At 36.7% G+C, this 72,089-nt stretch overlaps 2 protein-coding genes across 2 annotated transcripts; both read left to right on the plus strand.

Annotated features, from left to right (window-relative positions):
- The first annotated feature begins 2,340 nt into the window (after positions 1 to 2,340).
- Positions 2,341 to 40,580, plus strand: DCN (decorin). Its single transcript, XM_033058959.2, has 8 exons — positions 2,341 to 2,516; positions 6,506 to 6,741; positions 21,764 to 21,876; positions 31,399 to 31,612; positions 31,799 to 31,912; positions 33,085 to 33,178; positions 37,845 to 37,983; positions 39,066 to 40,580. The coding sequence occupies exons 2-8, from the start codon at positions 6,534 to 6,536 to the stop codon at positions 39,258 to 39,260; spliced, it is 1,077 nt and encodes a 358-aa protein (XP_032914850.1). The 5' UTR covers positions 2,341 to 2,516; positions 6,506 to 6,533; the 3' UTR covers positions 39,261 to 40,580.
- A 15,803-nt stretch (positions 40,581 to 56,383) lies between these two features.
- Positions 56,384 to 67,373, plus strand: LUM (lumican). The gene is made up of 3 exons (XM_033058847.1): positions 56,384 to 56,687; positions 59,717 to 60,613; positions 66,408 to 67,373. The coding sequence occupies exons 2-3, from the start codon at positions 59,737 to 59,739 to the stop codon at positions 66,560 to 66,562; spliced, it is 1,032 nt and encodes a 343-aa protein (XP_032914738.1). The 5' UTR covers positions 56,384 to 56,687; positions 59,717 to 59,736; the 3' UTR covers positions 66,563 to 67,373.
- The last annotated feature ends 4,716 nt before the right edge of the window (positions 67,374 to 72,089 follow it).

Genomic DNA, 72,089 nt, shown 5'->3' on the forward strand with positions numbered 1-72,089 from the left:
GGACATCAGGAAGAATTTGTTGATGGAAAGGGTGATTAAGCATTGGAACATGCTGCCCAGGGAGGTAGTGGAGTCACTATCCCTGGAGGTGTTCAAGAGGAGACTGGACATGGCCCTAAGTGCCATGGTCTTATTTATGCTCAGTCAAAGGTTAGTCTCAATGACCTTGGAGGTCTTCTCCAACCAAAAAGATTCTGTGATTCCTTTATTCTAAACAATTAATAGGGTATTACATCAATGTACAATGTCACAAGTCCTCTCCCATTCGGTTGCTTTGTTCCGCCTAACTCACTTTCCACTTCAGGAAGGGCTGGACTCCTAACACATACCCCTTCTACCTCTGCGTATCATGAAAGAAACCTGAGTCCCCAGCTCATCCAGCAGGCATCCTGTACTCTACCTGTTCCCACCTTTACCTACATATTTTGGTTTGAATCTCCTTAATGCCTGAGACAAGGAAAAGGAGAGATGGCAGTTTGCCCCTCCTCTGCCTCCAAAGAAATTACTGAGGCATTAAATTACAACACCTTTCAACCCCATAATAGATATCAGAACAAATGTACTAAGGCTTTTGCTGGGAAAGGATATGAATGGGTTTTGTGAAGCAAACTGACAACAAGTTTACCCTGACCTGTTCCTCATCAAAATCTTGCTTTGAAATGTTTTTAAACACCAGATGCAGCTGGTGACCAAGGTTCAAATAACTGACATTACTAAGATGCAGCCAAGATTTCAGCAAGCCTCATGGCGACACTTCTGGACAAAGATAAGGCTTTGTTGTAAGCATGAAAGCTTGGAACACCACTAATCATATATAGGGAAATGTCACAACAAAAACCATTAGCAGTCTTGAATCCAGTGGAGAGGCAGGGAAAAGAAGTTAGCTTAAGGACTAGGGGTGAAAAACTGATCCTTAACTTTTAGAGTGAGCTATATAGGGAATCTGTAATGTAAGATGTCTGATTACCCCTTTGTTCTACAGAGACCAAAACTAACAGACAATTATTCTACCATGCTTTCTTCCACCAAAGGAGAGCAATTTCAAGATCTATTATAAAGGCTCTTCTTGAATTTAAATGAGAAGGACAGCTAAAATTTCAAGAGTCTATTGTGTTTCTAAAAATTCTGACTCTTTTAAGCATCATTTTACAGGCTTTCATTTCAGATTTGCACCTGGTCTTTGCCTAGGGGCAGAAATAAAAAGGATACAAGTCAAAACACAGAGACACAAGCCTTCAGTATTTAGATAGGACAGCTAACAACACAGTGAAACTACACATGTTCACAATGTGTATGGATTACTAAATAAATATAATTATTGTATTTGCTCTCATTTCAGTTCACTAGACTTTCAAAATTGCGGAGGAATAAAGAAACTGCATTTTAGTCTCCACTGACGTATTTTTACTAAAATAAAATATAAATCTAAACAATAAGTCCGATACATTTTTCCTTCCATGTTTTAAAAAAATCTCCTCTGTCTCTAAAAAAAACTCTAGCTAACACCAAAAAAAAGAATAAACCAACAAGAAACAAAAAAAACCCCAATCCCCCAAAAAACTAAAAAAAAAAATTAAAACCACAAAAAAACATCAACACAAAACCTGAACAGTTAAAGCTAATTTCCCCTCTGTTTTGCTGTCCTAGTGAGAAGGCAGTGAAGGAAAAAAAAAAAAAAAACCAAAACAAAAAAAAACCCCCCAAAAAAACCAAAACAAAGTTTATATAAAACAGCTCTAACCACAAATGTTAGAACCCTTTTACTAATGAAAACATGATTTTCATATACATCAAAACCCTGCTGTCATTTGAAAAAATACATACAAAATCTATTATTAGGCAAGATAATAATATATTAAATTATATACTACTTGATTTGACAATGTAAGCATAAGTAAAGGCAGGTTGATAACTGCTTAAATAGTTTTACTAAAAGCTGACCCTTTTCTTCTGATATTAATCTCCACTTTCCCTAACTCAAGGATTAATTTAGTATCATTTCCTTGATTTCCAAATACTATAAACAAGAGGGAGAACTAAACATTTTTTTCATTGAGTCATAAAACCCCCACAGTTAAAACCAAGAAAACTTTCCTAGGTATATGTTGTAGGGACATAAATAAAGTAAGTAGGATTAATTACAGCTAAGAATCTGTCTCATAATGTACAAGTAGTTTGGGATTGTAAACAGATGAAAGAGAAATAAAGCAAATGAAAAGGAAAAAGGAGGAAAAGAAAGCAAAAGAGCTGATAAAGTTTCTGGCTACAATACAGGAGACATATCATTACCATATGATCTAATGTGGGTGTCAGCCTGGATTGTGTTCATTGAGAGAAACATTTTTTAACTGTGCTATGGAATAGAAGCAGGAGGGTTTTCCACCAAGTGACAGTCACTGAGCTGAATTTACCCCCTCCTCCTTTCCACACCTGCAAAGCCTTCTGCCTGGGTTGAATATTTAGTTTAATTACATCTCAGCTTTGAGAGCTCCTGTTGCAAATCCCTGGATTAAAAGGTACGGTTTTTAGTAATTCTCCTGAACTATGCTGCACTAATAAAACTTCGGCAAGTCTATGGAAAGAACTATCTGAATTTTAAGACAAGCAAGTTAAAAATCGTACTAAATGTTTAATAATGTTAAGTTTTCTGTGCAGCACTTTTGTTTCTTGGAAACATGAGAATACATTCTCAAAGACTGTGCAGATTTCCTACTGTTTATTTGACTGTTCTGTCTCTTGTTTTGATTTGTATAAGCACTGCTATAGTCCTTTCTTTTTCTTTGCTGTAAACTTTTGCAGCAGTATATTCTCTGCAATCCAGTGTTTCGAATCGGTGATATAGAGAGTGTAAAAAATGCATGTGTGCTTACATTTCTGCTTTAAACTGCACTCTGATTTCTTTCTCATGTGTTTCTTCATATGTATTTCAGACACTGATGAATATAATTTCAATTTTAGAGAAAAAAATGCCTAGTAGTAAGTTAAACAGGCTCTGTGTATGCCTTTGTAATGTTAGAAAGTGCTATGTTACAGGGTACAAACAAGGGAATCATGTTTAAAGAAGGTTCTTATGAATGAAATAGTAGAAAAGAAAATTCAGTTGAAACTCCTGTTAACAGAGTTTTATTCTCTAAAACTTCCAACTACTGTGTTTGCATATATAGACTTTATTGCACAAAATGGGCAAAACATAAAATGGAGGGGATTTTTTTGAAACTGGAAAATATTGTTTAGCTTGTCTTTGTGGAATTTTGAGAGATTTCTGACAGTAGGTGAACTAATAATTTAACCTTAATATTAAGGTAAACTGACAAGAAGACCACCAATACAGTGGTGACGTGAACTGATGAAGCATATTTTCAGTGGCATTTTAAAATGAAATGTGGCCAAGCCTATGGTATAGTTTCCTCTGTTTGTGGAAAACTCTTCTTCATTGTAAACACATAATTAAAGGAATTTTAAACAGTTATGTCCTGCAGACATAAATATTGTGTCACAGAATTCAGATTTTTTTTGTCCTCTGTCCCTTTTTTTTTCTTTGTAAGTGAAGTGTAAACATTTCTTGGTAGTACAGTTCTGTGTATATCTTTTCCTTTGTTTATGTTCAATTACACATGCAAATAATAGGAACAGATCTATGTGTCTGCAGAATGAATACATATGACTGAAGATATCTGTTCCTATCTCCTGATTAACACGTAGCTTGTGTCTGCTGTGTTCTCTGCTGTATCCTCAGACTGTATACTTGATATCCTTTGTTGTCCCACAGTTTTCCTTTATAGCCAGCTCTTTCTGATTTCATTACAGTTTCTACAAAACAGGCACCAAAGGAAAGGCCTGCCTACAGGGATTAACTGAGATAAATTAAGCCATCAATATTAGTGTGAATAAGAAGCAAAGTGTTAAGGTACTTCCAAAGTGCCTTTGCTTTTTTTTTTTTTTTTTTCTTTTCTGAATGGTAGTAATTAAACTCCAGGATAAGATGGATAAGATCCTGATTGTGCATTCTTGGGATGGGTGGTACTTCAGCAGTGACCCTCAGAGGGAATAAAGAAGTTTTAAACATTTTAAAATATTTTTAAAATATATTAATACATAAAAAAAGGCTGTGGAAGGTCTTTAAGAGGTCCTGACTGCCACTACCATTCAAGGATTAGTGTGCAGCATTTCCAAAGTTTATTGTTATTAATATATATTCTGAAAAATAATTTGTACTGGGGTAATGTTTTATTGGTCATTTTCACAAAGCAGTGTGTTCTGATGAATGGTGATGATTTAGCAAATTTTTCTTCTCATCTGAGTTTATTAATAAATTGCATTGTTATTTTACAATAACTTGCACATGATGATCACTATTTCAAAACTCATGTTTTATATTAAACCCTGTTAACAGCTCACTACCATGCATTGAGAGCACTTTGCTGTGACATCCTGGCGTGTCTCTGTGCACTCTGCCTGCCCTGGCAGGGGTGCTGTAGGGAAAGGGACACAGCCCCAGGGTCAGTGGGAACCCAGGGCAGGAGGAAGCACAGAAGGATGACCCACATGGGGACACAGCCTGCCCCTGCTGCATGTCATGAGTTTACACAGTCCTGGCTGGCAGGAAATACTAAAAACTCTCTGATGGGATCTGTGATCCCCCCCAGTGCATGCAGGAAGTAAGGTGCTGTTCCAGGAACAGAAGTACTTTCATGTCCAACTGAGAAAACAAACATGTCTTAAAGAGACAAAATAAACAGTGTTTTACTCCAAGTGATTTCACTTTGAAGTCTTTGGGATATCTGAAGATGTTAGATACATGTCTTCCTGTCAGGTAGATCACAGGAATGTAGGCTATGATTTTAAGACACCAGCATATTTTGTTAAGCAACCTAATCATCTTCTCAAGAAACAGACCTAAAGGTTTCTGGAGAACTGTATAATTGGCACCTGTAGGATATAAATTCATGAAGAAAAATTAACTCAGGCACAATATAAATTGTATCTAAATCCAGTCTCATCGCTTTTTTATATATTTAGCTTTTTTCTTAACACTAACCATTCCTTCTAGAGTATCTGGTTGTATTATGTTAGAAAGGCAGGCTCCAGTAAACTACTCTAACCTGATACCATCTGTTCATTCTTGCCATCTACCTGGTAGGTTCCATATGTCCTCCTCTTCTGCTTCTTCCATTTTTTTTCATCTAACAATGAATATGGAGCTGAAAAATGCTCTACCACACCCCTAACTGTTAGATAACTTCTTCTAGCAAAAGAAATAATCCAAACTAGCATAAAGGCAAGGTGTTTTTAAGATATTGACCTGAAGAAGCGATTTTTCCTTTCATTACAGAGCAGCATCTATATTTAGGACTGTGCCATCCATTTTAAGAAAAAGTTCCTATATAAATGACAGGTTTGGCTTTGGGTCACTTGGCAATTTGAAGGCAGATTTCTTTGGTTTTTTTCTTTATTTTTTGTGCGTTTTAAAAATCAGTTAAAACTAGTAAAGTGTGCATGATATAAAATACACAGTACAAGAAGATAATTTTCAGAAAATTAGCTGGTCTTTACAGCCTTGATTCAAAACCTGCAAACAGTTGTGTAATTTCTCCTTAGTGCACAAGACAGGTAGCACAACCTAGAGTGTTTTGAAATGCATCTAGGCCTAAGATCTGAGAACATGTATTTAAGCAGCTTTTCTGGTTAATATCTATGGCAATGCATACTTGTGTAAAGTTGTTCCTGACTGTGAAAGTCTGCAGTATAAAGCCCTGAAGTCCTATTAGAAAGTGTGCACATAACACTGGAAGCATCAATTCAAAGCCTATGCAGTGCAAAGCAGAGGATTCTCAGGGTGGATGTCAAAATTTAGAAAGAAAACCAAGAATATTAAATATAACACAATATTGTATTCTATTTTATTGTGCTGTTTAAAGTAGGAAAGAAGTATAATGCATTTAAACAACTAAAGACCTTCCCCACACTTTCCACCCTGTCACTAAATCCTACCCTTTCTCAGTCAGTTTTACTAGGCTATAATTTCAAACACACAGCAAGCTGACACTTAAAAATATTTCTCAATACATGAAATACTGAATTACAGTGAGTTTGGGAACCTCAGGTTTGTCCCCAGGGGTCAAACTCATTGCTATGAAATAAATGCTAATGAAATCAAATAGACTGTTATGTTGGCAGAAAACAGGCCCATGGAAAATGTAGCTTATTGCTTTGACTCTTTTGCATAACAAAGTTGACAGGGCTGCCTGTTCCTAATAAATATTACTCTAATTATGCAAACAGACGTGTTTACAGTTGCCTTCGAACTGCTCTGCAAATAAAGAAAAGGGCCTATTGACAAGTTACCAGACTCCTATCACATAACTGTCCTATTTTTGCAATTCAGTTTTCTTTAATTGAAAGGAACAGTTATGCAATTGGTGGATGTGCTGGACCTCCTTCAGGAGGAACTGTGCAGATATGGCAAACGCTGCTTTTGTTGTTAACCCACTGCTCTGAACCCTAGGTTCTGCTGGGAGTCGATGAACTAAGCCATGAAGAGGCTGGCTCTGCTCCTTGTCCTGCTGCTGCCAGCATGCTTGGCCAAGCCATTCCACCAGCAGGGCCTCTTTGACTTCATGCTGGAGGACGAGGGCTCAGCGGACGTGGCTTCCACGGACGATCCTGTCATGTCCGGCTTCGGTCCAGTGTGCCCCTTCCGCTGCCAGTGCCACCTCCGCGTGGTGCAGTGCTCCGACCTGGGTAAGCCCAGAGCTTTGACTAATTTACCATACAAAGTGGGCCACAGAGCCCTGGGAAGATGGGCACTTGTTAGAACCACAAAGAACGTTTCATTTGTTGGGGTTTTTTTAATGTATATTTTGAATGTGTAGTTTCATTTGTTCTTTGAAATGCCACAGATTTCTCTTGCAGAGGAAATAACTTTTCAAAACTATTCCTTCAGATGAATATTAAGTAAAGGCAGTGAGGTCAGATGTGGGGATGGAAACTTTTTAAAAGGTTCTAAATTGCATGGTCCAAGGTCCAACACCCTTAATCATACTGCCTTGTACCTTAACACAGAAGTAATCTCATTTCCATAGGAATACATGAGCATGAGATGACCAGCTGAATCATATATCCTGGAACCAGCTCTTTGGAGTAAAGAGCTTGGAAACACTCCAAAATAATGAATACATTATGCGGTCCCTTATTAAATATCTTTCTTAGGCAGTATATAAACTGAAACCATGAGAACATTTCTCACAAACCTTCCTTACTCCCTCATGTAAGGGAAGGGCTTGTGTGCACAGTCAGAGTAGCAGGATATGAAGCCATGTCTGCCATCACTGTATTTGACTTTTCCATGCAGAAATCTCAGCTAATGAAGTTGACTTCAGTGAGACTGCTCTTAGTTTAAACCAGTATTATTCAATCTTAGCTGGTGTACAGTGCAGAAAATCAATTAGAGTTGGTTTTGCTCACAAGGAAACAGACAAATAGCTTCTCATGATTTTATAGAGCTTCTTTCTCTTTAAGTCTTCTCCCAGCTCTTTAAATATATAGCTGGTGTTTCCATTTGCTCATGTTATAACGTTGGCTTTGATAATTCCTTTAAGTCATGGCACAAATCCACCAATTAGGATCTGTGTCTCATTGTGGTAGGGGTTGTATAATTACAGAAAGGAGAGGAAACTTTAGCTACACCCCTAGAAACTTCTGTGAATTCATTAAAGTGAGCCACATAATTACGCAACAGATATGTTTGGCAAAGACCCAGCGAACAATGCAAGCCAAGCTGCACAAAACTGTGGGCTAGCCTAGCCATGCATTCATAAAGCTTCCACAGTACTGTCCCTCTTGAAAACTATTTTCTTTTTTTTACCATTTAGGTGCCAGAAAGAGCAAACATAGAGTGGGGAGTGGGGAGGAGGTTGCCCCACATGCCATGAAAGTCTTAGGTTTTATTGTTGTTACACTTAGTAATGCTGATGGAATTTAAGTTATTTTGAGAACTTGTTCTCATTCTGCTTCAATTCTGCAGAATGTAATGAGCTTTCACTTTGTAAAAAAGTAGAGACATTCACACAGGGACCCTTTGCTCCTGTGCTTGTTCCTCTGGTCATGCACTTCTCCTTCACACACACCAGGTTTACAGTCCATTGCATGAGATACTGTGGGTTAGTAGGGTCCCATACTGACAAGGAGACTCGGGAATACAGCAATTAAGACCCCAGGTCAGTCTTTCCCAGATAATTTCAAGTGGGGTGAAAAAAAAGAGATGTATTTTGAACTTTCTTTAAACCCCCATGCTGCATATCAGGCAATGAAAAGATTGTGCTTTTGGATCAGCTGGACTGGTGACATCCAGCCCTTGGGTACAAAGGAAAAGAGATCTCCCTGGGCTCAAAATATGCAACCCTGAAAAAGGAATAAGTAATATTTCCCTGGCAGAGCTCAAGGAAGCAATTATCAAGCAGTGCCAGCCTTGGCCTTGAGTTTCACCATCTTTGTTGCACGTGACAGCAACAAATGGGACAGGGCCCAGCTGGGAGGCTCATGGAGACACAGGACTGCTGGCTGCCCGGCAAGCAGGGACAGGAGAGCTGAGCGTCATCTGTGCACAGGAAAACCTGCCCTCTTCTCTTCCAAATTCACTTGTGTGTCACAGACCTGGGAAAAGCCATACTTACCTACTGACCTGAGAAAAGGCAGCTGCTGGCCTTTTGGTGCAAACTGTGGAGGTGACCTGGCTCCTGAGCTGTGGGATGAAGGGTGCTGGTGTTTCAGGGGTCAGGAGGGCAGTGTGCACACAGAAGGCATGAAACTAGCAGTGACAGTTCTGCCTCCCTATTAACCTGTGCTCCTGGCCTGCCTCTCCCTTCAGCTCTGGGCATTTCCAACCCAACCAAATTAGCTACATCTGTCCTCCAAAATCATCAAATGTAGTCATCTAATCCCATGGGTACTAGTTGAAGAAAAGTTTCGGGAAACAGCAAGGCTCCTCACAAGAACATATTAAGACCTTCCTAAATAAATTCCCACAAAGGAAAGTTGAAACCTGAATCAGGAACCTTGCCCCTACTCACTCTCTAGCATGGAAGGAGTGTTAAAGCCATGACCCCTGGGGACATGCCAGAGCAAGCCAGCTGGAGGACCCTAACTTGGGCAACACATGGAGAGGTCTCCTCTTCCTCAGCCTGTTTCTTTCATGCCTAAATGGGCATTTGCTACTTGTAGATTCTTACTTCATAATGAAAAAAAACAACCATCTGACATAGGGTTACGTGAATAAACCCCAGAAGAACTATTGGATCCAGAGTCCAGAGGTCAGGTTTGCCCCTTTTCTCATGAGTACTGGATGGGAATAACAAAAAAAAATAAAATCCAAGTCCAATAAAAACAGTGAAAAAAATGCCCAGTGGTCCAATTACGCTTGTCAGCTGAATTCCTATAGTCTTAAACTTCAGTCACATCTTCCTAAGCACACACCTACAAATTAATTTATTTTGCCTTCCAGCCAAGAGCTGAGTGGTCAAGAAGGAGAATTGTGCCTTCTCACATCCTGAAAAAGAATTCTCTCTAAGTTTTGGTTACTAATGGATCAAAAGCAGAACCTCATGTGCCTACATTTCATGAGATGCATTACCTGTGTGAACAGGCTCAAGGATCTCATCAAGGAAAGCCACTGTGCTATCTTTATAAAAGTGCTGCCTTTTCTGAGTCTACCTCCTGTTGTTAAAAGGGTTCACTTTATGATCATACTTCAGTAGGAGGCTTTGCTATGCTATATCCAGGCTTTCCATAAAAAATCACAAACATCTTCCTTATTAGAGGACAGTACAGGTTGGGAATAACTGATGTAACTACTCAGAGACCACTTTTCCTGTTTTAAAGTAATAAGTACAGGAAGATGTGCAGTCAGCTGGCCAGGCAAACATGCCTCTCAAAAACTCTAGCAAGGATTAAGAGTTCCATTTAAAGTCTCGTCCTCCCAAAGGGAGTCTCAAGTAAAGTTCATCCCAGAGTGCCCTGGTAGGCAGGAGGATGCATGTGTGATTACTCATCCCTGCAGCAGATGCAGAATGCTTCATAAGCACTCAGAGGTGGTGGTCAGAGCTTTATTTGACCTTCAGATAAGTCTGACAGCCCCTTCTAAATGAGCAGTGTCTCTGTCCAGGATGCAAGGAGATTGCCCTCCTGGGAGACCTTTACAGGATGTAGTGGGGGTATCTCCATCTCTCTTGCTGGGAGGATCTGTGGAGGTTTTGTGGTTTACAAAAGGTGTGCAAGAGAGAGATGTCAGCAAAGTCCAAGTAATACAGCTAAAATTCAGATTTTGCTCACAGCTCAGAAATGCAGCATTTCTCCAGCTTATACAAAGAAGAGTACATTACAGCTCAGCATGGATGTTGGAGGGTGTGTTTGGAAAGCACTTTGACATCAGGAGATGAAAAATTTACAGATATGTAAAGTATTATTACTGGGATCTGGTAACATGAGGCAGTTTTATCTGAACAAATAGAGTGTCTCAATATATAAACTGATGACTCTTCAACACTTGAGCCATTGTAACATGGCAATTTATTTGTTGGCAAAAGATAATTTATCTCACTGTATGAAATCTTTCCAGAAATATCGGAACGCCCATTTTCTAACTTGTACTCCATGTGAGAACCTCATTTTTCACTGTAAAGGAAATTATCTCCTTTGCAATATACCTAGGTTTGAAACATAATTTTTAAAGCTAAATGTTCAGCTTAAAATCTTATAGGTTATTAAACACACAATAAAAGGAAGCCTGTATCCTTAAATGGCCAGACATTAACAAATACAATTTTTAAATTAAAGAAAAATTGTGTATTTACATTGTCACTGATGAGCTTTTAGGACAATTTTTTTATCATTTTTTCTTCTTACAATGAGGATTAAAGTCTTACTTTGTCTATGTTTAATAGAAGCTGATACTCTCATGAAATCCCCTGGCTTCATGGTACTGGATAATTTACCAAAATTACTATCATTAAAAAAGGAACCATGAAATTTGGGAAAGTATTCTGTCACTTATACTGAGAATAGCATCTACATCACAAGACCCTGGCCTTAAAAAGACGTTCTTTAGCCCAACATAACTTAGGCTGTCAGCAAGCACAAGTCACTGGGCATTCCACATGCTGACTGGGTGAATTGGAATACTCTTAACATGTTGGAGGTCAGACTGGAGGATCTATATGAATTATCACAGCATGTTCAGAATCTGAGAGTGGTCTGCTCTCCTTTCACAAGCATGGGGTGAGTTAGGCTGCTCCTGCAGGGGTTCATCCTCTCTGAGGTGGATGTCAGTGATGGAAAGGATGCATCACTCTTGGAGAACCAAACTGCCAGGACAGGGCAATGACCACTGGAAGTTATACAACTTACTTTCAGATTAATGAAGTTATGTGTGTTAAAATTAAGGCAAGGAAAAATAAACCCATATTGCCATCTTTGCTTTGTGATAAATTTGGCATAAATTATTAAATTTTTTGTATATATTCTGCTTCAATACAATTTTGGGGATGCCCTGGAAGTTAAAAAACATGAATTAAAGTCCTGGGCTCAATACATTCTGAAAAAATTATTAAATCAACACCCCAATAATTAGAAAACATTCTTAAAAATTTTCAAGAAAAAAAAATTTACCTGCATGTAGACTACTTTATATTCACAAAAAGCCATTATCTTTTGCCAGTATGGCAGTAAAAGGCAAGCATTCTTGCACCATCATCTGAATTCCTGGTGTTCCAGTTTCAGCTGATAGACATGATCCTAGATGAAAATTAATGCACTCTAAGTACGTCCCTTCCTTATTTACTGCTTACTCCAAGATAACAGTGACCAGATTTGTATGTTTTCTTTTTTTGTCTTAGTTTTTAGAATTTGTTTGCTTGCTTTGGACTTGGAAATGCCCTTTATGAAAGCCTAGTGGCAGAATGGAAGCCCAGTCTGCCAAGTCTAAGTGATACAAGAAATGCCAGTTTTCTGGCTTGTTCTGTCACAATGGTTCATTTCTAAAATCTCCCAATGCACCAATAAATAGCTAATAGACAGCTAGTAGAATGTGAGTCAATTATAAGTGATTATAGGTGATTACAATGTTTAAAATATGCTAAATAATCACTCCTTGCACGACCTAGTGTTATGGACTAACAGGTGTGACTGGTATGTGTATTGTGTTCTTAACATCTTTGTAGGGAGTGTTACTTGGTAAGACATATGAATATTTTTAAAACACCTATGTTTTCACAACAAAAAGCCTCTGGTATTTTATTGTGGAGGGTTCCCAACCAAGAAAGAGATAAAAGCTCCTTCCCAGTGTTCACTGAGAACCCATAGCAGCAGGGAGGAGATCTAGGAATTCGGGTCCTGTGTGAAGTCACCAGTGATAACAGCAAGAAACTTCTGGTATTACCACCCAGCTATCCAGAAAAACTGTTCACACAGTCCAGTTACCATGGTATTTTGTAAATCTAGTTTTAAGCTGATTTTCAAAACACCAGTTTCAAACCCAGATTGGAGTACCCTAGCCTTATCAAATTTGGACTCAGAGGTCTATATTTTGCTTTACACATACCCTGACTCTGATTAAAAGGAAGTGGACCAAAAGAAGATAATCATTTTGCAGGAAAATTAAGTGTTTTTCAGAATATACTTTAGTCTTTTCCTAAAGTTCAAATCAAAACCTATATTCTTTAAAATATATTGCCATTTAAAAAAATGTATTAATCCTGTTTTCCATATCTTCCCTGACAAAAAAACATATTGACAAATGCTGTAATTATATGTCTCTTTGGCTGTATTCTATTTAATATGTTCACACAGAGCACTGTTGTCCTTTACACTGTGAAAGCAAAGCAGGAAGATAATCACAGAATCACAGAATATTCTGAGTTGGACTCATCAGGATCATCAAAGTCCAGCTCCTGGCCTGCACAGAACAGCTCCAAGATTCACAACCTGTACCTGAGAGGGTTGACAAGTTATTCTTGAGCTCTGTCAGGCTTGGTGCTGTGACCACTTCCCTGGGGAGCCTGCTCCAGTGTCCAATCACCTTCTGTGTGAAGAGCTTTTTTTATCATATACAACATTATACTCCCCTGACATCACTTCAGACCATTCCCTCAGTCCCATTACTGTTATCAAAAAGAAGAGATCAGTGTCAGCCCCTCCTGTTCCCTTCATGAGGAAGTTTTAAATTACAATGAGGTCTCCCCTCAGTCTCCTCCAGGCTGAAAAAAAGAGTAGAACTTGCTGATGGGCTTCTCTGCAAAGATAGAGGTGGAAAAAATAAACACAGACACATGGGTACTTCAAAACCAAGGACCATGCCTGCATGGGTTTTTTTGGGAAAAAAAAAAAAAACAACAGGGATTTGTGTTGTAGTTTTCAGCTTATGGAGCCAATTATGAGATTCAAACAGCTGTTTACAAATGACCCTGATTTTAATAAGGTTGCATTTGCTATATAGGCAATTCTACTGCAAACCTTGTGTGCAGTCAATAGGAAATGAAAAAGGGGAAAAGCAGTATTTAAAGAATTTGTGTACTCTCTGCATGCATACTTATATGAGGGGGCATCCAGGAGAGCATCCCATACCATTCTTGTGTTTTGTTACCTAGGACTTACTTGGAGTATTTATATTTTTTAAAAAATCTGTTATAGGAGAGGATGCTCACAGTTTTTATTTTAATAAGAAACTGAATATCAGTGAAAGCAAGAAACCACTTCTGTCCACCTGATGGCAACTTTAAGGACTTAGTGGCAAAAAATCCCAAATGGACAAATTATTTATAGAAATGTCACAGCTTTTAAAACATGTACAAGTGTAAATGGGGCTACAGTCTGATCCTGTAATGCAACATTAGCACAACAAAAATGTTCAATAATGCATCCCAGAACCAGTTTCTGCTTGCATCTCCTCTAGCATCTAAAATGTGAAAACCTAGAATGATTTCAGTTTCTGTTTCTGGAGTGCATGTTTTGCCTTCTACTGCTCCAGAGTGGACCTCAGAAACTAAAGAGTTTCTCAATGAATTCATATTTTAGGGAGACATGAAAGAAAAGTGTCCGTAGTGGTGCAATAGTCCAACTCATTGCTGGGTATCTCTACCTAAGCAAAGACAAAGGCAAAGAATTGAATTTAAATCTTAATGTTTTCAGGGGGAAAAAATTTACTTTCTCTTCTTTATTCTTTCACTCTGTGACAGAGAGTTTACATCTTCTGGTCTAGAGATGACTGTTAGAGTTACAGAAGACCTGGGGAAGCTCTCTCACTAAATGTCTGATAAAATAAAAGAAGTTACAAAGCAAATATGTCAAAGAGTTACAAGGGTATATATAACATCCTGTAGTAGAAAGAGGGAACTAGCAGGTCTGAATATTTCCTGATTCAGCCAGGAAATTCTCTTCCAAAATTTGTTTAATTGTTATTCACTGTCACAGACATGACCACAGCAGCTTCTTCCATTTTATGTTTGTGTGAGAGTAGGTTGGCAACAATTCTAAAACATTTATGAAAAATGACTGTGTTATGTTTAGAAGTACCTGAAATAACCAGGAACATATCTGTCCTCAGGTTATAAACTAGGGCTGTGTAATGACCATGTGGTCAGAACAGGAAGGGGTAAGTTTACTTGAAACCAGAGAAGACCTCCCCCAAATGATTCTTTATTACATTATGTTAGAGACAATTCTGGTAAATCCCAGACTAAAAATTGAGGGAACTAGCCTCAGTTGCCTGTTGCTAACTTAAACTGCAGCAGAGGTAAACATCAAATTACATTACTCCAAAGGGTCATTCAAAACATAATTTGTTAGATAATGCTCACTTTTCTGAACCACTGAAATGCTCTCTTATGACTACTGAAGCAATAAATGCTTCACCTTACTGCATGAGCACTCATAGATAGTACATCTGCATTGCATCCACTTTGAGTAAAGCCACTCTGCACATGGTGCTGGCAGATTGCATGAATCACACGGGTCAGTTGCTGCTCTCTGATGGGATGTTTTTTGTCTGCAGCCATGGCGCTGGGAAATGTAAAGCTGATTATTCTAGGAGTTAGCTAGAAAACTCATAATACATGATTTTTGTTTCACTTAATGTCTTAATCTCTGAAGTCTAAAGATTTTTTCAGAATATTTTTCTGCCTATCTAAAACGCTGCTGTTCTTCAGAAGGCATATACATTTGAGATCATTGCAATTAGAAGTCAGAATTGGAGCTTGCTTGAGTTTTTAGCTTCAAAAATATATCCTTACTCTTAGGTATTAACTTTTGGAGCCAGGAGAATAACTCTATCTGTACCAAAAATGTGACTAACTCTGAAAAATAATTCATAACAGCTGTGGCTTGCAATATCCGTTATGCTGTGAAATATGTGTTCACTACTCCGAGTGAGTGGAGGCAGAAAAGAGCAGATAAAGCCTTGCATTCACTTTTATACCTTTGTTAGGACTTTTATAATTATTAGTACTATCACAATGGAGAACTTTGCGTTTGATCATGATGTGTGTGAATTTGTTTCTATTTTTCTGTGTTGCTCACTCTGTTCTGGGAAGCAATGTTATAAATGTTTGGGGGAAAAAAACCCCAGTGTAGTAATAGGTCATTGGGTCTACCCTTGTGAGGGGCCACCTCAGCAGGGAATGGTGTTTGTTTTCTTGTTCTTTCCTATGGGAAGGGTCAGACATACACAAAAACAATGATCTGTGATAAAAATAAGCCCAAAATGGATCTTATGAGACTTTCAGGCTGCTGAACAGGAAAACAGTCTAAAAAATCATTGTGAATCACCTTCAAGAATATGTATTTTAAGAATCTTATGCATTCCACAATGGTTTTTTATATCTGTTAGGAAAAAAAAAATACTACTGATTTCATACAAGAGTGGAGAAAGTAGAGAACAAATTTTTAGTTTGGAAGTGGGAGAGAGAAGGAGGCCACCAATACTTGTCTGTAGAAAAAGACAATTGTTTCTTATTTCATGGATGCAAATAATGAAATTACTCCTATTTGCAAATCCCACACAATAGAGAACAAATTTCCAGTAAATACTGTAGCACATAGCTTGGGAAAGTATCAGTAAACTTTTCTAAGTCAAAGCATTCAAAGCAGTTCCTTGCCACCCTTCCAGAAAGCAGTCCTTGGATCCGGCTGTTTTTCCATGACTAAGTATCTGACCCTGTAAACTTGCCTTTAGCCTGGTTTGCCCCAGAGTCCAGCGAGGGCATTGCTAAGGTCATTCCCCCGGGGAGGATTGCTGCCCATCAGAGGGATGAGCAGAGCTGGGCTCGGAGCAGGACAGCCCAGGCAGCTGCTGGACAGGCTGCAGCCACTGATGGTCACGGCTGGGAATTACATGGGGCTCCGTCCAAATTCCTCAGCTGGCAGCAGCTGTTCGCAAAAACTGTAAGAGTCTTCAAGCGAGCCCCGTTTTATGGCCCCTGTGATAATAACCGTAAGTGTTGCAATGTAATAACACATGTATCCGAGCTACAGCGTTCAGATGTCTCTCTGACTTTTTAGCTCATGCTTTCCAGCTGGGAAAGCAAAGGTTTCTTCAGAAGAATAAGCTCCATCCCTGCTGCTTGTAGAATGGATTGGTGGGGGAAAGATCTCCCAAAATACCCTAAATGCACCAAAAAAAAAAAAAATCAAACCACAAAATTTTAAAAATTGTTTATCATTATCACTGTTCACATATTTGTTATTTAGACTTTGTGTGGGAAAGATGCAATTCTCAGGAAAGCATCCTCATCTCTGGGCTGCAGACTCAGACTTCTACTTGCTTAGTCTCCCTCACTGGCCCCATAAATCTTGCATTCCTTTTCTGCACAGTCGTATGGCTTCAGCAGAAATGTGGCTCCCTGCCAAGATGCAGGCTAACTTGTGGCTCTTTCTACCGAGAAGCTGGAGCAGCGGACTGAAACCTCTGCACAGCCACGAGGGTTCCAAATTCTCCCTCCTCCTTTGTGGGTTAAACAATTCCACGGCCACTTGATCACAGCTCCTGCAGCTGAGTGGGTTATTCCTGCTCAGAAATAACAAAGCCTGCTGCCTACACCAAAACCCATAATGTCCTCACACTATTCCCAAATTCTTGCTACATCTCCCACACCTGTTTGGCTGGCTAAAGAGCAGCATGTGCTGGTTGGGCTGGTGCAGTGCTGCACAGGAGATGGCCAGCCTCTGATCCCCTCTCAGGGACCAGATAAGGGATGGATTATGCCAGTCTTGGCCCTTTTCTGCCTAATTTCTGGTCTCATAAAATCTCCAGACCCACGAGCCTTCTGTCCTCTCCAGGAGGTGAGGCAATCACAGCTACACAACCAGACACTGCCATTTGCTTAAGAAATTATAATAAAAGGCTACACTCCCAAGGATGAGATCCACAGAGACAAACTTGGTTTCTGCAGTTACCTTCTCCAACCTCCCACTGAGCAGGGATTCCTGGTCCATGTAACAGCTCCCCACCAAAGGTGACTGTGGGTGAGCCTTTCTCGTATTGGTTAGCAAACCAATTATTCTGGTTTTTACTGAATACATTTGGATGGTGTATGTTATCTCAAAAATCTGTTGTGTAACAAGGAAGTGTACAAAAAGTTAGGAAAACTTCTGTCATGAATGATAAAAACTCATCCTAAGAAAAGGAAATACTTTTTTTTTTTTTTCCATTTTTAAGTTCTCTGGCTTATTCTGTTCTTCCTGTGTTTCAATGTGCATGCATTTTTACACACATAAATGTATACTGGTGGGAATAATTGTTTGCCCCAAACTTGATATTGTAGAACAGTAGGAAATTTCTACTTATAAAAATTCATAAAATATATTAGAGATCCGAGCTGGGCTACAGGAACTGATGGCTGTTAAGTTTCTAAAGAAGTAATGATTTCTCCCAAAGAAATATTTTAGTGTGAATCAAAAGGGTGTTTTGACTATAACGCATTAACTACATCTTAATTACATTATTTACATTAATTACATCTTTTATTTCCAAATTCTTTAAACTTTTAATCTCATTGTAAACAAGAATTTTGGAAGGGTGGAGCTATACCATTTCTTATTTGTGAATAAACTGATTTTTTAAGAAATTTATTTTCCAACTTTAATAATAACTGATTTAGCTTTATTCAACCAAAATTAAAAAAAAAAAATATGTATTTTCAATTTAACAGACAGTGGGAAAAGCAGAAGAATCTAAATTTTTAGTCAGTTGTAAGTTAATCTTAGGAACTAGAAGCCTGAAATACTTCCAGGGAGTTGCATACCAAACTGTGTAGCACTGATTATTCACATAAAAACTCAGACTGGTATGAGAGATTTTCATATGGTTTTTCAAGAAGTAAGTTTTAATGTATAAAAGAAGTCACTGCCAAGTGCTGGAATGTCTGTGTATACTGTTCTTAAAATGATTGAGAGGAGACCCAATTGATATTTTCTGACACCATTTTTCCTTTTGGTTGTCATTACATAAATTTCACCAGAAGTCATTTGTAGGTGGGTGTGTGGTCACACTGTACAACACAGCTTCAGGAGTACTTGGGCATCACTTGAGTTTCTCAGAAATGAATTGCAAGGACAGCCCACAATTCTCCTCTAAACTTTTGTCTTCCAGACAGAAGAACCAAAAGAATCTAATTCTATTCCAGGAGCCATTAGAGCTTCCAGTTTGGTTGCCATTTTCTCCATTTGATTTAAACTCTGTCACACTGTCACATCAGTTCAAGCTCCCCCATTCATCTGAACTGGATACTGCTGACCAGAAAGGTTTGAAACTTTCTGTCCAAGCTGGGAGCCTTCAGCACAGGGATTAGTTTGCAGTCCACCAGTGCACCTCCCAACATGTATCTCTGGAGGCTCATTAACTTATACCTCACCTGGAACTGCAAGCTCAAGCACCAACCAAGGTAGATGTGGATCTGGTCTACACCTCAAATACAGTTTAGTCCTGAATTGTTTAAATGCTGATTTTGCAAGTCAGATTCACCCTTTATAAATTCTCCCACCACTGGAGAGCTTTAGATGATGTAGATTCACCTGGAGGATGTGTTAAATTGCTTTCACTGATAATGCAAGGTCTCAGCAGCTGTACTTATCAACACTTCGCTCTTCAAAACCCACACAAGTCAAGAAAAAAAAAAAAGTAATGCCATGTCTACAGTTGGTGTTGAATTTTTTAAAAGCAGCTTCAGGAAATAAACTACAATATACATGGGATAGGTAATAAAAAAAGTTCAACTCTTCAAGTGATGGCAATTATGGTCTGCATGCAGAGCTAATTATTGTATTGTACATCCTTCTAGCTTCTAGTACAAGACAGGAAAATGATGTTATAAATCATTTTCAGAAATGGATTTCTGATTATTAAATTTGTCTTATATTTATAATATGAAACATTGAAATTCTAACTTTATTGCTCTGAGAAATAATCAGTTCTACCATATTCGTGGATAACACTTAATCTTTTAGAAACTGAAAATTGCAGCTAGAAGTTGTGCAGCAGACTCTGGCAAGTTATCCCTTCAATGGCAAGCCACGTGTTCCCCAAGTGCTCTTACAAAGTGTGTTCCAAGGGCATCACATGAAGCATGGCTGTACAACTTTTGCACCCTCTTGTCTGCCATAACACTTATTAGAGGTACCAGCCTACTAATATAGAAGTGCTGACACCAGAACATACTAATACCACTTTGAACATAAGTAATTAAACCCTTAGGTTTGGGGTTTTTTTGTTGTTGTTGTTGTTTTTGTTTTTGGTTTTTTGGTGTTTTTTTTTTTTAATATGTGAAGAACGCTATACAAGTTGCTAGACTGTGGGAAGTTATCACAAAGTTATGGTCTTGAAAAAGCAGTGTTTTTTGGGAACGAATATTTTAGTTGCTGACATCAATCCTGTTCACTTAAGACAGAAACCATCCAAAGACAACCAACATACAAAGTGTACAGTATCACATTCTTATATATTTGGAACTTTAGTACTACTTCTGGAAGTAATGAAGGTTTTGCAACTGTTGAAGTAAGAACAATGTCCATGCCTAAATGAGCAAAAGTTATTTTAGTAACATGAAGAATCTTAATCTGTATCAAATATTTGTGCACTGAATATCAGTAAGGTAAAAAGGATGAGATGTGATTTTTGGCTGTTGTCAGTTTATGAAACTTTTACTATTTAATCCCAGGCCCCATGATTCTGCTTTTTAAAACTTTTAAATTCTGGTGTAATTAAAACTCAAGTTAATTTTTATTGCACTCAGTTTTAATAAAAATCTGATCAAAATGTTTTAATTTTTTTTAATTTTACCATACTTTAACTTTACATATACACATATATATTCTAAGAAAGGATTGAAAGGAGTTATGCTATACATAGGATTTTGACAGAGAAACCTACATTTCTGTGAGTGAAAACACATTTTTGATGAGCAATAACTATCACAGAATCACAGAACTGTTGAATTTGGACATCAACTCTTGAGACCATCTAGGCCACTCCCCTGCCTGGGGCATTTCGTGGGGCTGTGATAACTTTGGGAGTATCTGCAGGGATGGAATCTCCACATCCATGGTGGGCAAAGCATCTCATCTCTGGGAAGCATATCTCTGCAATGCCATGCTTGGGATTAACATATAGGTCTAAAAAGATAATTTTTATAGGTGTATATCTTTCCTCTGAGAAAAATGTCATGCAGTTTACCATTGTTCTTGGGAGACACTGGAAACACTTGCAGAGATCTTTTCCATAAGAATTTAAATATTACTTCAGGAATGCTAGATAAAACCCTTACTGGTAAAAAGACAATATTACTCAGAAATGTCCACTTCTGATACATGCCCATGCAGAGACTTTATTAGTGTCTAGAATTTTTCCCTACCAACTATTCATTTAGCATTTTGCATTAAAAAAAAAAAAAGACTAGTTAGGAAAGAACATTTTAATTTTGTGGTAGATCAGAATGACTATAAAAGATTTGTTTTATTCCAAGTCACAGTATGAAAGGAAAGCTGGGTAAAGCAAGTGTTATTTAACACTAAATAATTTCATTTCCATGACTTCATCAGACTTACATATCAGCTATTCAGAAAATAGTCCCAAAGAGAGTCTTTAATTTAAACTGTCTGATGTTCTTTTGGCAGTTGTAGAGAAACCAAGAGATTTGTTCTCCAGAAAACTTGGACATAGTTTCAGTTCAAAGAAAAGAGGGGAGGTGGATTGGTAGTTTGGGTTTTTTTAAGGTGGACTTTACTGCAATTTGCTCAGTTACTGTCAAACAAACTGTATTTTTTCTGGAAATTATTATAATTAACTGTTGTACTTCTTTCAAAAAACCTAATACCTTTTAAAAGCAGGAAAGTTTCTCTGTCCACAAAAGTTAACACCCAGTGAAAATAATAAATACCATATCTATTTCCAAAAGTATTTTTTTTATTCACACAATTCAGTAGAATAAAATATGTTAGAAACTATTTTCCTCAAATGAAATCCTTTGCTTCAAGCTATACCTCAGATATTTTCTCAGAAAAGGCATAATGGAAATGTGAATAAATAAATGTTAGTTCAGCTTAGCAAAATAAAACTCTCTTTGACTGGCTGGAGACAGAAATACTTTCAAATAAGTCTTCATAAGCTGCTTCAGGAAATTAGTTCTAGAAATGGTGTTTACTGAAAGAAAAATGCTGCTAAGAAAGGCCCTGCTCCTTACTTAAAGTTTCTTTCAAAGTTAATTGTTCTTTTCACTGTCACTAGGTCTGGAAAAGGTGCCAAGAGACCTTCCCCCAGACACAACCCTGTTGGACTTACAGAACAACAAAATCACTGAAATTAAAGAAGGAGATTTCAAGAACCTGAGGAATCTTCATGTAAGTGTATAAATGAACTGGTATTTACCAACAAAAATGGGGAGAAAATGTGTTTTTGGCCTGGTAATGCATTTTTTAAGGAAAACTGATAAACTATTTTGTGAAACTCCTCCACTAGCCCAGCCTATTTATGTCTATTTTTATTCTCATTTCTCTTCTGCACCTTTCTTTTCAAACTACAGAAGTTTCTCAGCTCTTTTCAGCTCTGAAGACCTGTCTCCTGATCTCCATCATAACTTCTCTCACATATTTATTTATCTTCTCAGTCTCTTTGGCACAGTTACATGGCTATTTCCATCTCAGCCCTGCCACCTCACTCACTTCTTAGTGTACTCCTCCCCCTCCTATGTCTGAGCTCACAGAGATTTTTATGTGCCACGTTTGTCAGCAGATATTCTGCACTAATTTTCATTCAAGAATCTTTCCAAATTACTCTTCTGCCCCTTGCACTACTATGAAATTGTGTTTTTGCAATAACTTTTTCCTAGCAAAGCTTCTCATCCCTCTTTACCTGCCAGTCTCCTCTAACACTTTTGTCTGGTTTCCTCTTTGCTGAAATATTTTCCTTCCTGGTTTCTGAGACTATTTTTTTTCTGAGGTTCACCTCTTCTTTTCCAAGTTTCCATCAGACAGCTACCTTCCTCTGTTTCTAAATTTTTTTGCTCTGAGGTCCTTCTCCCCGTCTATAGTTTTATCAACATTTTAAAATACATACCCCATACTTTTGCCTAAATTTTGTTGAAATTTTTTTTCTTTACAGAACAGAAAATGGCTATTATCTGTCTTTGAAAGCAATATCCTAATTCAGGCATATGCCTGGAAATATTAGTTTCCTAACCTTTGTTCTGTATATTCCCCCATTTGATCCTTTATTATTATGAGCAACAACTTATTTGGCTTTTCTTTACAGTCCTATTCTATTCTATTCTATTCTATTCTATTCTATTCTATTCTATTCTATTCTATTCTATTCTATTCTATTCTATTCCATTCCATTCCATTCCATTCCTTTCACAAATAAGAAGCCAACTCCCATGTTTTATCCATTACTGGTGCCAGTATCATCACCCAAAGAATCACAGTTTCAAATAATAATCTGCATTCAACCACTGATACTTGGAAAAAAAAACTATAAAATTTTGCCTCTTTTAATTTCTTCCAAAGTCCCTCTTACATATTTGTTACAATGCAGCATCAAGAAGATAATTTTTTTAAAAATGTGAATTCCAGACTGTTCATAGTAAAGGGATCTGCATGAGTGAATCATGATGAGGTTCATGTCATCTAATTTTAGCTTAGGTGTCTGTAGTTGATCTAGTTCCATAGATAACCTCTAAAGTCAACAAAACATGTTCTTCTACATCACATTTCGGTAGTCTAGGTTTAAGAATGAGATAACTTGTTCCTCAGATATTTTTTTTCAATTCCCTTCTCTGGCTACAGGACAGATTTGACACTGTAATTTCTGCCCATTTGTATTGTTTTCCTTCCACCTTGGAAAGAAGTCCTGTGTTTTCAGTAAAGATGATCTACGAGGCACTAAAAGAGACAAAATTCTTATCAGTGATATCAATCTTTTGGGAAACGACTCTGCCTGAAATGAGTCAGAGCATGGTATTGCAGATGAAAATCACTGCTCCCAGTGACTTCTACCCACTTGGCACTTGGTTCAGGTCTCAGTTACACATTCTGCTGTGAGTGATGCTGTCGTGAGCTATTCTATTTCATTGCAGTTAACTCTAAGGAGTTTTCTTTATTTTGCTTTGCTCTGTTTTTTGTTTTTTCTCTTTCTTTTTTTTACAACAGATGCAATATAATTGTGAATTAAATAAGTAACTCCTCAGGGAAGAAATTATTTGTTTGGCTTACAAAAGTGCACAGTACATGCTTAGGGACCACTGGAAATAATAGATTAGCATAAATTTTAACAAATAACCTTCAAAACTGCAATTTTCATGGATTTACTCAAGAGCAAATAATGATTCTCCCAAGGTCTCCTTCCAACCCAAACCATTCCATGATTCTATGATCTTTTCCCCAAAATAATAATTTAGTCATACAGTATATTTATGTAACTAGGCACCATCTTTGCTCTCAGCAGGCGTATTCCTGTGTAATATCTGGGAATTATTCCCATTCTCCAACTGTTCAATTAAATATTTTTTGGAGAGAATATTGTTTTTAGAAAGTAAAATTCAAAAATATTGTTGTTGATGGAGCTCTATTATGACATTTATTTTAAAGATGCATGAGTGTGTGAGATACATATATAAAATGAATGTACTTTTTAATCTTATTTCCTGAGAACCATGGCTTGGGTTAATGCCACGCTTTACAGTGTGATGTTCAAAAATTTCTTAGACATTATTAAACTTTCTTGTACTCTATTAAAATAAGATTTCAAAAATTAATAGTATTATAGTTCCAAAAATCTAAAAGGAGAAGCTTGAGTTAACCTTTTGCATGAAATGATCACTTAAGGTAAAAATTCTTTAAACTTCAATTTTCACAAGTCTTGAGAAAATAAGCACTTTATACAGTTTGTTTCTTTTGAATGAACCATTAAAATGCCTTCTTAATACGTATAGCTGTCACCAACCACAAGTATCAGTTTTAAAAGAGATTTTCATTACAAGTTGGGTTGAACCTAAGATTCAGCTGGTACTAAAACCCAGAATAAGTACTGAGAAAATAAATTATTTACCTATAACTTTCTCATGGCTTCTCTTTCAGTACAAATGTAGCTGCTTATACTACACATCACTGGAGTACACAGCACTGGAGATGAAAGGGAAATTAAAACCTATCAAAATACTCTTTGTATTGAAAATTTTCCTAAGCACATTTCCCAAGAGCAGCGGAAATTTGCAGCTGTTGAAATAAGGCAAGCCCTTAGAAGAGGATGCTACTAAAAGAGTATTTACCTGCAAATAATAAATTTCTGCCAAGAAATATCAGAGTCAACAGTTATAGTGCACTCAATATTTTTATGGTTTTAAATTATTTAGGAAAAAGGTGACCAAACTATTAATATTGTGCTGTAAAAACACAGTGAGGCTTCCCTCTATTTGAAAATGAAAGATTGTTTGTTTGTGTGGTTTTGATTTTGTTTTTCAGACCAGGACTTGAGAATAGGGGAAAACTTGAAAACTCTTTTAAGAACTGATGACTGAGTTTCATGTTTTCAGAAACTGTTTTTTTATTATGTAAAAAACCTACTTATGGCTTAGACCTGTGGCAAAAAAGTCAGACAGGAAAGCTATTGGAAAAGCCAGGAAAAAAGTCTCTGTTTCTATGAAACTGTCAGAATTTTCCAGGCAGACTGACATTTCTGGACGGTGTTCAGTACTTTGACCCCTTGGACACAATCAAGAATCCAAAATACTACATGAGTAAGCTCTCATGCAGAGTAAAGGAAGAGCCTACACAAACAGCACATGGGGTTACAGGCTGTGTGGCAAAGCCAAAGCAAACCAGCAGAATGCCTGGCACCTGGAAAAAGAGGTGAGAGAAACTGCTCTGTGCTAGATCACTGTTAAGAGCAGCACAAACAACAGAATAGAGACTGCTTTTCCAACAAGAATTTTTCAACTGGCACAGTGCTAGTACAGTGAAAGAAGATGAGTGCACTCTTGGCCTGAAATCAAATGGAACATTATTTAACTGAAGCTAGCAGAACTGTTCAAAGTCATGGCTGTACATACAACAATGCTAAACTTTGCTTAAACTGAAGGAAAAGACCTAATAGATAAAAGGTTTAAACTTGGAACTTAAAGTTATGACCATATCCACACTAAAAGATTATTAACATTAATGTGCAGGCAGACAAACTGAGACTCTCTCTGTAGTAATAGGAAGTAGGAAAATATTGTATGGCATTAGAAAATTTCATGCCATCCTTTTTTTTTAAAAAAAAAAAAAGAAAATAAAACAACAAACAAAAACCCCTCAAAACACCCAAACCAGACAAAACAAACCTGAAGAAAAGTCTAAGAAGATCTTTCAGAGATACAGAAAACCCCCTGAGAGATCAAAAAGTATTAATTAAGTAATCCAGTCTTCTAATGACTCATTGCAGCTTCAGTTCCCTTTTCCCAGGCATAAAAAGAAGTTAAGTAAACACTCTCTTAAAATCACAAAATGAAGAATCAGTTCTCACCATCATACTGGGAGAAAACAGACACAGAAAAAACAGACTCTGTCCAAGTTCTACCTCTGAACCCAGTTCCTGGTATCATCAGTGCCAGGACTGAGGTGCAACTTTAGGTTTCTAAGAAATATTCAGAGGGGGGAACAAAAGGTTAATCTTTCTGAAATACATCACTCCCTTAGAAATTTTCATTTCCTCACACTCTTTGCATTGTGCTTAAGAAGCAATGAGATTTTCCACTGCAAAAAGTATAAAACAGACCACATGCACAAAATACATTTTTTGTACTATTTTGTACAATGGGTAAGGATTTTTTCATGTGAGGAAAAATACTGGACAAAATATTTTGAGGTCCTTAAAATTCTGGAGGGAGTCAGCATACTAGATTAATGAAGACAAAGGAAATCAGATCAATTGTAATAAATTTAAGGAATGACCAAAATTTCTTGTCATAGTAGACAAGGACAGGGTTGAAAGAAAAAAGGAAAATGCAGAACCACCTGTTTCCTCATCATCTGTGCAGGTCATGTTGTATGAGAGGTACAGTGAGAGCTCAAAGACCAGGCAAACTAGGTCTGCAGCAGGGTCCTTTGCTTTGAGATTATTCAACAAGGTCCTGTGTATGTGATCAAAATACTTTCTGCAGGCTTCTTTTGTTTGTGCTGACAGTACAAACACCTCTTTCCTTCTTACCATCTCCTTCCTTCACAATTTATTAATCTCTTCCCTATTGCCTCCATGTCATCCCTTTTTCCTTGTTTTTCTTAGGTATGTCCTCTTGATCCTAGGTTTGGATGATTAGAGAAGAATGTCAAGTTCTGGTTTTTGGGGGGTTTTGTTTGTTTGTTTGTTTGATTTTGTTCTTGGGTTGTTTGGTTTTTTATTTTTTCCATAAATGTACATACATCCTTAATAATTTGGAAGAAAACCTTGACTCTTATGTCCAAGTTATAAGTATGACTTGACTGAAAATGTAAGGTAAACAAAAGGGATGAATTTTATTATTATTTTTATTATGAGGCCTGGCTCCTGGGGTTAAAGTTCTTAGGATATAACTGTGCCTAGCAGAACTGTAATAAAAAACAGGTAATAATATAATACATAACTCAGGAAATTAAAGAAATTCCATTGGGTCAGAGATTGACTTTTTAGTTTAAACCCTGAAGGATGCATGCATCAGTAAAGAATTGATGTTAGATAAGAGTACCATCCCCAGCTGGCTAAACAGGTGTATCACTATGTAATAGGACTGATGAAAGTTTACTGGTAGTTTTCCATTTTAATTCTGGTTTTGGCAAGGCTCTCGCTTCAAACTGTACTAAATTGAGATGAATGGGGATTGAAACCTCTCAGAACAGTCTCCTGAGACTCTCATACAATTACACCGGAAAAATTAATTCCCTGGACCCCAACTCTAGGCAGGGTAAAAATTTGAAGCTTTAGTAACTACAAGAAGAGCAACCTATGCTAATTCCAACCTGACTGCCACACGCTGCCGCTGAAGTTTGTCAGGGTGTATTTCAACAAAAGTCTGCCAATAAGGGTTCCAAATTTTTCCTGAATTGTGAATCCTCCTTTTTGTGTTGGGAATAAATATTTGAGGTAGAAATCAGGTCAGAGGGAGCTAAATGGCCAGACTCCCACTGACTTCAACATAGCCAGCATCTATTCCTGTCATACAGTGATTTTTATTTTTTCTCCTGACTACAGAAATACCAGAGGTGTTTCACTAAAAAAGAAAGTCATTTTTTGGAGCAAAGCTTAATTTTTTTTCCCCCTCTCTGAATGCCACTTAAACTGCTGGTCAGGTTAAGATGGTGCAGTAGGATAACTGAGTCAATGTTTACTGTGCACTTTACGTGCTGTATTATGACAAAGGAAAAAATCTTTATCTCCGGAAAATGAGGGTGGAAGTTGAGTTTTCTTGTCTCCATGGGAAGTTACTATGAAACTACTACTAAAAAACTGATGGATTAATACTTATGTATTTTCCCTCTCTTTCTTTTCTTGATTACTTGCTTTTTCTTTTTTTTTCTTGAGGACATGTATTTTTACACCTGTACTAGTAATGTACGGTACATTTGTGTGCTCAGTCTTTTGTATTGTGAATTTGTGATGTGCTTCTATTTCTTGGGGGCAGGAGGAAGTTAGGGCTTAGGGAGCATGTTCATTCTAAATGAAATATCCTTTTTCCTCAACTAAATGTGGAAGAAGGTAGATTTTCAAATCAGTTCCTGTCACTTTTTTTCTAGTCTGTCATTGCCACCAAATAATTTAATACCAGCAGCTGGTGTCTGTGACCGAGGGCTCCAGCACTCTGAGCACTTTCAGGATGGCCCTTATTTTTCTCTCCAAGTACCTCTTGCCCTGTACAAAAATTTCAAATGTCCTTTAACACTCTGTCCCATCATGCCATCTGGGCTTTATTCTGGATAGCTGGTCCATGTGACCTGTTTTTGCCTAAGATCCATTCCTCTGTAACTCTGCCTGCAGATGTTTTCCCTAGGTTCTTGTCCCCTAGTTCCTGTTTTCATTGACCTCTAAATCCCCTGAGTTTTTAATTTTATTTTATTTTGGTTTGGTTTAGCTTTTGTTACATCCAAACCATACGGGACACATTCTGAGGAAAGTAAACAGCATTGCTGCAAGGTTAATAACTTAGTTCTTTAAGTATGGGATATAATAGAGGTATTGTGAAGTGGGAAAGGAATCCAGGGCTATGGCTTGCCAGGTGCTATACTGGTGTGTTATACTCATCATTTGTTGTTGCTCTGGGAGACAGTGAAACATCTCTTACAAACTGTAGTGTGGGTTTATTTTTCCTTCTTTACAGCTGCACAGCAATGGAAAAATAATGCAGGTTTAAAATACTGACAGCAGGGACTTGCAGAGAGGGGTCTAAGCGCGAAATAATATTCTGGTACAGAAAAAGTAGTAAACTCTGACTTTCCCGCCTTATACCACCAAATACATGTTCCCACTGTGAACTTACTGTTTTTGTACATGCCTTTCATGGAGCACCATCATTTCTGGGCGAGACACTCCTTGAGTGTTTGAATAAAACAACAATTCTGTGTGTTTCCCCAAGATAACATTAACATATTCAGGAGAAAGCATTTGAAAAGTTTAACTGATTGATCCTAGGTACCTAGATAACTTCTGGTTTTGGTCAGGGGTATCAGTTCTTCTCTGAAGAGATAAAACCATCAACCACTCAGAAAATATTTACAGTGCCTAGCTGAATGTACGCCTGCCTATTTCCATCAAAAAATATTTCACACTAAATCATCAACTGTGATTAACATTGCCCAGAATTTTTTATTTAAAAGTAACAAAACCAAAAGAAATTTTAAAAAGGCAGACTTTTAGCTGAAACAAATGTTTTAACAGTACAAAGCAAGATACAGGATAAAAATTTCAAATACTCATAACATGAGTCCAAACTTGTTGAGTGTTGACTTAGAGATCTAGGAAAATAAATGCATGGAAAAATAATAAAAATAAAGAACAATGTAATTAGCAGTAGCACATTCAACTGTTGAAATAAAAAAGATGTAAGAGACTAATCAGCATAATTCCATCTGTACCACTTTTAAATAACTGGATTGTTTGCCGTGTCCCAATGCTCTAAAGGTAGCTGAATTTCACCATGTGCAGAATCTACATCTATACCACAAATCTGGCAATCATGAATCAAAAAACAACTCCCAATGTATATTCATGTGTTCTCATGTCAGATTTTATAGTACAGGCCCAAATAAAAGAGAATAGAGGCCATGGCTTCCACTGACCCACGTATTTATTTTGGGGATAGGCTTATTGTAAGGGAAATACTCTGCTGAACTGTGGGTGACCTCCTATACCTCCTCTTGCATATGAATTATTTCTAGCTACCATACAAAATTAAAAGCAGATATGTTCATCTTTGCATGCTCTCAATGAAACCATGCACAGTACACACTGCTGGCTTGCTCAGGGTGATCTGCAAGAGGAGTCCATTAGGGGAAAAACACATCACCATTTTTATCTACCCACTTCTCTTTCAAGTTTCCATGATGTAAAGGTGCTGTCACAGACGCTGATAGTTTTCTCATTGTTTTAATGCTAACTGATTATGAAATAAGTCAGACACCCCCTTTTCCACCAAGAAACAGACTAAAGCGCAACTCTGAAAATATTGAAAGTGTACGAAAATGCTCTGAATGTTCACTGTAGTATTTGCAACAACTATTGTCTTCTGTTTCTGAAACTAGCATAATGGAGGTGGTGAAAAAATATGCCTTAGTAACAAATATAAGTAGATATTATATCAATATTCTTATCTCCCATTCTATCTAATCCAGTGCACAAACATGCAACACTGTAAATCTAATAGGCAGATAGCAAACTGATGGAATGATGAGTCATTCAAGTATCTATCAGATATGAAATACTCTCCATTACTGTGTTATGTCCTGACAGTAGTAAGACCTTCTCTCTTTTTGTGTCATGGTTAATTAATCTATGAAATTAAGAAGTAATGTAAAATTTCAGAGGCATGCAGAGAACACCTATTACAAATAACAGTTCTTTCATGGAGGCCTTTCTTCCCTGGCTGTATAGAGAGATGTTGTCCTAAGAGTTACCCTGAGTCTAGATATCACAGTTGTGAGAACTGGATTAGGCACCGACAGGGAAGGCAAAGTAAGTATGGTCCCTGATTCCCAATTGCAGGACTCGGAGCATAATGCTTCAGATTGTTCCCCTTCCATACAAAGTTTTGCTTACCAAAAAGATAGCTTATATCTCAAAAAGAAAAAAAAAAAGAAAAAAATTTAAAAAAGAGGTTGTTATTCGTCAGAAATCTAGTAAGTGTGGATATATAAGACTTTTATAAGGCAAAGTTATGAATATTTCTATTAAGCTGGGCTGTGTCTTCACTCGATTCAGTAATAGAATTTCCTGTTCAGGAGAAACTGGTTAGAAGGTTGTGTGATGATGGGTAAGGTATAATAGTATCCCTAGGATAAACAAAATCAGGAAAAAAAATCCCCAAACAAAATGATGTAATGATGCAATTTTTTGTGAGCTTTCAAATGGAATTATTGTAATTATTCTTGAACATAAATTAGGGATTCGATCACAAGCTGCGTTGCAGCAATGAAGTAACACTTGTATTTGTTCTGTAGGACTTATCTTTCACTCTTTCAGAAGTTTATAATCTTTTTTTTTTAGTACTGCATTGAATTTTCTTCAGCTCACCAAATTTAACATCAGAAGACCTCAAAAGGCACTAATAATAGTGCCTTTAGATAATAGAACAATAATAATAACAACACCACAAATAATTTTCCATGTGATCATCTGAGATCTCCTTGGTTATTACTCCACAGGCATTGATCCTTGTCAACAACAAAATCAGCAAAATAAGCCCATTAGCTTTTGCTCCTCTGAAGAAACTGGAAAGGCTTTACCTGTCCAAGAATAACCTGAAGGAACTCCCAGAAAACATGCCGAAGTCTCTCCAGGAGATACGCGCTCATGAGAATGAGATCTCCAAGCTGAGGAAAGCTGTCTTTAATGGACTGAATCAAGTGATTGTCCTAGGTATGAGCATGATGAATTATAAAAGACACAACTGAGTGTTTTTTCCAAGATATTTTTAGTCTGATCAGTGATTATATGTAGAAAGCCAACAAATGGCCCAATAAAATATATCTCTAAATTAGCTTTGACCTGAAGAACACAGGTCCCTACACTGCAGCACAGCTCACAACCATGTTTTGTTGGCAGAACTAGGCACCAATCCCATCAAGAGCTCAGGCATTGAAAATGGAGCTTTCCAGGGGATGAAGAGGCTTTCCTACATCCGTATTGCAGACACCAACATTACAAGCATCCCAAAGGGTAAGAAATTCAATCAGTATTTCAGAGATTTGCGCAGGTATAATGTGATAACTTTGACCCAGTTGGGAAAAAAAAATATTATAGAAGCTTTTTGTGTCTGTCCTTAAAGCACCTATTTTGAGACCAGATGACTTTTTTTAGTTTGGAAGATTTTGGCTTTTGTTTACAAGGAGCTCCATGAGAGGTGCACTGTAAAATGCCATTTTATGTAATTTTGCTTTTCTTGTCTCATAACTGAAATATAAAATGGAAGGTTTTCAGCCTCCAAGCCTGATTATTGAGCCTGATTAACATTACACTATTGTAAACTCATGTAGAATTAACTGAAGTTGTGCAAGCATAAAATTAGCCTTCCACAAGTCTGTGGGTTTGAAACCAAAAATATTGTCCCTGTAATAAAACAGAAACTTTTGCTGTTTTTCAAAGTACTTAATTGCAAATTCCTGAAAAATAAGAACAATTTCATTTTAATTTGTTAAAAACAAAACAAACAAACGAGAATGGTTCCAATTCAGTGGAAATTATATTCAATTTATTCATACTTCAGCCAACAGATAGTTTTGAAATGGCTGAAAACTTTCTGAAAGACAATACTAGTTGTTTTTTTTTTCTTCTGATATTTCCTGTTTTGGATTTTCTTTTGAGGGACCTCAGATAGGTAAAATATGTTTCCTCCTTTTCTTTCCTGATGAACAGAATTGTAAAGTAGTATACATCCTAACTAAAATAACATTAAAATTATTTTACCTCATACTTACAGTTGCATTTTCTACTGCAATTTCTTGTTAAATATCTAGATGCCACATGTTTGCACATTTATGTATCTGGATAGTTTGACTAAAATAAGAGTTCTTTATATGTCCCATTTACATAATCATGAAGGCTAGAAGGAATAAATGAGAACAATTTAATTTAGGTATTTTTCAAGGGTTAACGTTTAACAATGATTCTAGAATCCTGATCTTATTTCATGCTAAACAAATTGTAACTAGCTGTTTTCAGTTTTCTTTGTGGTGAAAGGTATTTATTTCATTTAGTGAATTATTCATGGCATGTTTAGAAAAAAAAATCCTCTGTCAACTGTAAAAGAACCTTGATATAGTTCAAGTATTTTTTGAAAATATAAGGATTCAGTTTAATCAAAAGTAATTTGATGGTGTTCTCTCTTTCAGGCCTTCCTCCATCCCTTACTGAACTTCACCTTGATGGCAACAAAATCAGCAAAATTGATGCTGAAAGTCTCTCTGGACTCACCAACTTGGCAAAGTAAGAATTAATTGCTTCTTTTCACATAAAATATTAGTTGAAATTGCAATCACCACGCACGCAATTCTAAAACATTAGTCCAGGCTTCATGAGTATTAGAATCACTGAAATAATCATAGCTTAACAGGAAAGGCTTCTAAGGATTTGTGTACTGATTGAAGAGAACAAACACCTCTTTTATTTCTTGATAAAACTTTTAATCTGTTTTCAATTATGAATGCTATATGCTCAGGACAACTGTTTATTTGATTTGCAAACAAAACAAAGCAAAACAAAACAAACTCAACAAAACAAAAACCCAAACAAACAAACAAGGACAATTACACTTTTATGTCATGTTTCTTTAATTGCACATCCATCTTTGGTTTATACAATTTTCTTGGAAAACTGCTCATGCAGTTTGCCTGGAAACTGAAGAAAAAAGTACATGGGAACCAAAACTTCTTTCAACAGTGGTTCTTTGTTTCCCAAGAAAGGCAAGTCTGCAATGAGTCCAGGAACATGGTTAAGAAAAAAAAAATCATAAAATTTAATTGAAAAATTGTTACTGTCAGAGTGACTTTACTCTGCCAATCTGTGACTATGTTGCTGAATAAGTTTCTCTAACTGTAGGAAAATAGAAGGACAATTCCCAAAGAGCCCTTATACCGAATGATTTGTGAATCCATTCACATCAAAAAACATGTAGCAGAGCAAAGTGGGCCTTTACTACAAGTAAATTTTATAATTTAATACTTTAGAAATTTGCTATGAAAATAGTTTTAAAAAGGAATTATAGACTTTTAACCAGATTACTGGATCTAATTAATGGATTTTCATCTTAATCATTCTCCTTAGCATAATGAGGGTAGAAAACAGAAATCAGAGAAAGATTACTGAGTAACAGGAGTTGTTTACTGCTATTTATAGTAGCTTGGACAGCAGTTCAATGCAATGAAGTATATAGTAACCTAACACTTACTTTGAATCTAAAAATTCCGAGATATAAAGCTTAGAACAGCTTTCCAGAGCTTATAAATTAAGACATTTTATGTTATGTTTTATGTTAGTATTTTATCACAGACTCAAAAAAAAAAAGAAAAAAGAAAAAAAATCTGTCCTAGATTTTATTGAAAAAATAAAATACTATAATTATGGATTAGAGGACTATATGAGGGAGTTATTGTTTGTTGCAGAGGCTTAGAATAGAATGTAACATTCTTCAGAGAAATTATGAAGAAAACTTCCAAAACCAAAACAAGATGATAACTACTCAGGTAGAGAGTAATTTACATTACTGGAGGTGGGGGTTGTGGAGCATGTTAGCTGCCCTGAAGATGACACAGTTTTTCTGTTTTTCTCATTCACATTTGGAAAATAACACAGGCAGCATCACATGGACAATATTGTTGGAAGTCTGCCTTAAGACATAAAGTTTTAAACAACAAGTGCCAATGGACTCCTAAAAATATCTAAACTTGGGCTGCTTCTAATGTGGCTGTACTGTATGGAGCAACAAGATATTCTGTTGACCATGATGTGGAAATACAGAGCTGCTTAGAGCAGGCTCCAAGTTTTAAACCATTCTCTACCCTGTGCTTAAGCAGGTAACCTAAGCATAGTCATGGATGCTCCTTTGCAAAGGTGAAAAGTAAGGAAGAGCACAGATTGGTGAACAAGGAGCACATTGCACAAAACAAAACAGACAGATGAGGAAAGGAGGGAGTGATGGAAGAGCTCGAGCCCAGAATAAAACCCCCCAGCTTTTATTTATATATCTAAATTTTCAGAGATATTAGGACAGGGTCAGACAACCTCGTTCATGCCGACTCAGGCTTGACAGTCTAAAAGTTGCCCTGAAGCACAGATAAACTTTGAGAAACAGGTAATTTTTCTGACTGTGTTAAGGAATTTTAAACCATAAAATGTTTCATGCAAGGGCTTGCTGTTGGTCTATTGCTCATTCTCAGTTTTCTTGCATTCTAGTAGGTGTAAAATATTTGTCCCTTTTGTTTGTTTGTTTTCCTTGTAAAATTACTCTTAAATCTTTCAAAAGCCTTCATAGAGTGCTTCAGTGACAAACTAATAATCGTATGAAAGTAAACCCAACAAAGACTTTGCTGATTACATGCAGGAATGAGCCCCAAGAGGACATTCACATTACACATCTGATATTACTAATGTCTATATTCTAATAAAGCTTACTGAAATGGTCTGGCTGCATACAGTGGAATTTGAACAAAACAAAGTCAGTTTTAAATTCGGCATCAGGAAAAATTTCTTCACTGAAAGCCAGGCACTTCAACAGGCTCCCCAGGGAGGTGGTGGAATCACCATCCCTGGAGGTGTTCAAAAAGCATGTGGATGTGGCACCTGGAGACTTGGTTGTGGGGTGAACATAGTGGGGTCACATTGACATTTAGACCTGATGGTCTTAGAGGTCTTTTCCTACCTTAATGATTCTATGATTTTAAGCCCATAATGATAATATTGGTGTTGAGCATCGTGAAGTTTCTTTTGCAAATATAGTGGAAATGGTTTGGCAGGGATGCTGGAGAAAAAAAGGTGAAAAAGTATTTGAGAATTTCTTCAATTTTGAGATAGGTTTTTGATTATGCCCTTATGATGCTCAATAATTTAGAACACTGGGATGAGATCTACTGAAACACTGGGGAAATGTTAGTTATTCACTAATGAAAAAGGAAGTAATATATCAATGTATGAAGCAAGAGTGGTTTTTCAAATTCTTCCCCTTTTTTCCTATGGGAAGGATGATGAAGGCTATATTCTTTCCAAACACCCTTAATCACCCTCTGTTATACACAATAACATTGGCTTACTTCATCTGTAAGCACAACCCCAAGAGACTGAGAGATTTTTGTAAGACATTTAGAGGAGGTGTAATTGCATACAATTTCACTACTCCTGGGATTTAGGTCCACTTCACTATGGACTTCTATAATTTCATTCTTTCCCTAAAAGACTGTGCAAAGTGACTATTTTTCTTCAACAAATTAATGTGAGAGTCAGAACTGCTTTTTTTCATACTGGTCTCCCAGGTTTGACACATCTGCTTGTAGACCTGCACACATAGTGAGCACATATTTAGATATGTGTCAAACAAGAATTTATGGCCCTCTGACAAAATGTGGAGGGTTTTTTTTTCCCAATCATTTCAAAGACATTCACTCTGAGTACCCATCACTGAAGTCCTTTGAAGGCATTCTGTAGAACTTCAGACTGAATTACTCTGTAGAATCCAATTCCCCAAGCTTTCCTAAATTTTGGTATACTCTGCTGAAAAGAGAGTTCATGCTAATAATTTTTAATGAAAATTCTTCATTATCAAATTCTAACAAGGAGATGGGATACTGTGAATTGATTTCTGAGTGAAGTAACTTCATGTTGATGTCATGTCATTCATTCATGTCATGTCGTGTCATGTCATTCTTACTGAGCTCTCCTTTGTCATTTAATAGTTTGAAAACACTGCCATATTTAAATTAGTATAAGACTATTTACCTTATATGTAACACTAATTAATACTAGGAAACCTCTCAACCATAAAGTTCAAACAAGAATTTTCAGTTCTGTGATTTTATTCTTGTTTCAGACACTGACTTCTGAAACTGCTACAAGCCACAAAGAATTACAGGTTATGAGATAACTGTGAAGAAGGCTTTCTTTAAAAGTACTCCTCCACAGCAAATTACTTTAACATGAAGTTGCTTATTACCTGTATTAAATTCTCTTATCGATTAAGCTATTAACCTCAGAGCATTTTCCTCTTTCATATTAAAAAAATGCGTAAAGAAAAACAGAGCAAAAAAGATGAACTAAGTTTAACCTTCATAGAAATAATTTTCTAAAATTACAGTACTCCTGATGATGACAACTCCTGAAGTACTGTCACTGATATCTTTACTGCAACACAGAGTATTGTAAATGGGAATGGGAATTGGGATGGGAATCTCTTTGAAAATTTCTGTAGTAACTGCAAACTGAAATACTATTAACACAAAAATACATAGGTAGAAACAGATTGTCCTCACTGAACTTATATTGTGCTATAAACCTAGCTTGTGGATGTGTAAAGCAGAAAGGATGATTTTGGGATGAAAACTCTGGATTGGGATTTAGGATAAATGTGGAAGTCTCTCTTCTGTGTCCTGCTACAGGGATGATGACTGAGCTCCTGTTCCCAGCATGTAACATGGCCCTAACTACTTCAGCATCTTAGAAGCGTGTGATGGTGGAGTTTTCAGCTTAACAGTTCTGGAAACATGGGTTATGTAGTTTGACTGAAAGCTTCAGACAGTGCTCCTAAAGTTACAAGTATCATTTGTTCAGTTTCAGCTTTTAAAGAAGAATTGGTGCCCATGGAGGTGCACAGTACCTATCTACACCAGGATTAGTCAGATAGCTCATCAAAGTGTGCAGTATCATAAACACAAGTTGAATGATATAATGATAGTTATGATTGTTCACATCACATGTCAAACTATTTAATTTTTTAAGTTAGATCTACCTAGCTCACACATAATTCTGAAAATTAGCCTGGTCTGTTCTGCAACAGCTGCGTAGAGAAACAATCAACTCAAGAAAGATAGTTGTGTGGGCAAGTTTAACACTTTTTTTGTTTGTTTGTTTCCTCTTTTTTGTTTTGTTTTTGTTTTAACTTTTTCAGACTGGGTCTCAGTTTTAACAGCATTTCTTCAGTTGAGAATGGCTCTCTTAACAATGTACCTCATCTGAGGGAGCTCCACTTGAACAACAATGAACTTGTCAGAGTACCCAGTGGACTGGGTGATCACAAATATATTCAGGTAAAGTTTTCTCAGGGAGCAAGAGTTGAAAGATTCCTAATGGTATTTTTGTGTATATTCAGTCTTGAACAGAAATGTGTGTAGTACTTTTAACTTAATGCAAGTTTCATAAATACTTGAATTATCAAGGAAATATTCAATGTTGAATACAAAGGAAGACTCTTGCACTGATTTTTTTGTGGAAATGGGGGTGTGAATGACGTGTATAGATCTGGAGGTGTGTATTTGTTGTCTCCGTGTGTCTAAGGGGCCACAAAAAATATGGGATTTTTTGTGTACTTTGGTTTCCTCTTTACTCAAAAAATAATTTCTAAGAATATTTATTCCTTTTTTTTTTCATTTCTACTAAGTGACATTTTGCAACCTTTGCCAATAACCTTTCCTTTGTTATCTCACAAAACAGTGCCATCAGGAGGGCAAATAGACAAAATAGGGGTTTCACATCACCAGTATTTTTGAGGTCCTTTTGGTTAGATATCTAGAAGTATTGCCTCTTGGGAGCAATTTAAATCTGCCTTCACCCAGACTAGGATTTTACAGGAAAGAAAGCTCCAAAGAATGAAGACTTCCAAATGTAAATTACCCCCTGCATGTAGCTTGAAAAAATACTCCACAAATGGTGAATCTGGATCAAAATAATATTCATCAGCTACTTTAAATCATCATTAGTGGTTACTTTGGCTCTGAGTCCTGTATAGTTGCACTCATGAGAATGAAAATATTAGAGCTGGAGAGAAACCAATTAACATCAAATCCATTCTCTGTGTACAGCGCAGACTCCTGAGCCACAGTGCTGTATTAATAATTTTACATCTTTGGCGCCTCTTTTGGTTGCAATACCACCTGCTGACAGTAACATTATTAGCTTGCCTTGCGCAGTTTGTGCATCTTCTGTAGGAATTATGTCAATTGGGTGTATGCCATGTATTTCAAAAGGTAAACAGAGTCAAGAGTCTTTGTTTAGAAAGAAGACACATTTGTATAATGTTGCCAAAACACATAGGAAGCATTTAATATGAAATAACTTATCTTATTTGCCATGATATCTCAATTTCTCACTTCAGTACTTGTGTGCCTTTCAGGTGGTCTATCTTCACAACAACAAAATTGCTTCCATTGGTATCAACGACTTTTGCCCTCTTGGCTACAACACCAAAAAGGCCAGCTATTCTGGGGTGAGCCTCTTCAGCAACCCTGTGCAGTACTGGGAAATCCAACCCTCTGCTTTCCGCTGCATCCACGAACGCTCTGCAGTACAGATCGGAAATTACAAATAGATGTCTGGAGATGGGGTTCGGTCGTGTTCCAGCTAAAGTGTCTGTCCTCATAGGCCTGTTCAAAAAACCATTGCTAACAATTAACACCAAATGCCAGGAACTTCACTAAAAAGTGGAGATGATCCATTGATTTAGAATTAATGAGACATTACAGATGTACAAGAGCGAGCATACCATCAGTAAGAATTGCCAACTGTGCTTTAAACTGACTTATTTCAGCCTTCTTTTCCAGCATGCTTTCTGTGGCATTTTTCAGTTTGCTGAATGCTACAGGTTTTCAGATTCCACTGTATATGAAATTCGGAGTAAATATTTTTCAAGTTATGATATATTAAAAAAAAAAGAAAAAAGAGTGATTGAGGTTATTTTTATAGCCACACACAGAGAAAAATAGCAGAGGGAAAAAAGACTCTCAAATCATCTTGAGACTTGAGAAGGTAAGAGTTACCTCCTTTAAATTTATTTCAAGCCCCGGAGGTTTAAAAATATCCACTATAACTAAGATAATTCTGAATGTATCTATTTAGCAGAGGCAAATAAAGTTGTTGCTAATGTCATTATTTTTGGAAAAATAAAATAAATTCGTATTGTACACATAGTTCTTAACGGTTTGCCATTCTTCTAGAGCAATGCTATTCAGAATTAGCCTAACGTCATCCTAATGAACAAAATATTGAGTAGTCTGCAGTAAAAACTTGTAACCTATATCTGGAGCTCGATGAGTAAATTTCTCTAGTGCAAATCCTTCTCACCTTAGTCACAAGAGCAGTTTTTATGACTGTACTGCCTTGCAGAGTATGGTGTAAGGGTTTAGTAATTATTATCAATCCATGTATTTATCTAAGCAAAAAAAAATAGCATTTCACGTTTCATTTGTTCTGCATTGTACGTTTGTCAGCATCCTTTACTGGTTTTGCTTTTCTAAAAAAGGAATTAATTGTGAAGTAGAGATGTGCAGGCTCCTCAGTCTGACAAATTTGTGGAATTTAGACTATGGAAGCAAAACCATAAGTATAGAAATATATGAAGTGAAATAGCTGCAATTGTGGACATTGTTGAGACATCCTTTGTAGATGTATCTACTTAGAGTGATTATGAGCCCTATGTAAATTGGAATTCTTCAACCCATACCAGCAGGTAGCAAGCACATCAAAGGTAGGCTGCACATTCCTACTGTCAATCTTCAAAGCTAAACGTATACTCAATAAAAACATCACCTGAAAAGAATCTTCTGCAGACTCTTAATACTCCAAGGTCAATCTCTCTAATTTGTAAAACTTATATGTCATTTATATTAAAGAATAATGTAATACAGGCAAACTCCAAAGTCTTTGTCTTTCTTCTTTTGTTTTGACAGAATAACATCAGTGTGTCAGAACTTAATTTAAGTCTTGAAAATTAAATGTCCTTGGCATGGTGATAGCTAAAGTAAGAATAAGTTGTGTAAATTCTTTTGCCTCAAGGAACATTTTCATAGCTCCCATAGGTATTTTTTTTAGGAGCAAACAAATATAGTCTTTTTACAGCTGTCATTTATTCAGCAGTAAATAATTGGAAACAATTATGACTCACTATAACCATTACACAGAAAAAGCATGTTTGCACTCTTCTGAGCTATCTTCTTCATATAGTAGCCAATGATTTCTCTGCTTTCTGTCTGGTTTTTTTCTGGGTTTCACATTTTCAGAGAGTTATTTTTAAATAAAACAAACAGTATTTGATATCTTTCTGCCACAGGAGGGCAACTCCCCCCAAAAATCAACAGTTATGTTTTATTATTTTTTTTTTTCTTTTGGTTCTTGGTTTTATATCAGTTATTGTGCAGACAGAGACTTCATGCAGAAAACTAAGCACTGGTACTTCAAGCAAGAATAAAGGCATTGTCTCAGCCTGAAAAACTCCACAGAGTTTGTATGTACGTGATTATAGAAAGAGATTCACATTAAAAAAATGACAACTACATAAAGCATCATGTAAACATATGCACAAACTTCCCATTTCTTCCTCCATAGTTTTAACATCTCACATACTAAGGCTTTTCTTTCAAATTAGAACAAACTTTAAGTCCAGAAGAAATTATCTGCGTCTGGTCCTCCTCGGTAATACCCATGGTATGTCCCCTATCAAGCTTGCTGCTTGCTGCTAAATCATGAGGTATTCCTCAAAAAATACATTCCCTTCTAACAACCAAAAGCTGCAAAGATAGTAGGACTTTCCCAATTCCCAGTCCCTCTCAATAGAACAGAATAAGCAAATCCTAAACCAAGAGATGTAAGCAAGATCATGACAAATTTGGAAGGCAAACACGGCATTGGTTTTCCATAAGTTGTGCAGCCACACCAGCAATGTTTGGCTGATGGGATTCTATCCATGCACAGCATCTGCAGGGACTTCAAAGAATCAGGAAGCCCAATGCTTTTAAAACTGCTTTTCATATAAATAAAGAACAGATGGTTTTTCCACTTAAAAACAAAACAAGGAAAGAAAAAATCAAAAGAACAAACACAAACAATCTATAAACAATTGGGTGGAAAGAAATAAGAGAACTAGAGTAGAAAGCCTTTGGGCCTGCAGTGCATCCTCAATTTCCTTCTAAAGTATGAAGAAAGTAAATGGGCACAACTGTTGGACTCAAACACATAAAGAATAATACCCTTGTTTCCTGGTGGAGCCTAAAGCATCTTGTCCTTTACTGCCAGCAAAGGTGTGACCAGTTCTTAGTCTGGTTTTTCCTACAGTGCACCAGGTTATGGATGGTTATCATGTACTCAACTGCTAATGTATAAATGACACTAAATCTAATTTCATTTCCAGGAAAGGATCAGCTCTTGAATCCTTGGCATCAGTGTGTTGCTCTCATTTCCAAAACCATACATTTTTTTCCAGTTGCCTCCACAAACTGTTTCTAAAATTCTCTAAGCACAAGGTTTGGCAAGAGCTGTTTGGTCCATAATTTGGTTTGGGGTTTCTTGGGGCTTTTTGTTTTGTTTTGGAAGTTTTTTTGGGGTCTTTTTTTGTTGTTGTTCTTTTTTTTTTTTTTTTTTTTTTTGGTGGGGAGGTGGTGTGTTTCGTTTGCTTTTTGGGTTTTTTTGAGCTGTTGGTGAACCACTCTTTTATAATCTATTTCTGCCTCTGTTAGCAATTTTTGAAATCAGATAACATTTTCTACCTCACACTCTTATGTAAAAAATAGGAGGAAGCTGAAAAACTGTTTGTTAAAATGAAGCATTAACTTAATGTATTTCTAATATTGAATGCAAAATAACTAGAAGAGATTGCAGCCTTTCTGATCTCACCACTACTCTGAAGTGCCATCTAGTGTCACTCAGGGACAGTAACAAAGTTACTGCTAACTAGAGAAAACCAGAAGGAAAAAGGTTTATGAAGCTTTATGAGACAAGAGTGCTCAAATTCACATACTCTGCTGTTTTGGTTTTCTATTTTTATTAAGTCAGAGATGCAGAGCTGTGAAATCAATAGTCTTTTTTTGCACCCACAATCAAATATTTTTGCTTTGAACAAGATGGGTTTTTGCTCATTCTCTCTGTATGCACACATTCTGAAGTCAGTTCTACTTCAGAGACTTCCCTACATCTGTTTTTCTTGGGTTCATTTTCAGAAGAGTTGCCCTAATTTAGCTGAAAGTAGTTCATTCAATAAAAAAGAAAATAAAGAGTCATGTTAATGAGAAGTTGCAGAGCACTGAAGTGGAAATATAGGCTGCGAGATACATGTTCAGTGTTAACTGCCTCATCTTCAAAATTAAACAGTGAAATTTTAAAAAGTTGATAATTTTTAGCATAAAACATTATCTTAGCAATGCTCCAGGAGCTCCATCTGCAAAAGAACAAAGTTTCTGTGGATGTCCTGAAAAGGCACAGAAACTGTTTAGCTGTTTGGATTACACTCAACACAAACACTCAAACAGCTAGACTCATCAATGGCTGCATTTTAAGTGACACAAACCAGCCTTTGGCCTCCTGCCCCACTTCCTGCTCTGCAAGTTCAGGGCTGTTAGAGTGCTGTAAGTGCATAAGAGGATCAGCCTGGATGCAGGCACTACAGAAGGCTGTTTACCCTGCCTGCTAAACACCACACTTTCCTTTCTGAAATGGTTTCTTCATAACTGCTTTGTCAGGCAGTTTTCTTTCTCAGTATGCACATTATGCTGCTTGAAAGCTTTGGAGATTACCTCTATGTGGGTGTCTTAAGTCAGCAGAGCAGAAGAATGTTAATGCTCTGTTACTGCGTGCTTGAATTGGACTTAAATCTGCAGGAGAAAGAATGGATAAACTATGAGGAATTTCATTGTTTTATTTACTTATTTATTTATTTATTTATTGTACACACCTTTTTAGATGATAGCAGAAAATTAATAACAAAATTATAGCGGTGTGATGAGAAGCAGTGATGATTGTGTTTCTGTATGCATGTGTGTTTCTGCAGCATGAAACACTGAAAAAGCTTCAGAAAAGCAGGAATAATTGTGGGCCTTGCATCTGCAAACACTTACCCACATGAATGGCTCCAATATTTTCACTCGGAGGAGCTGAAAAAATTGTGCATCAATTTTGAAGGTAAATTTAAAAGAAAAAAAAAAAAAGGGTGCTGTATACTCTTTAAATGCAAACGGCTGTTTTTAAACAAAAAACCCCTGAACTGTCTGAAACACCTCTATCCAGGAAGTTTTCATGCCAGAAATGTCCCAGGTACTTCCTTTGGCTCACATCCAGAAGATGAATACTTGAAAATGATGATTTCTAGTTATAAATGGCATGATATTTTCTTTAGATGCACAAATATTAATGGATAGATTTTGTTGTTCCTAGCTTTTGGCAGAATGGACAGTAGAAATATGCACTGGATGAAAAGAAATGAAAATGGATGAAAAGATAGAAGGTACCCTAAGAAATTTTGCTGATGATACAAAACTGGGGAGGTTGTTGTTGTTGGCTGGTCAGCTGAAGGCTGTGCTGCCATTCAGTGGGACCTTGTTAGACTGGAGAATTGGGCAGAGAGAAACCTAATGAGGTTCAACAAGGGCAAATTCAGTGTCCTGCACGTGGGGAGGAACAGCTCAAAGTGCCAGCACAGGCTGGGGGCTGACCTGCTAGAGAACACCTCTGCAAGGACAGCCTGGGAGTTCTGTGGGTGACAAGCTGGCCACGAGCCAGCAGCACCCTTGCAGCCAGGAAGGTCAGTGAGATCCTGGAGTGCATCAGGAGCAGTGTGGCCAGCAGGTCGAGCAAGGTGATCCTGCCTCTCGACTCAGCCCTGCTGAGACCAGTCCTGGTGCTGTGTCCAGTTCTGGGCTCCTCAGCACAAGAAAGAAAAGGAACCTCTGGAGAGGGTCCAGTGGTGGGCCACAGAGGTGATTGAGGGGCTGAAGCATCCCTCTTATAAGGAGAAACTGAGGGTGCTGGGCCTGTTTAGTCTGGAGATGACTGAGAGGGGACCTCAACGGTGGATGTCAAGAGGATGATGCCAGACTGTTTTCAGTGACAGGGAGAGGAGCACTGGCCGTAAATCAAACCACCAGAAGTTTCATCTCAACATGAGAAAAAACTTCTTTACACTGAGGGTGGCAGAGTACTGGAGCTGGCTGCCCAGTCAGGTTGGGGGATCTCCCTTTCAAAATCCACCTGGACGAATTCCTCTGCAACCTGCTCTAAGTTGCTTTGGCAGGAGAGTTGGACTGCAGTCATCCAAGTTGGACTTGGCAGTCATCTCTTGGGGTCCCCTCCAATTGTAATTCTGTATAAATGATTACTACTTTCAAAACTTTCTATATTCATATTTAACATGAAATCAAGCAAAGTTCTTTATGTTATTGTCTCAGCAGCATTGAAGTATATATTTTGTGATAAATCATACTTACGTCTTTTATTCATTTCAACTAGTATATTAAAGCATATAGTATATTTGAATAAAAAAACCTTAAGAATTTTGTTGCTATTTTTGAAACTGAAAGTTTATACAAGTTACATTATTGTTTCCAGATGAAGACTTTAATTGAGATAAATTAGGCCAGTCCTGCTCTACAGAGTAATTTTTGAAAGTGTTCAAATCTCTGGAGTCATGGAAAATAGGGGCCATGTGTCTGCTACTAAGCGCATGTCAGAAAGCTCTTTCAACAGGAAAAACTGAGAACCAATTAAAGCTAATCATGTAGCATTCTGATGCTGAATGCTTTAATCTTTTAATTTCAAGGTATTGAATCTTTGCAGGAATCAAAGGCTTGTAAAGAATAAACCAAATTCCAGAGTGTAGAAAAAAAAATGAAATTTCAAGATGCATAAAATAATCTCAGCATGAAAGACAGAATAATTCTAACTGCTGCTTGCCTGTGCTAGAAACTCTAGACAATTGAAACACTTCAAAAGGCTTATTCCCTTCTGAGAACAAACCTTCAGAGGTTGTCCATACACATCATTCTAATACGGGAGGAAAACATGGATACATTGCAATGAATTCTTGAAACACAGCACTGACTTTGAAGTGCTGGCTAACAGAGAGTGATTGAGAGATCCTAAACTGCAAGTGACTTAATATTCCATCACACCATCAAGAAAATGAAACAAAAAGATTAACCTTTCGGCTATAGTTTAGTTTTCTATCCTTTAGTGCTCATTTTCAGCACCAAATTCTTTAAGGACATGCCAATCTTTCATACACAGGGCAGCCTCTGCATGTGTAGATTACAGAGATGTAGATAAGATTGCGTGAATTTCTCTAACAGATACAGATAATTGGATTGTTATGGAAAAACTTAAATATATTAGTTCTTTACTGCTGTCAAAGGACTAAATTGCAATGAAGTGGTACTATTCCCTTTGAACTGCCTTGTTAGAATTCTGACACAGGTTTGTCTCGTTTTCTACATCTTAGACAGTGGGAATGATTTCACACTATAAAAAAAAAATGCAACAGCACAAGGATTTTAGATTATTCTGCAGAGCTGAGGAAGAAATAGCATTAATAGGAATTGAAGAACACGTCCCATTTACCAAAGCTCTGTCGTACAGAGGAGGAAGCTGAGATGCCTCCAGCCCAGCTCCATCTTCCCCACCTTTCAAGTGAGGAAGTTGAGATAAAAGCGCTTTCTAGACCAGCTTCTGGGCTGGTATGAGGGCATGTAGTACATGAACATACGTGAACCTCATGAGGATCAAAGCAATCCCAGCATTGGTACAGACTGGGTGATGACTAGTCTGAGATCAGTCCTGCAAAGAAGGATTTGGGGATACTGTTGGATGAATAATTGGATATGAACCAGCAGTGTGCACTTATGGCCTGGAAAGTAAAACACATCCTGCATCAGAAGCAGCATGGCTATCACACCCAGGGAGCTGATTCTGCTCCTCTTCACTTTCCTGAACCCCCACCTGCAGTTATGTATACAGTGCTGGGCTCCCAGCACAGGAAAGGGCTGATAGAGCAGGACTAGAGGAGAGCCATGAGAAGGGTCAGAGGGCTGGGGCACCTCTCTTGCAAAGAAATGCTGAGAGAATTGGATATGTTCCAGGGAAAAAAGCCTAAGGAGAGACATTATTACAGCTTTCACTATATAAAGCAGCTTTTAAGAAAGACAGAGGATTTTTACCACGGTCTGTAATGACAGGATAAGGTGCAATGGTTTTAAGCTGAAAGATGGTAGAATTAAGTTGGATATGAGGAAGATATTATTTAAATTAAGGCTGGTGAGACACTGGAACAACTTGCTCAGAGAAGCTGTGTGTCTTGCCTTTGGCAGTGTTTGAGATTAGGTAGGATTGGGTTTTGTGCAACCTGGTCTCATGGAAGGTATCACTTACTGCAGGGAGGTTGAACTACATGGTCTCTATAGATCCCTTCTAAACCAAATCATTCTGTGATTCAAAATGCAATATCAGGGCCCTGAGTACACCAGTAGACTCTTGCTGCAGTGACCATCTCTTCTAGAGCCTCTGTCCACCCAGACTTCTAGCACTCATTGTCTGGGAGCTACATTTAACCTCAATTCCTTGTCCTCTGCCTGAGCTTACAGCTGGGTTCCAGCAGTTGCACAAGGCAGGGCACAGCCCCAGGAGTGAGGTAGCAGTGTCACAGCACCCAGTGGAACACAGCAAAGGTGTTTGGGTGACGGTAACCATGGTGGGGCAACCATCCAGCAACAGATGTCTGCTGAGAGGGCAGGCTTGAGGGCAGGCTTAAGGTCAAGCTCAGATTGCAGGTCAGTAATACAATGCTAGGTACAAAACTAGGCATGACATACCTAGAACAGGAGTTATCTAGGCTGGAGTAAAATCTTCAACATCACCTGAGTTAATTAGGAGCCCAAACCCTGTTTTCCAATGCCTTGGAAGACACTTCTCTAAAAATGTTTTGATGTGTGTTTCAGAAAGAAGGATTTCCTGCTAACTGATAAAGCAAACACTTTCTTCCCTTCACCAAACTTTGAATAAAAATGTTGTGGGCTATCACCTGCACATCTATGCCTTACTTGGTTGAAAGAATGGCCCTCATGTGGGATCCCTGGAAAAGTAAGCATTCTCAGACAATGCGTATCTGATGGGTCTCAGGGTTATTCAATTATTGTTGTGTTAAAAGGTCCACAATAGTGGCAAAGATTTAACTGCTAAAACACAGCATAAAACCCTTCCATTATGAATGAAGTTATTAAAAATCTGTGATCCTAGGTCTCATTCTATTTTCATTAAAATGAATAGGAGCAATGGGTTTGCTATACCCCAACTGACTAGTGATATTATCTGTGTCTATCTAGAAGTTATCTATGGGGTAAGAAAATGACTTAAATTATAGTATTGCTCGCTGTAGCTAAGTTTACATCAACAGTTCTACGTGAAACCAGCTTTTCCACTTAAATATTATTACTGTGTTTAATCAGATCTTTTTTCTCATACATATTTGTTTCTCCTCTGAAAATTAAAAATAGTCCATTGTATCTTCTTCAAAACCCTAGTGTGAGGTAAAAGTGCATATGAATATAACCACACACATGCAAACACACATAAATTTTGAAAAAATGGTGGAAACCATGAAATTATAATTTGATAAAATTCAAATTGCAGATCAGGGCACATCAGCAAACCTTAGGACCTGAATGTCTACTTTCTTATTGATGGATTAGGTGACATTCCAGAGTTTATAGCTACATTTGTGTTGTTAAGTGAAAGCATGCCATTTTCAAAGTCTGGAACATGACTTAGTCCCATGTCTGTTGTAAGGCTTTCTTGCCTCATGAGACAAAGTGGCTTCATTGAAGCTCTCTGTTGAGAGTGATAAGTCTGAACCCTGGCAAGGACTTGTTTAGTTCAGGCTAGAATCATGCAAAAATCCATTCTGATATACTGATACTGCAAAGAATAACTTGCCAGTGACAGGGGCATTGTGTGATTTACTAGTGTAAGTAAAGCCTAAAGAGGAGAGAACTCATCATTTTCTTTTATGCAATAATTTTTTTTTTATGACATTAATATTTTGCATTTATCTACACAAATATTGAAAATGCTGTTAATCTCCCGTTATCTGAATGCTTTCCTTATTTATTATTCTCAGACAGTTGTAATGCTTTCTGCAATCCTTCATGGTAAAGTTTATCTTTGGGTTTTTTATATCTTTGAACAGCTGATAATATGGTGTTCTGATCTGACTGAGACTTGGGAAGAGTTAGAGTATTTGACTGCAGTACTTTACTTTCCATACCCACAACCCAAAAGCCATTGCAATCCAGTTGAGAAGAGAGAAGGGAGGGAATTCCTTCTGAGTTAGCTTTCTATCACTATTCCAAAAAGATGCAACATCTTTCAAAATGCTGATCTGTTTTGTAGCATTATGTGCGTTTATGTATATGTATATATATATAAACTAAAATATAATGAAAGCATTAAAAAGTCTACTGGGAAGCTAAAGGGCCAGATGTTGATTCCAGTTTTTGGTCCATTTCTGTTTACCATTTAACAAACAGACACACATTTATAAAAATATACAGATACAGAATTATCCAAATACAATAGCCAAGTGCTTGCTGAAGTCTGAAATAATACAAGGTGAAGAAAAAAGAGTTATGCTAAGTAAACAGAGGTCTGCAATCTATGAGAGGTGAACAAGTTTAATTGGCAAATGCTGTATTCTCCTTAAAACATCGCAGGATGAGAAAAAAGTTTGTGCAGCTGGATCATTCCTGAGTTGGATGGAGATCAGCTTAGACCTTGAGCACATGTGTGTCGATTCCAAATGAGTTTATGAGCACCTGTGACACAAAACATCCTAAATAGTTTCTCTCTTTTCCAATATATATAACTTTTACAGTTATATATGAAAAACTTTGCTTGACTGAAAAAAAGAAAACTGTTCATTGAAGCCTCAGGTGATGGTCCAATGGATTCAGAGAACTGTCTTCTAAGTTTTTATTTGACCTTTCAGAGAATTGCTTATTTTGGCTTATTTGCATTTGTGATTTTTAGAGGTGGTAGGAAAACGGAAAATACCTGTGGGTTAATAGATCATGACTGCTTCCAGACTTGTATATCCCATTTTGCTTGGCTCTATTTCTGTGACATTTCCTTGCGGATATTCTGCTGGATACACACCTAAGAGAAGACTGTGAAGAAAACTGTTGGAGAATACTATTCAGACAGTTTACAGAAAAGTGAGGTTACTGCTTAGAAGACTGATTATTTCCTGGACTGGAGCTCCAAGGACACAATTTAGGTTCCAAAAGATAAGTGTCTACTGTCATTCTGGATTCCTTATATGTGCCTGGCATCCTGTTGCTACTTCAGAGCAGGACAGGTCTCCTCAGAATCCTGAGGCAAAGTAGCCAGACACCCTTGGCTGTGCTGTACAGCCCAGGGCATGTCAGAGAGCAGTTAGATGTCCTTGCACCACCTGACTGAAACCCCTTGACCGCAGCCAACTGCCTAAATGCAGATGTCTTGCTATTAAGTACTGTGAAGTTCTTTGCTGTCCCATCAGCTACTGTTTGAAAAGGCACAAGTGTTAAAGCCTTCTCCCATGATCTATAAAGGTGAGTTGGATACCTGAGAGCCTCCCAAATAATACTGGATGCCTGCCTTTAGGTAAGTGATTCTGTTATAGTGTCTGTGTTGGGGAATGGAATCACTCCCCAGGCGCCACAACTATTTGTTACATCCCCACTCATCTTGAGGAGTGCCTGGACTCCTATCACGCATGCAGATGCCTGTGTTTGCTGCCTCTCAGGACCAAAATGTCAGATACATCACACACCTGACACTGTTTATAATAATAGATAATCTGCATTTTGAAGAGAAGTGGAGGTAATCTTAGTAAGATATAAGGTGGAGTAACTTTTTTTTAAAAAGTAGTTTTTCTAATGGGAAATTTGATTTTGTGAGATGCTTTTAGCAGTGCCATGTGGCCTGTAGTAAAGTATTAGTAGAGTTTCTCAATCATGCACAATTCCTAACACAAAAGGTGTTTCATGTAGCATGAGGTTAATCTTCTCTGGATCTCCTTATAAAAATAAAGACAATTAAATCACTGCATTGGAATCTGTGGTTGCCAAAGCTGACCATTTAATATGGCCAAAAGCATATTTCCAGCCAGTCTTTCAGAGGAGCTCAATGTCTCCAAACAGGAAAAGGATGAACAAATTTGTCTGGAAGGAAAAATTGTAAGAAAAATAAAAAACCTGTATTTTAACATAATTTAAGACTGTGTCCTCAAATACCTCTCTTGTTTCTTGATAGAACACCCAAAAAAGACAGTTTTAACCATAACTTGAATTTTTTTCACTTGAAAAGTAAAATGTAATTAGAAGGGAAAAAAAATATGAGGCATGAAGAAAAAAAGAAAGGTTAAGAATAAATAATAGTGTCCCTGTACATATTAGTAATAAGGACAAAAATAAAACGGTTGCACTGAATATGTCAGTGACAGATCTGCAGATAGCATGGCAGAAGATAGCTGGAAGAAGATGGAGATTTTGATGAGGAAAATAAATTCCAGTAATGTTATAGAAGTACAACTAAAGAGACACAAGATAATGGTTAGCAATGGAATATGAATAAAAATAATCATCGTTTTCTGCATTTGGAGGGGTGTAGATCTGCTTTTTCACACTGATGTATTTTTCTCATATCATGTTCTTTCTAAAGGAAAAATAGACCTAATAGTTTGTACTTAAACATCTCAGGAAGACATGTAAGAGTTGTTTGGTTCATTTGTAGTCCATTTGCATGAACCTGGGACTGCAAGAACACTGATGTAGTGTTGGTGTTTGTAGACTTTAAATAGGTAGATGCTGTCTTTACCTCAAGGCTAGTAAACTGCCACCAGTCCTGGGGGAAATAATGTCAAATTCCCATACAACATTCAGGTGGTAATGAACTAAGTGATAACTAATGTCAAAATAGATTCTAATATTGGTGACCAATTATATAACAGTTGTTATCTATCAGACTTTACTTGCATGTGAGATTTTTAACTTGGTAAAAGCATCTTCTGTAGCTGCAGTAGATTTGTCCAAGGTGCTTTATTTAAGAAATGATAGTGGGCAGTATTTTAAAAAGCTGCAGATTAAGTGGCTCCCAAACTGTCCCACCTTCAAGGCAAAGATGATTTATGACTTAGTGGGTCTGTTTAAGTCCAGGGTCACATAAACTAGCAGAAGGCCAAATGCTATATTCTGGTTGTACGGCAGAATCCAGATGATTTGACATCCCTTCTGACCTTGAAATGTAGTGATCTGAATGCAAACAGACATTGATAATGCTTAGATTCTGGGAAGGTGTTTAGCACCCAGTGGTTTACAAAGCAGGTCTGTGTTGGTGCAGCATTAGAATGTACAAATAATAGGTGGTGAAGAAACCAAGTTTTCCAAGTCCAACTCTTCCTTTTCCGTAAATTATCTGTATTGTTTACTATGCAGAAATACAGAGTTGCTGCTATAATTTTTACCTGTAACCACAACTTACCCACAGATTCAACAGCTCCTTGAGATATTCTTGGATGCTTTACATTATGAACTATTTGAATCGTCTCATGCTCCAAGGCCATCCAATTTTCTTTTATACATGGATCAGCAGATTTTAAATGTTATGACTAAACATACAGAATATATTAAGGAGAATTGTTTAAAAACAAACTCTTGACTTCATATTTAGTCCTCATAAAAAAAAAAAAAAGTTTTGATGAGACTTTGGATGAACTCAAAGAAATTTTGCTGTTGACTATTTGAATCAAACCAAAGACAGTCTGAAAAACAACAGAGAGGAGTATAACAGTACTAGAATATGGACACTGTCAAGTTTGAGGAAAAACAGTGAACAGTCTTTTGAAAGGACAAAAACAAAGATTCATGCTCAACTAAAATATCTGTTGTGGTCTGCTAATAGGTTGTAAAAGTATTACCATTTTTGTAAGTTTCCAAAGCTGGTATTTCCTTTTTAGGAGAAAGGAAAAGAAGAATTTGGATCACCACAAATTTTGTAATGCTTATAGTATGTACTCTAACACATCCCGTTTAACATGTAAGTCCAGTGCAGAGGCTGAAAAAATAAAATTTCAATTAGGAGGAATGGAAATTTTCAGATGAAAAATAAGCACCTACAGCCTCCAGAATCTGGAACTGAATTGTTTTTAGTGGAACTCATTAAATATGAGTCAACCTTCAGTAATACTTTCAAAATGCTGCAGAACTTTACAGAAATAATTAACTGTATCATATTTTTGTTTACTCACTATATATAGGCTATCAGACTGTGTATTCACTGTTTAGAGACATAGAAACCATATAGACACGTATACTGCCTCTTTGTAATTTAATGGCTTGCTGCATGGTGTCCATGGATTTGCCTTTTCCCTCAATGGAGCTTTCTTAATCCCTGCTCCAGGTAGCCAAACAAAATGAACTAACCTTCATTTCATCTTGAGAACAATATTTATTTTAAATTCTGAGTGATAAGAGGTAAAATCTTCACATTCATTTTATGTGGCAGTGTGAAAAGTTCCATGAGGAATTTTTCTGGAACTGTATGTTCCCATGGCAAAAATACACCTGATACCAGGCACCCCAATCTCTTGGTTCTGTGTACCAGATGTGTGCAAAGGTTTAAGATAAAAACAAAACAGCAGTTGGTTTAGACAATACCTATTAAATTTTGGTAACCTGAGTCTTTTGGGGAAAAGAATATTAAATGCAAATGAGTTGGGAGGCGCTTCCAGAAATGCATAGAAGCTATAAAGAAGGCAGTTGTATGAGAGAGAAAAAGCAGAGGATATCAGTGATGAGTGCAGAAACAAAATGATGACACTGCAACTTGACAACATTTGATGGCTAAATCTCAGCCAGTGCAAACTGATACACGTGCACTGAGTTCTGCTTTCACATTCTTTCATTGCAACCTATAAGACTTGACCATGTCCAGCCATGAATATATGAATTTAAAAAAATAAAAAAAAAAGGTGTTTTGGATCACATAGAGGAAATACTTCTATTCATATATCACAAGACAAAGAAAATTAGATTGTAATAGGTTTTGATCATATTTACCATCAAAGAAAGATGAATAAGGTACAAAAGAAAATAAATTTTTAAGAAAAACAGGAGTATAGTAGTTGTAAAGATGAAATATTAATATGTCCTGACATCATCAGTGTGAAGTATATTCATAACCAGTTTACCACTTAGATAATGTAGGTGAATTTACATATTATTTTGTGTATTCCTTGGAAATTAGCTAGGCTTCATTCACATGTTGTTTAATGACTCCTGAGAGCTACCAAAAGAACCCCTGCACAGAGCACAAAATAGGACCAGAAAAAAGAAATCATCCAACCACAGTCCCACCCTCTGTTGCAGAAGCAGCAGCAATACCTTCATTTGCTGGGTTGTAGTAACTACCTGCTCTCCAAAACAGAGGTTCATGAGGTGACAGCTTCATGAGTCAGAACAGCAAGGTTAGAAAAGCACAAAAATTATACCAAAGGGACAATATTAAATAACAGATTGGAGAGATGCAAAAATCTTATTTAAAAGGGAGGAACATCTATTGGTTTGTATCTTAACCTTGGAAAGCATGTGACTCTTCATCTTGACTGTGCAATTTCCATAACTAATTCAAAACAGTCAGCAGGACAGGAACTATATGATTGAACAAGTCTCAGCTGAACTTTACGTGACCCAAGCTTTTACCATATGTTAATTTCAAAATATCATCACTTTAAAGATAAGCATGTTTTGTATTTCTGTTATCAGAATGAGAAAAAGGATGTATACTTGGCATACAGAAAAACTGGCTCATGAATACAACTGTGCCAAAATCATACTAAGCCTCAGTTATCCCATACTTGCAGCCAATGTTCAATTCTATTTGCACTGCAAATGCAAAACTACATCTATTACTAACAGTTGAAAATACATATTAATTTATCACAATATTGAGCTTGTCCTTCAAAACAAATTTATTGTCAGAGAAAGCACAATTAGTGCCTTTCCTGTGATTTTTAAAATTCTCTTTACAAATATGCTCCACTGCTCACCTTGATACACCTTCTTCCGTAGAGCAAATCTTGATATTGCCTTAGAGGTTATCTCTTTCTACACAAAAAATATTTTTTTATTCCAACTGATCTCTGGCTGAGTGCTGCTGCCTGTTGCTACATTTGCAGTCAAGTTACAGCTGAGGTTTCCTTAGTCAACTAAAGCTAATGAAGTAGTTTTCAGATAAATATCATTCTGTGCATGAGAAACTCCATCTGGTCTCCATTTGTCCACATGCAGAACAACAGCAGCTTTGTCCACTTCTACATTTCTAGTCCTGATACCATGCAGTTTTTCCCTTAGATTGATTCACTCTTGTCATCCCACTGGTTCATATTCAGTTCTTGGCACCATCCAAGTAGAAATGTAGTAATGATCTGTCACCAACATGATCCCCAGTGTGCAAATGGCTCTCCCACTCTAGGGAGACAGGCATGATGTCAGAACATCAAAAGCAGAACATTCACTCCCTGTGGGCTGCACTGGTACATGGCACTCTGTGTCGAGCAAATTTCTTTGCTAATTGGGGCATTGAAGAAGCACAGAGGTCTGTGAGTGTTTGTTGTCTTTCCTGTCCTTGGTGAAGGGCACTGGCTTTTCCCTGATCCCAGTAAACTTCACTGCTGTGGAGACTAAGATGCATCCAGCAGCAAATTTTGGGAGAAGTTCACAGCCAGGCTCCTCTTCAGGAAACTGATAGGGTTCTCCAGCCCAGACACATTCTGTACCATCACTTTCCATAAAGATAGCAAGTTGAAAATGGACAAAATCCTTGAATTTATTCCCCCATCAACTACAGTCAAATACAATTAAATACACAAGGCACTTTAACATGGCTTGTGCGTGCTTTTTATATGGACATTTGACATTTGTCCCTATCCAAATCTATAAAAAAAGATGCTGCTCATAAAAGGAAGTCATCCTCCATTTAAAGATAAGGGAAAGTTCTTATGGAAGCATTAAAATTCACTTTTTTCGACATTGCCTGGTGAAAGTAACATCTCATCCAAGCCTTAAGATGCATTCTTGAACTACATCCATGGAATAAGAAACAGACAACATAAAGTTGAGTAGTTCCAGATTCTAAAAAGCAGGAGAAAGCTGTAAGTGCAAAATGAACAAATGTATGAAGTGAGTTTACAGTAACTGCTCAAAACCCATTCCTGGGATGTGTTTTTATTAAACAAACATACATTCAACCACCAAAGAAAATCTCCAGACCAAATAAATCCCAATAATTTGCAGAAGAATCTTTGAACTCAAGTATGTAATCTTTAAAATCTGTATGCAATGTGGAAAAGAATATTACTCAAAGATAATTTTTGAATCTGATCCTTAGGCTAAACTTTTTATTAAGGATATTTTACTGTGGTCATAAGATAGTTAAAGAAAAAGGCAGAAAAATGAATGAGTCACTTGGCTGAAGAAGAACAGCAGCATTGAGGTCTGAGTGCTATGTGTTAGCTCATGTCTAGCAGTATAAAATAAGTTGGAAAACAAAAGCTTGTTTGCAATTTGTTTTACAATCTAACACGTTTTCCTTCTAAAACACAAAAAAAATTATTGTATAAACCTACGACTTTTTAACTTTCTCAGGTTTGTGCAATATCATTCTCTGATCCCACAGGAAGAACAGATGGGTTGTCCTTGTACAAAATATGGTATCCACCTGCACTTCATTAGAGAGCTGCATTTTTGTACATGCCACACCACAAGATCACCATGATGACATAGCAGCTTCAGAGAACAGCGTGACTAGGGCTTTTTTTTTTTCCACTCTTGTAACACAGAGGATCTGGCAGACTTTTACCTCCTGACACTGTTTAGAGCATATATTGGTCGATACAGTCTCTTATTGCATCTGCTCTGGGAATTAAGGAAAGTAGCTTGAAGGCAGTAAGGTAAGTGCTGCTGCATGCTTTAACCATAATGTTCAGCTGTTTAAATGTAGCTGCAATGGGAATGTGAAAACATGACAGGATAAGTTTGCCGATTTGTAAATTGAGCACAAATCAACAGTTGCTTAGTCGATTCACTTTCTCAGTTTCCTTAAAACAACTTCACATATCTTGTACATCAGTGTTGCAATTTTTTGCAGTCTGTTTTGTTCTACATCGGAAGATTTGACATGCAGTACAAAGAAGTTTGTAAGAGTACTCACTGTTTACTTTTTCATTCATAATATTAGTGAGAGCTCCGTGAACTCCATTTGCTAAATGATTTTGCTTCATTCTAAAAAAATATGACATATTCTGATATTTAAATAAATAATCACATAAACAAAGAGTGGGAAACAATAGGTATTTTTAAATTTCTAATTAATTTTAAAGCACATTTTGAATATACTAGTGAAACTTTTAAAAAATATAATCTTTTGCAAACTGTGTAAGAAGTTAAACTAAAGAATTAAAGTTGATTGGCTGTTAATTTGTTTTTTTCACAATAACTTAATAATTAAGGAAATACAGACAAGGTCAAACATAGTTTGAATAGCATTTCTACCTTAATGTAGCAGGCATTTTCCAAAAATCATGGATTTACTATTTAGTATGCTTTGGCAAGTTGCCTGAGCAACTTCACAATTTTTTTCACAGGTATTTTGCAGCACAACTGCTTAGAACAGGCACAGACAATTAGTTAAAGCTTGTTTATGTTGTAAGATAAACATGTAAGAATGTATTCTGATTTTATCTTTTGGATTAATGTAGTTCAGTGCAATAAACAAGCATGGTCTATTAACCTTTTACACTTCTGACAGTGAAACATTCAGATACCTGAATGAGAAATGCATGAATAAAACAAGTTAAATAAATTTCCTATTTACTTTGCTACTTTATGTCACACACATGCCTATATGCTCTTGAACTACAGGATTGCAACAAAAATTCTAAAACATTTTTTGATAAATTAATTCAAAATACTTGCTATCTAACATTTTAGTTACTTCCAGGGTTCAGCAGAGCAGTAAAACTTTGTACTCTATTTAAGGGACTGTAAGACTATGATGTCAATAATGAACTATAGTATTAGAAATATAATTTGAAACTAGAAGAAAAATAGAATTTGAATTTCAGATGTCTATTTTAAAACTATAAAATTAAGGAGGTGTGTAAAAAAGCCACCATAAGGTCAAGGAGTGTAGTCCAAGGAGTTCATTGCACTCTTTTTATACTTTGAATACAGAAGCACTTGATTTCTTTTCTGTAATGTTTAGTACCTAAATAGGACCAGATTTTGAGATGAATTGTGTTACTGCAGTCTTTGCTTTCAGATGGGCTCTACTTATTTATACCAGCAGGGGACTGAAGCTCATGTTCATGCTGCATGTTCTCATGCACTAATGAAAGACAGGTAAAGAAAATGACACTGACAACTAATATTGCAATGATTCTCCTAGGGTTTGTAATTTAGTAAATGTGGTGGGACTCACACCTTGGAGATGATATGCCATCAGATTCCTTTTTCAGGGGACAGCAGTTTAATATCTAGCAGTGGGACTTTATGGGCTATTGAGTAGAGGTAACATTAGAACATTTTAAAATAATTCTTTGTGCTCTACCGTATGAGATCCATAGACCCTACCTAGAGGTGCTTTAAATGAAGTTTTTATCTCACTAGAATGTGATGTGGCTCTTAGGAAGTAAATAGAAGTGAAGACATTTAGAATTAGGGAAAATTGTGTAGCTATGGCCCTGTAATTTAAGTCCTCTGTGTAACAATTCCAATAGCAAGACTAACTTACTCTGCTGGAAAATTGCCCAGATCTGAGATCAATGGCTTGTGGTCTGTTTACAGGCTTCACATACCTTCTGAAATTCCTTGACAAAAAAAAAAAAATGTTTTAAGGATTTTCTTAATCCTCTAGTTCTCTGAAAAGTAGTTGAGCCTTATCTTTTACTGGTGAAAATCAAAGTAAGCTCACTGACTTTATTGATTCCAGACCTACTTTTCCAGGAGAACACCTATACAGTCAGTAAGAGATATAAACAAGACACTAGTCTTCATAGATTAATTGGTGTCTTGTGGAGTATCTGAAGAGAACGCTATGGCCTTAAAAATCTAAGTGACCCCACTTAAACTGAATCACAAACCTCCTCATGGACACCAAATGTCCCTTTGCTGTATGTGAACTGAAAGAATATGTGAAGCCAGTGTTTTATTGTTCAATTGATTTAGAATGGGTATAAAATGGAGCCAACACCTCTGCTGCATAGAGAATTTACAACATTTTCACTATCTGAAATTGTCAGGTCCACTGTCAGATTCAGGCATTTCAGATCCACTGCTCACATATTCACTACTGGTTATTTGGCATGTTAAAGATAATATGCTTTATATTTCTATTCATTTGTTCTTTAGGTGACTATGAAACTTAGTGGACCATGCCTTACAGAACATCATTCATGAGAAAAAGATCTTTAAAGCTACACACATCTTAACAACATACAATGCATGAGAGCATTACCCTCAGTTTTAACTTCCCTGTCTCTTTCAAACAAGACAAATAGCCACATCTTTAGATATGAGACGGTTCAGCACATTAGGAATACTTGATAGAATTTAAATGGCAGAACTGCCTCTGAACATGGCCTTCAGCAAAACTGAAAATTTCTTTGGCAGGTTTAAAAACCTTGCACTTCATCATCTTTCTTGTAATTTAATCAGTGAATGCAGAAAGACACAAAGTTTTACTTACAACAGCAAAATGGCCAGAAATTTTGCATTACAAAGGAAGATTATAGAAGACAGTGGCAGCAATATAATAGTAACAATATAATCCTAACAATCCAGTATTTTTTCTTAATTAAAAACTTTAAATAGGAACTGTAATTAGTTTTTAATTATCATCTTCTTGTGGTAAAATTTCAAATATTGCTGAAAGAGATAAAAAATTAAAGTTATATCTTGTTTTTTCCCTTTCATCATACAGGAACAAGACTCATTAGAAAGATGACTTTAAAATCCCTACCTGTCTTTCTGCTATTGATCAGTGGCATTTTTTGCCAGTATGACTATGGTCCTGGAGATGATTATGGTTATGATCCTTTCGGGCCATCTGCAGCAGTCTGTGCCCCAGAATGTAATTGTCCTTTAAGCTACCCCACTGCCATGTATTGTGATAATCTGAAGCTGAAAACCATTCCAATTGTACCAAGTGGAATAAAATACCTTTATCTCCGAAACAATATGATTGAGGGAATTGAAGAGAACACATTTGACAATGTAACTGACCTACAGTGGCTGATCCTAGATCACAACCATTTGGAAAATTCAAAAATTAAGGGAAGAGTCTTCTCTAAACTAAAAAACCTGAAGAAACTTCACATTAACTACAACAATTTGACTGAAGCTGTTGGACCACTTCCCAAAACACTAGATGACCTGCAATTAAGTCACAACAAGATCACAAAAGTCAGTCCTAGTGTGTTTGAGGGGCTGATGAATCTGACTGTCATTCACCTCCAGAACAACCAGCTGAAGGCAGAGTCTGTTTCTGGGGCTTTTAAAGGCCTGAAATCACTTTTGTATCTTGACTTAAGCTTCAATCAACTTACAAAGCTACCAACAGGACTGCCTCACTCTTTGCTCATGCTGTATTTTGATAATAACCAGATTTCCAATATTCCCGATGAGTACTTCCAAGGTTTTAAAGCCCTGCAATATTTACGTTTATCCCACAATAAATTAACAGATTCTGGAATACCAGGTAATGTCTTCAACATCACATCACTCGTGGAGTTGGATCTCTCCTTCAATCAGCTGAAGAGCATTCCAACTGTCAGTGAGAACCTGGAAAACTTCTACCTCCAAGTCAACAAAATTAACAGTAAGTTAAATTGGCACATATTCATTGATGTTTACCACAGACTAGATACTGGTGGTCAATTCAGGTATCTGAAATAATAGATGAACCAGTCTGAAAAAATAGTACTGATTAGACTGCTAGCACACTGACATTTACCTGACAGTTGTCCACATTCATCTTAAAAAACAGATATTTACCTAATATATCCTTAAAATGAGAAATTCATGTTTTGATACTAACATGGACTTTTTCCTCAAATTCTCATCTTGTGTAGATTAGACTAACTGTATAGAAACCAATGGAGCTATTTTATACAATCCAGGAAAAAACTGAAAAGTTTGATCAGTGCAAAAGATGTTCAAAATTTTTAAGTGGACAAAAAGAGAGAGATGTCAGGTGAGGATCTGACTGTGGTAACCTTTCAGGAGCTGGTAGTCAAAGTGCTGGAGGAAGGAGAAAGGGAGAAGACAACAAATTCATATGGTAGCAGGAACAAGATGCAGTGAAAAAGATACATCAGAGTAACTGCTTGTTTTTCTTTCCTCCCTTGCCTCATGCAGCATCCCCCCAAACATATCTTGAAATCCAAAGAGCTACCCCTGTTCTTTCTTTTCATTCCTGTTCTGCACATCAAATGATCAGGTGGCAAGTTTGTCTCCACACACTTATGATTTGAAAAATGTTCCTTCTGAAGTCAAGAAATGCCACACCTTGCATGAGACCATGAAGGTTTCTGCTGAGACAGGGCTTTTACAAGGCTGTCCCATTCCTGGGCTGACAAGGAGGTATTGCAGAGCTGGAGGGGCCTCACCACCATGCCAGAAGTTCTCCAGCTGCACCTCTGTCAGTGGTAATCCCTGATGGAGAGGGAGATATGCCAAATGTAACTGTGGTTCTTCAGGAGGATTTATAACTTCTTGCTGGTTGACGTAAAGTAAACCACAAAATCCTCCCTTCTGTTTGCTTACTTGTATCCATCAAGGATTAAGAGTATCAGTGTTAGCTACTCCATGCATAGCTAAATCCATGGAGATTTAGCCTTTAAAACCAAATACTTGTGGTGCAGATCTTACCAGACTGAGAGCAAGATATTTTGAAATACTTTGTATTTACTATGTTTCATTTTTCTCAGTGGCTTTTTTTTCCTAGTTCATCTCAATCTCTTGTATCGATGAGGGAAAACAATGAGTTAATACTTCCCACCTAAGGCACTACATGCAGCAACCTGTGGAGTTCTACCACATACTCTGCCATTCCTAAAATAGCTAACCATGATGATTTTTAATTTCTAATGGGATATATGAAGCACTCTTCCCTGTTTAGAATGATCTGAGCCTTCTGCAAGATACCCAGGTACCAAGCTTGGCTGCTATTCACTTTTCCAAGGACATCAGAATCAAGTGCCATGACAACAAGGTTATCTTTTCATGGAAAGCTGCATTTTCAGGGGGATGGTGTGGGGAGTGGATGCTCACCAGCTACAATGTCATTGGTTCCCTATGGACTGATGCAACAGAATTATGACTTACTCTTTTTTTTCCTTACCATAAAATCTAGCAGACTTCAAGAATCAATTTTCTCATCTATCTAATTTCACAGGCATAATATGTAGTTCCCTGAGATGCTGACTGACAATGAGGGATAAAAATTGATTAGAAATTATCATTAATATAGGGCATTCAAAGCCCTTGGATTTCACCATTCAGGACACCTAACCTAAAGCTGTGAGTGCTTAGTCTTTTGCAAAATTGAATTGATTTATCTGTGATTATTTAAACCTCAAACCAATGACCAGTTCTTTTGCTTAATAAATTATTACAATTTACCAATGATTTTTGAAAGGATGACTGTAAACTAGGCTAGCTTCCTTTCCATATGATGGCCTATGGTACACATATGCAGTGAGAGACTTCTATCTAAGGAGTAATCGTAATTTCTCCTCAAATACACAAAAGGTATAATCTTTCAGTTTATGCTTACTTAATTTGAAGTTTTCATTATACTGAGACCTAACATAAAGATATTTCTCCAGAGTTCTTAACTTGCTGTATCTCCCTTTTTCTCAGGTACCTCAAAGCTTAAAATTAAGATCTATATTTGTCTAAAAGAGCATAATCTCATTCCAAGTTTGTTGATATTACTGGGAAGAATATTTCTCTATATTACTGTCCTCGAGTTTCACCATGGACTTACTACAATCATTATGCATTGTCTTTCATTAAAAAAAAAATCTGTTTGAGAAATACCCTTATTTGAAGAATCACCTTATTTGAGTGACTCTGAGTTTTTTGAACATGAACTGATGAACAAACACATTAAAATATGTAGCAGAATTGGCTTAACCTTAGTATGTTATTTCGCTCTGTGTTGCAAGAAGCAGTGGGTGAATCAGATAGCAAACTGTTAAGAAGAAAATTCAGATTGCAGGTGTGAAACCTACAGTTCTATCTACTGTACTTGATGCTCATTGTATCTCCAAGCTAGAATAGGATCAATGAAGATTTAGAATAGCCTTTGATTTCTCCATACCTCAAATGTAAACTGTAGTTTCTAAACTGAAATATCTTTAAGATGCCATTATTATTATACACACACACATGGACAAACACACACAGACACAGAGACTAGTGTTACAGACTCCTCAAGGCAAAAAGAACTCTGTAGGATGGAAAATAAAAAAAAGCAAGAATCAAAGAGGTTCAGTGAAGAAAGAAGGGGGTCCACAGATGGCCTTCATATTTCATCTGCGCTTGTAAGGGATTAAGGAGAAAATTGTTGCTTCTACACGAAACCCCAAGAAGTAATGGGGTTAGTCTCTGTCAACAGAGTATGAAAAGGGAAATATGAAAATGTTCCAGAGGACAGTTAAGAGACTATGTATTGAATTTTGGAGGTGCTTTATGGTCTTTTATCTGTCTCACTGCATCAATTCCTAAAGGATTTTTTTAATGGTTTGTCAAGAAATGTTTCATGTGTGATTAGTGGAAAACAGACCAACAGTAATGACTCTGGAACTTCAGATCCTGTTAGAATTGCTCACTGTAGTGTTAGATGAAAATCCAATTTTCATCCAATACTTCTTATTCTCTCAGTGTCTGGCTTATGCAGGAATTCTGTGCTGGGAAAAAATGTGGGAAAAATTCCAGGTACACTGTCTCTGAACCTGAATTTTATAAATTCAGGAAGACATTTTTTCACCTGCAGCATAATAAGTGTAACAAAAGAGTAAGTAAACTCCTGAGATATTTTATGCTGTAGTACTACAGTCTAAAGGATTGCATTCCTCATACAGATCATACAGGCAACAGCTCCTCAAGTGCAGACCCAAGAAACACGGGTTTAATTTTCTGCTTGTAGAGATTGCAACTAAAATGAAACATTTTTACAATATGCTTTTAACTGCTGAAAATTATATGAAAAGTATAAAAAATTGATATCCACATTTAAATGTTGTGGATCAAACATTGGAATAAAATTCCACTGAGGTCCATGACTGAGTTAATTTGACTTCTGTGAGGACAAGATCTCCATCCACTTCCCAAGTAGTTTCAGTCTCACAAACAGTCAGTACAGATTGGAATTTTGTTCTCACAGTTAAATGTTGTGGTTTTCATGTAAGAAGTTTATATCCTTTGAGGGTTAACCATCTAAACAAGCATAAGATACACAAGATATGCTTGTATATGCATTTCTTCTTTTGAAACCAAATATTAGTATTCATGCTCAAAAGTAACAATATTGAAAAAATACCTAAAATTTAAATTTATAAAGTTTTTAAGTACTTGTCACCAGCAAAAATATATTTACCATGTCATTCCTGAATGACAAGAAGGTAGAAAAAATCAATATTAGAATTCATGTTAATTTTAAACTTTAGGAATTAAACCTGAGTTAACTGAAGAAAACTGGAACTAAATAGTAAATAGGACAGCCTATAGCCCAAGAAAATGAATTAAAATCTCAGGAATTTATGTTTTCATTCAGCAAAATTCCACACAGACATAATTCTATAAACATGTCTCAGATCATATGATCTTAATGAGTAAGAATTGTTAGTTTGCTTCTGCTGGTACATTCTGAGCCAGAAGGGTATTAGAACTGGTCTGAAGTCTTAAAATGTTACTATATTACAGCATGGACTGCCCAAAGGATGCCATTTGTCTCTCACCCTTCCAAAAGAAGGCTTCACACTACAGAAAATCTAGGAAATTGCTTTGATTTGCTTTAACCAAATTGGTGATCAAGATCTGACTTTTAAATTATATTTCCTTAACCCCTATTCAGAACAACTTATTTTGGTTTGGAAGGTACATGAGTCTTTACCCACTCTTAATATCATATCTCTGTCCAAAAAATTATCTAAGCTTTTATGCTCTAAAGAGCTACCTGTATATTTATACTTAGTTTACAAAAGCCATGTTTCATTAGTGATAGAAAATTACTGTAATGCAAGTCCTGGAAGAATCCAATTAGAAGGATGTTAATACAGAACTTAATGAGGTGTGAAAGGTCCTTCCTCCACTTCCTGTAGTATTACAAATTGATCATACTTTCTTAGATAAGTTAAGTAGCCACATAGAAAAGATATATAATGTATGCTGTGAAAGGTAAATGAAATGGTATTTGATTTTGATAATACTGACTTGGTGCCTCAGAAATTATGAGATGCATGGGTTCATTGAAGGAGTGCCTTTAAAATTCTAAAATATTTTCTATGTGAATTCATCCAGTGTCAGTGCTCTGAAGAGCAAGTCTCTCAGTCTGATTCTTTAGCAGTTATGGAGCTTTTCAATAGACTTATCTGTTGTCTGATTCAAAGGAAACAGAGGTGGGAATGAAGACCCTCTTTGCAAAATGACACAGCGTGGTATGCAGGGGACATTAGATTTATTCACATACATTCTCTCGTGAGGATGGATCTTCTCTGCATGAAAGAGATCTTATCATATGAGTAGTGTGTGCTTTGCATACTGAGCAGAGAACTTCAGTGATTCATGTAATTTCTAGCTTACAGTTAATACTGATCATAGGATAGAAGACAAATTTCCATTCAAGATCTAACTGGTGTTATGTGAGCCAAATAATACCTCAATTGAATAGAGACCAAATATAACACGATGTATAAATTACAATAAATATAAATATATTATAAGTATTTTTTACTTTCATACTCACCTTCTAATCATGATGTGGAAAGGTTCAACTGCAAAATTCAAATGTAAAACTCTTCTCCAACCCTAGATGCAAATTTCATTCTGAAGCTGGTAAATCAAAATGGCACATATAAAATGCATACAAAATGCACAGACACCCCTTGGATTGCTTGTTTTTTAGAATAAAGCTGTATCATGGTTTAAATCTCTCCAAAAACTTTTTACTTCCTTCAATATGTTATATGACGGTTTTACTCTTCCATTATAATGTATACATACTGACTGATTCCTCCCTCTGCATCTCTAGTTTTTTTTAAAAGAATGATTTTTCCTTTTATTTAAGTGTCAGATTAGACCTTTACATAAACTCTGAAGTCTAAAAGTCGTATTTGTACTGGAAGAAAATGGCTTTAGAAAAGCTCAGTCTTAAAATTCTGAAACTGTCTCAACTGAAAAAAAAGAACATCTCCCAACACAAGTCCCTGAAGTTCCAATAAATTTACAGGGATTTACATCAGTGTAAATGCAAAATATTGAAAACAGTATTATGAATTAAAATCACTATTTCCAACTGAAATAAAAAAAAGTAGAAAAACAATGGCTTTGTCCTATTTGTCCTAATTATTCATGTTTCACTTTTACTTCTGTTCTCTTTGTTCCAGAGTTCCCATTGAGCAGCTTCTGTAAAGTAGTGGGACCGACGACCTATTCCAAGATCACACATTTGCGCCTGGATGGAAACAATCTCACTCGAGCTGACCTGCCACAGGAGATGTACAACTGCCTCCGGGTGGCTGCTGAGATTTCACTGGAGTGAGATACCTGGGATTGTCCAGTCCCCTTCCAGGGGCAGTAACTACAGGAATAATGCACCATGGTAATGCTTTAAAGTTAGGATATGCCTTAAAGCGTCGATCTGCATATTATCCATTCTGTTTGTTAATATTTAGCATGGACTCGGCAAACCTAAGGGAACGTGTGCATATTTTTACAAATTGTTCTACTTAGAAAGCACAAGAGTTGCAAAATCTGGTGCAAAATATGCCTTTATCTGGCTGGATGAGTTGATGAAAAAGATCCAACTTCATAAAAGTCTATATCCATGCATGCAACACATGCCAACAGGTTCTAGAGTCACAGAGAAGTTAGGTAGGATTCATTGTGGGTTATAGTGAGCAGTATGGGCTGACCTGTGTCAATATAAGGTTCCTGTCCAACTGATTATCTATCATACCTTTTATATATTGCTACTCATTGCAAAGGAAAAAAATATTTAGCAATACATGAACAATTTAAAATTTGTAGAAATATGTGTTCAGAGCCTATGGCATTGATAAATTAATGGATTACGGGAAAGACAATGAGGAAAAAAATATTCAGGTTAAATAATTGTTTGCTCTTCTTTTTGTCATGTTTTTATTTAGCTTTCATGGTAAGGATTTTATTCATTGTTGGTATAATTGTTATTTCAAAATAAATCATATATACATATATTTTATTCAATAACTTGCATGCTATTTTTAACCAGACTGTAGAAAATAAAACATATCAAATACTGTCCTTTTGTCCATATCATTGACAACTATTTTTCTTTCCTTTATAAAATGGAAATAAAAAGGTTAAGACAAGAAAATCTAAGCTATTCTATTATTATTAAAATTTATTGTAAGGTTAAATAAACTTTTTTCTCTACTTTGATGTTTCAGTATATTTGTGTACATAATTTAACATGAGGCACTTCACTTGTGTTGGCCAATAAATCGATGCCTTATGAAGTTTGCAGTATGGGAATCGTGCCACTATGAAAACGTGCAAAGTAATGTTTCAGTATTGTCAAAAGAACAGTGAAATCTCTCAGAAACCACAGGTGGTGAGTAAAATCCAACTACACGTGGTAAAGACATGGTAGTATATTCCACCCAGGAATAAATATTCCAAATATTGTCAGCATCTTGGAACACACTAAAATAAATGTGTTGGTAACTGAGAACTGTAAGTGGTTCGCTTGCAAGTACAGATCATCCCATGGGTACTATTTTCTTTTCAAATACTAGCCTATTAAACACTCAAACAGAATCTTTGTTAGTTTCTATAGCAAAAGCAGAAACTATCACCTCTGAAAAAAACCCCAAACCAATTTATACCAAACCATTTGGTCGGCACCTTGCCAATTCCAGATGTTCAAAATCAAAACACGATTCACAAAGAAACCTGGAACTAAAACAAATGGAGAGATTCAGAAAACAATAGAAGCATTTCGCTCCTCATTTTTTTCATTTTGGAATTCATAATTGTTGCTGCTTTTTTACCCACATACAGGAAGGATTCACAGTAAAATTTGTTACCAGTTGGCCAGAATTTTCATTGCAGAAAGAAGGCTAAATCTTGGGCTTTATGAACACATCACAGTGAGAATCACTGTGGAATAGTACCTAGGCATTGTAACGTAGAAAAATAAGAAAGAAGTGCACATAAAACTCCCCAAAGAAAAGAAAAATGTATGGGAAATTTTATTTACCATTTCCAGAGAGCTTTTAACCCAACTGTTCCCTCCACAGAAAAATATACTGAACAGTAAGATTTCTAAAGCACAAACTGACAATGAGATTTGTCTCCTGATTGCTGTAATCTAACAACATAGCAGAAATGTATTATTCTTTTCTGCTTGTTTCAGCAAACCAATTACTTTTATGCAACATGAAAGAGTGTGAACAGTGAGATGAGAACAGTCCAACTCATGATTGAATAGAACCTTCTAAGAGAACTTCCCTCAGCCTTCTTTCTTGGTAATGCCAAGGTACTTCCCTTAGCCTCTCTGAATGTACCATATGCCTCAGTCCATGTCTTATTCCTGTCTGCCACTGCCTAAAAGAGGGATACAGAAAAAGGGTTCAGTTTTGGGGTGCATGGTGAAAGGGAACGGCAGCAAAGAAAAAGTTCCAGAAAACTGGACATACAAAAAAATTCTTCATAGTGAGTTCATAAAGGTTTGCACAGATTGCTCTAGGAGGCTGTGGAATCTCCATCCTCAGAAATTTTCGTAACTTGCATGGACAGTGCCCCAAGGGACAGATTTGTCTTTGAAGATAGCCTTAGTTTTAGAAGGAGGTTGAACTAAACAACCTTCAGATCTTTCTTCAAACTTATTTATAATTTCTATGAACCTGTAATTCTAAGAATACTAGTAACCAATGGGAAACAATATCAATTTTAATAACCAGTTCTACAGCTGAAGAGTTTAGCATGAAATTCATGTGGAAAATTTCTTGTTTCAGGTCCCAGTCCATAATTCCAACTCCAATGATACTCACAAAATCTTAACTCAGGTGATATTTGTATACAGATTCCATAGGCAGGAACTGTGGAATCTTTCTCTCCATACTTTTGCTCTTCAAATCTGCTCCCATTTTAGTACTTGTGATTTACTGAGAAGTGGCAGTGAAATCAGAGATCCACCCCTTCTAACTCTCCCATGTGAGAAAGCACTAGCGAACATGCCACCATCCTAATGGACAAAGTGCTCATGCAGAACATTTCAGATGTAAACTTTTTTTCTGATTCAGATATTGGTTAAAAGACTTTCCATCCATAAGAGAAAGAACTTAATTTGTTGGCCTTAAGGCTTTCACACAGAAATAACTCTCTTTTCTACTTATTCTGAAAAGTTGAACAGCAGCTAGTACAGAGAAAGAAAAGGAGTGCTAACTGCACTTTAGGATACTCACTTTGAATATAGAAAGGTCAAGTTCAAGGACCAGAGCAAGCAAATTATCACTTCATTACGTAAAGAAAAACAGCTTTAGAGGCTGGAACAATTTTTATCACACTATACCCCTGTTCTGAGATAAGATTGTGATTGTGGGCTAAAATGTACGTATCGTTACTCTTTAGTGTTATAAACATGATGCTTTGTGGGTGTAACCTCCTATACCTGTTTTAAGAGGTGAATTGCCTTAATTTTCATAATTTGAATTCTTAATCTACAGATGAAATAATGCAATATTTTTAGCAGGTTTTGATTGCTAGAATATTTGTTTTTAAGTATAATCCCTCTTATGTGGTACCTCTGTGGTACAGCATACTTTTTTTTCTGAAATTATTAAAGAAAAGCAGAAAATAAAGTCTAATTACGAAGGAAGTGAAGAAATGAGGTAAATACACAAGAGGACAAATATTATTTGTGGTCCATATGACAGTGTAGAAACAAAGGGATTTGGTAAAGTGCACCTGAATTCTGAAGAAGAGGAAAGCTGCACTGCTGCACTGTGCAAAAAAAAAGCAGTTTTGTCCTTATTCTGTGAATCCCAGTGTGGGGCAATGCATGGAGGTCTGTCATTTGGTATTTGGTCAACCTGATTTGAGTACATATTCAAATAACTACAAAGACACTTTGGAATCTATTAAATAATACTTGCAAAAATATATTTCTGTTGATGATGATGCTTTAATTAAAACATGCATAATATTTCAGACAGAAGTATGGAAAGTCTTTGTAAATTTCATATCTTACAAACCAATTTAATAATAAACTGTCTTGAAGATAAACAAATGTTTCAAAATTCCTATTTCCATCATCTTTCCAGTATCACATCATGATTTTACCATCTATCTTACTATACACACTTACAGTTTTCAAACCACATCAACAAATGTTTCCCAAACTTCACTTTTGGATTTCACCATTACAGATATTTTACTGTCAAAAAATAAACAATAAGACCAGGAAGTTCTCAAAATTATGTGCAACGTGGCATTGATTTGAAGAAGAATTTGTGATCACCTGTGTAAAAAAAAAAGGCTTTATATTATTCATGTTCCTAAGTTTGTGTAGGAAGAACCATCGCCTGCAATATTATGATTCCCACCCTCGATTCAAAAAGAAAGGTGTGTTGGTCCTAATGAAAATCACAGGCTTGAGCTGAAGTATGTATTGCACAGAAAATGCAGAAGGGAACTAGGCATTTACTGCTGGGATTGCCAGGAGGGCATAGAATCATCTAAGAAAAGGGCAGGTAGTGTTGAAGAACACCCCTTTGATTATTTAGGGCTATTTAGGTCATTATTTTGGGCTCTATAGCACTGCATGGTGCTTGGACAGGGATGGGTGATAAATTTTCCCTGGAGATGGGTTCCAGAGTTGTCCTCAAAAAAAAGGTGGTCAGTTTGCATCAAAGTGCTGGATTTTAAGGAATTTCATCTACACAAGAAAGACTTAGCTTCAGCATGTTCCATCTGAAAGGATAATCAGAGACTGGAGAAGCCATGGTGAGTGAGATTTGAGCTTGAAGTCAGGACTCTGGAAGAAAACTCAAGTGCTTTGGGAAAACCAGCTCTTGAAAGTGATGACTGATACTGTAATTTAAGACAATAAAAATCACATAGTCTAATGTTTAATTTCAGCACTTCCCAAGAGTATCTGCATTAAAAATAAGAACAAAAATTACTACAATTAATGGAAAATAAGAGTGAGTTCTCATCTAACTTATGCCATTTGGCTTTTATTTCTAGATATTAAAAAGGCCCCTGAACCTTGAATTTCTCATGTGACAAAATCACTGTAGCAGATCATTAAGGGGAATAAAATAATTTTTTTCATTAAGTTGTGGGAGTTCTCTTTCATGCAATCTTTGTCATTCGTTTTAGAGTACATAGCTTTGTATAAGTTTAAACTTCTTGAAATCCATTGTCTTACTGTGGGGATATAAAATGAAGATGAATTAAAATATTTTTTGACTTCTTAAGCAACAGAAGAAAATAAGAAAACAGAGGTTAACATAAATTAAGGATAAGGATATAATTGAAGGATAGTAAAACCAGTTTCTTCTCACTATCCATATGTTATTCCAGAATATTTAATCCTTGATGGTCTATCATTCAGAACTGAAAGTTTACAGAATGGGCATCAGATCACTAATACACATTTTCATTTACCATTAGTTGTCTGGAAAATATAAATCATGGTCCCAGCAACTAAATATATGTGTGCAATTGATAAATGCATTTTAGTTATTTTAATTTAAGGTATATTTAGCATTTTAAAAATCAAGTCCCCGGGTAGGATAGATTTGATTCAGTGTTGAAATTGTTGAAAGCATGAAAACAAAGTGAAGTAAGAGATTGACAGCAACATTTGCATTTACATTGTAGGTGAAGTAAACCTAGCAAGCCAAGACAAATACCAGATCTTGGCAATGTGTTATGGAACCTTTTTGGTGTCACTGTGGTAAAGAGTTCAAAACAGAGAGAAGGGAACATAGTGCCAAAAAATTATTCAATGAAGCAGATTCAAGAGACCAATATATTCCCCATAAAAGCTGAGCCCTTTTCCATAGCTGCTCTTTTCT

Source organism: Catharus ustulatus, chromosome 4 (genome assembly GCF_009819885.2).
Source record: "Catharus ustulatus isolate bCatUst1 chromosome 4, bCatUst1.pri.v2, whole genome shotgun sequence".
In the NCBI taxonomy this organism is placed as follows: Eukaryota; Metazoa; Chordata; class Aves; order Passeriformes; family Turdidae; genus Catharus; species Catharus ustulatus.

What these genes read in the sequence shown, in the direction of transcription:
- LUM (XM_033058847.1), top strand. Translation starts at nt 59,737, where the DNA reads ATGACTTTAAAATCCCTACCTGTCTTTCTGCTATTGATCAGTGGCATT. An exon ending in CCAAGTCAACAAAATTAACA is followed by an intron (nt 60,614 to 66,407) that starts GTAAGTTAAATT and finishes TCTTTGTTCCAG; the next exon opens with AGTTCCCATTGAGCAGCTTC.
- DCN (XM_033058959.2), top strand. Translation starts at nt 6,534, where the DNA reads ATGAAGAGGCTGGCTCTGCTCCTTGTCCTGCTGCTGCCAGCATGCTTG. An exon ending in GAATCAAGTGATTGTCCTAG is followed by an intron (nt 31,613 to 31,798) that starts GTATGAGCATGA and finishes TTTTGTTGGCAG; the next exon opens with AACTAGGCACCAATCCCATC. An exon ending in GTGATCACAAATATATTCAG is followed by an intron (nt 37,984 to 39,065) that starts GTAAAGTTTTCT and finishes TGTGCCTTTCAG; the next exon opens with GTGGTCTATCTTCACAACAA.